This window comes from Silene latifolia, chromosome 6, assembly GCF_048544455.1.
Source record: "Silene latifolia isolate original U9 population chromosome 6, ASM4854445v1, whole genome shotgun sequence".
Taxonomy (NCBI): Eukaryota; Viridiplantae; Streptophyta; class Magnoliopsida; order Caryophyllales; family Caryophyllaceae; genus Silene; species Silene latifolia.
In genome coordinates, this window is record NC_133531.1 from 10,879,480 (window position 1) to 10,940,427 (window position 60,948).

A 60,948-nucleotide genomic window follows, 5' to 3' on the forward strand; every position below is an offset into this window, starting at 1 on the left:
AGTGGTACCTTGGTATAGACATATATTCGAATTGATTTGTTATTTTCGTGAATCCAATTAAAATATGCTTTGACTTTTTGGCAAATAATAATAGTAGCACTAACAAACATACATAAGAAAACAAACGATAAAACATGAAATGTGAATACGAGTATCAAGAATTTCAGAAGCGAGGATGAAAGCGTGCGGAAACTGCATGCGGCTCTCCTGATTAAAAGATCCAACGTAAAATCTCTCTTTATCACGCTTATCGTTTGTTTTCATATTTTATACCGTACTACTCCGTATGTATACGCGGATACGCCTATACGAGTATTTTTTTAGAGACCAGTAAAGCAATAAGTTTTGATTCAAACCGTCTTATTTTTGCACCAGAAAATATCCATAGTGTTTTTAATAAAATAGATATAACTATTTTATGACAAAATGTTATAATTAAATTTATCTCTTTTTATCCTGAAAATAATGGTAATATTTTATCAGAAAGTAATAACATTTTATCGTAAAATGATTACATTTAATCCGACTTGTTTTAGACAGGAAATAACCAGTCTAAACTAAGATATTGCGTTTAGAGACATGGTTAATTCTAATGGATGTCCATTGTATAATAAAGTACTACCTTCGTTTCGGTTACTCATTTACCTATTTTATTCGGAGTATTTGAGTGTCTTATTTATTTATTTACTTTTTTTATTAGTAATGATGTTAATGAGTAATTTGATTTGCCATATCCACTATTTTCACTTGTCATTCAATAATAGTAATAGCCATAAATGTTCTTCTCTTCTTTCTTTGGTCTTGTCCAAAAGTAAAAGTAAACAAATGATCGGAACCGAGAAAGTAACAAAAGTTCAATGAAGGAATTAGTTGAATATTTTTTTTTTTATAATGAAAATCTTAATACAAAATTACAAATACTTGCGTAAAATAATTTTACTCAAAAACTAGTTGTTGTAAATTCACTAACTGGTTTTGTTGTGGTGGTTAACTAAATGATTTTGGTGTGGTGGTTACCCATCTCATCCTTTATTTAATCATGAGGTTAAGGATTTGATCTCTTTGGCAAACGTTTGCCTCTTCGTAAGAACACCTGTGGTAACTCACCAAGAGATTATTCATTTTTGCTTAAGAGCGGACACCCCGATTTACAAAGGCAAAAAAAAAAAGTCAAAGTTATTTACAAGTTTTGTAAGGTTATTTAAGTAAATAGTAATTAGTTTTACCTAGCTACAGCAATGAGTAGGTTAAAATTTTTAAAGCCTTTTAGGTATGAGTCAATGACTAATGAGTAATTACTGCAGAGTTACAAGTGTTTGAGCGAGCTCTTAATAGATTTTACTAAATGACATTGTAGTATTCATATACTATCATTTAGCAAAATCTATTAAGAGCTCGCTCAAACACTTGTTCGTCTTACTTTATTCATAAGTCGAATTTGTTCATCATGGTTTGCCGCGTTTCTTTAACTTTGAAGTACGACAATATGAGAAACGTAACTCCTATCTCGAGAGACAATTATTCATTAACGCTTGTTACTATAGAGAGGTCAATTGTCTTAAAAACTCACTATATGCCAATGGTGTCAAATGAGAACAAATGTTTATTTCCTTCAAAATTACACATACAATTATGATGAAAGATGATAATGTGTTTGGGTGCCTTATGGAACGTGCAACAAACTTGTTTAAAATGATGTCGCCTCTGAGTTAAAAGTTAAAACCCACAATAATCCTCATGTATCTGTGTTAGTAATGTGACTATGTGAGTTCACCGCATGAATTACTAAAATTACCCTTCACGTTAAAACTTTGTAATCCCATCATTTTAAACATCAAATTATTTATCCCATCATTATTACATGCATACTAGCTACTTCATTAGTCATGATAACCCAACCGCCACTTAGCCCTAAATTTTATCTGCAAATCTCCTTTGTGACGGATATCCATTCCGTCAGAAGTTTTGGACGGGTTAAATACTACCCATGTGAATAGATAAGATAAAACAGATTGATACTCCCTAAATGCTTTGCTTTTGTTTTATCTACCTGCTTGGGTAGTACTTGACTTGTCGCAAATGAGAGTTTGTGAAATTTTATAGGAACACAGCCAGGGGCGGTTCTTGGGGGGTGCAGGGGGCGCAGCCGCACTCCCCCTAAGTCAGAAATAAATAAATTATTGTGCAATATATTTCATTGTTGTTTGTTTGGTTCAGTGGTAAGAAGCGCATTTATTCTAATTTAGAGGTCGTGGGTTCGATTCTTTTAATTATTTTTCACCTATTATTGTACAAAATAGGCCTAATAATTAATTAAATACTCTCTCCCTAATATAACAAGTAGTTTTAGTATTATAATTATAAAATTCTTGATAAATATGTCAACCATTATTAAAAAATTACCAAAAAGAATAATTTGTTTGGTATATAATAAATGTTTTTTCCGTATTCTAATTTTGCGTCGGTCTGATAGCCTCGTATTAAAAAATCCTTTAAAAAAAGACATCCTTTAAGAAAGATGTATGTGAAATGTATGAAATTTTATTATATTAATATTGATTTCGTCGCCACGTACTAAAAGTCTTTTGATTTTGTAAAATTTCCGCACCCCCTCTGTTCAATTTCTAGAGCCGCCACTGAACACAACAATGCCAAAGAAAATTCGATCTATTATTCTACTTGCATCGTCTGGGGGAGCCAAATTTGAATTCAACGGTGGCAAAAAATTTCGGTTAGAAGCAAACGGGTAACGAAAACTCGAAAAGAGCTAGAAAATTTTAACTAAAAAGTTTAAACTTTTTAATTTGTAACGGGAGCGAGCGTCTCTATTAACCCTCCCCCAGCTCCACCACGCACTGCATGCATTAATTATTACTTACATTTGTAATGTTCATATCTATCTTACTATCTGATGGGGCATATTCGCACTGGCCACGTGCAATCAACACATTGAAGCAAGGTCAAAGATATCCACAAAGAAGTCAACGACTTAGACAAACTGACCCTAGCTAACCGCGCAAACAAACTCATATCCAAGACCCCTCGGCGGCGAGTCATCGGGCTCGCCGGCTGCCATGGGTCCCTCGGCCGAGGGTACATCGGTCTTTCCACTGCTTAGCCACTTGGCCACTTGGCCACTACGTGACAAAAGGTGAAAGTCTATAAATACTCCTCAACCCTCATTGAGGAGGAGATCCACAATTTAACCTAAGAATCACTATTCATCTGGTAATATCTTCCTTATCTCTCTACAATATATACTTCGCCAAGTAACAACTTATCCCTCTAAGTTTACTGACTTAAGCGTCGGAGTGAGTTCGCTCGGTCCAAAGCCGAGCCCTCAGTTTGTTCATCGTTTCAGGAGACCGCAAGGAGGATTCAACCAAAGACGTCATTCTACAAGCACGGGTGGTAACAAATAACTGCTCTGGAATTACACCCGGAACACTATCTTTATCATATCTCGCTGTATTTCACGTTTCGTTTGCCAATTTTGTATTTTTGTTAATATTTTCACAATAATTATAGTGAGATCGTCTTAAAAGACATATATAATCGTAATGTATTTAATTGAACAAATTATCTAATTAATAATATTAATTTCACAAAAGTGTTTTTAGATGTAAAAAACTATAAAATGAATAATGCTTGGTTGGCTAGCGAATCAAGGTGTTGTTTCGTCTACAAGCATCACTTATCTAGATGTTCCTACTCCTCCTCTTCGATCAATCCTACACGAAGACCATTTAGGCGTTGCTTTCCCTCGTATTATTTCTAGTTAATTTCAGAATTTTTTGTGTGTGTATACTATTTGATTTTATTTAAATTCGAACTGGGTAGTATATACTATTAAAGTCGTAAAGCTTTTCCTACTAAGTTTTAACACACTTATATTTCCAATATTTAACCCCAAAATCTATATTTAAATTAGAACAACTCATTATCAGTTGATTGTATTAGTGAAACTAAATAATTTGTGATAAATTGTAATGGATGGCAAGAGAATTGTAGTGCGGCAAGTTGAAAGGGCCAAAGTGGTTGTGTTATTGTTTTAACTTTGGTCTTTGAGTGTTAATTTAGCTTTATAAGCGTGAATCTTTATTGTTGGAGAATCCACAACAAAATGGGGTTATTTCTCCTTTACTTAATTCTTCCACCATGCCTTAATCTTGTTTATGGCCGCTCTTAAAGTACTTGACTTTTTCCCACACTTTTGCTCTCCATTCACTAATTTTTAATTATTTGTCAATTAAAGTGAGCAATTTGCCACTTCTTCATTCACCTAATCAAGCTTAATCAAGGCATTATGTTGGCTATTATTACTAGTTTATTATAATCTATGTTTTTTGATGGAATTATGTTACAAATATTTTTAAGGTGGGTGGTCTACTAATATGAGTAATGACATAGAGAGGTCAAAAGTACAAATATACTCAAATTGATTGGTAATATCATTTTATTACCTAGGAATATATATAAATTACATATGCCTTAACATCATCAACAATTTTGCCAAATTTAGCATTTGACAGCATACTAAAATAACATATTTAGGGTTAATATCTTATTTTATAACATGCAACTTACCTTAACATATTATAAAATAATAAAATTTACAACCTTTTACATCGAAAACTAATACGCCCTCCACCTCGGTAATTTATTTACCTTTGATTTTGGCACAAAGATCAAATAAAGAGGAACAAGCCAATTATTGATGACAAGTGAACCAAATTGAGTGCGGAGGGTCAAATCGCCCCTCAAAGACATTTTCAAAATAGAAAGATAAACAATTGATCAAATACTCCAAAACAAAATAGATAAAGGGCGTAATCTGTTAATCTTAATCTGCTAATTATCAAACATGATATAGTGAAAACTTTTAACATGTTTGACTCATCAATATACTAATTTAAATGTTTGGTAAATGATAGACGAATTACTCTTCAGATTCAGATAATAAACCATCGATTTAAAAAACTACTAGTCCGTACTACTTACTCCTTGTATACTACCTAAGCATGATATGAATACGTATGATTAACAAATTTTAATTTACTAGTAAAAAATACTTGAGCATGATATGAGTAACAAGTTTTATATTAGGCGTGTGCTTAACTCCTAATTACAGGATTTGGTTGCTTTACATCTCACTCAATATACATAGTTGATATGTTAGTGCTCCCAAAAATAAAGGGCGTAATTGGAATATAAACTAGTTGTAATTGGGCCATTTTATTGTTCCCTCCACTACAAACATGAAAGTATGATACAAAAGATTAAAGTAAATAAAATTAATTAACTTTTGTATAATTAAATTAAGAGTGCATGTATAAATAAATGAGGATTATGGATACGGTAACTGTGCATAAGATATGGTGCAGGTGCTACAATCATGGTTGTACCCAGTTTTTTTAAGGCTAGTCCTACACTGACTGGCCACAATATATGCTTCCTCTGCGTACAACTTTTGTTTTACATCAAAATTAAAGCAACTTAAGACATGGCTCGTGACATCATAATAGCGACCAATTTGGACGATCTTTTGTTATGGATAACGGAGAGAACTCATAGCCACTATCTTAAGTATAGTCAATATACATGATATTCTGCAACCTACGTATTTCAACTCAACCATCTTTTAAGAGGGGGACGGTTTTGACGGACTCGAAATATAAAGGACAAAGCTCTTGTTGAGGTTTGATCCTGAAACCCTAAAAGTTAGTAATAAGATAACAACTTAAAATACGAACCAAGTTATATGAGACTCTTTATAAATTACGTTATCACCTTACTATACCTATCTACAATAGATAGGTAGCTATTTAAACAACTTAGAAATATCAACCATCTTACTATGAATCTGTTCATGAAATCTTTAAGGTAGAATTGTAAATTTAGTGATTAATTTTCCTTTTTTTGGTTTGTGTGATTGTGTCAAACAAGTTATAAAGATAATATATTGTACAATAAAAGATAAGATATTCGAACTTGTAGCTTTTGATTCAACTTTCTCATAACAGATAAATTAAAACATCTTCAGTTGAAAATGATTTAATAGATTCAAGTCAAAAAGTCAGTTTAAGACCAAAATAAAAAAAAACTAAATTTGTGTATCAGACTTAGAAGCCAGAAGGTAATAAACTTCGACATTCAACAAACAAATGAAACCCAAAAGAATAGGGTTATATTATTTACCACCATGACATGAATAACATAATGTTATGCCTTTTTATTTACTACGAATATTAATTTCATTTTTATCAAAATTAAAGTTTTATTACCTTATTAAATCGATTATTATGTTCCGAGAATTATAAACCTTAATTATGTAAATATTTAAACTTGTTACTATTAGATAATTGTGGTCAAACTATATATAAAGAAAATTCACATCAACATAAAGTACATTTGGAAAAAACTTTTGGAAGAAACTAGGACCAAGCCAGCAAAAAAGCCTTCTTGATAGATTGAATTATTATTATTTCATACGGTTGTATCCATAAGACGAATAAAAAGTTACCCATATTTCCAATTACAATAACAATATTTAAAATAAGCTTTATATCAAAATTAACTTAATTAATTTATTTTTCATATACAACTACCTTTCACTACTCATTAGTCATTACGTATTGAAATACATAAATTTATAGTCACTCACTTATATGCGATGAGAAATGAAAAGGATGCATGATCCTCTTTGTTTCTCCTTTTAATATCTTAGAACTATGTCCGTTTTAAATAAGAATTTGCGTAAAATTGGAGGACGGGAAGGAGAAACACACGGGTCTGGTGAAAGAGTGAGGTACATATGATGTTATTAATAGACTTTAAGAAGGGTCCATTAACTTTGCAGCATTTTGAACAGTCAAGAACTAAATCATGGGTCTTCTTACTCTTTAACTCTCTTATTAACATTGGATTCTTCCGCTTTCTATTTTCTTTTTCTTTCTTCACTTTTTTCATTTATTCATATCACGTTTGATTTTACAAAGTTTCAAAGAATTGACTGCTATTCTTGAGTGCAAGGTGTTAATTTTCAGTACTTTAGTAAAGAGTAGTCTTAGATGTGATGAGATAGTTTCGTTAATAAAGTTATTTAATCATTCGTGGTTCGACATTATTGAAATTTATCTTAGATTTTCAAGTTTGTAAACGTGAATAATATTTATGTCGAGTATAACATGATATGATCTTGAATTTTTGAGATTGTTGCTCCTAAAATAAGGATTTGGATCGATCAAACGTGAAAAAGTTTAAACAGATTTGGTAGACATCAAAATCCGGTTTTAGACCTACTAGGCCCAAAAGTAACAAAAACAGAGAATAAGAAATAGATTAAGTGGTAAGAACTCTCTTACCCTAATTATGAAGTTGAGATTCGATTCTCACCCGCAACATTGTGCGATCATTCGAAAAAAAAAAGTAACAAAAAGAGACGTCATTAAGATTACTATCTAAAATAAGAGAAATCAAAACTATGTAATGGAAACATGTATTTTAACTAGGGTTGAGCAAGTTTAGGTTCAGATCGATAAAATGGACTGGCAGATCATTTGGTCTAGACCGAACCCCAACCGAATTCCTTTAGGTCCGATCATCGGTCCTTATTCTTTGAAGTTTCAGTTTTCGATACAGTCGGGTCTCAGACCGTACTATTTTAGGCCTAGACCGAAATATATGACTTTCACATTTATTTATCAAGACTTTGTAAATGAATCAAGTAATTTATATGCTAAAATGTCACTATAAACTCGTGTTTGATCCGTCCCGGATCGAAACTTTTAGGCCTGGTCTTCGGTCAACCAAATTTAGGACACATAATAGAAAAAATATACAATCTGAATCCAATCCAAATCCCGAAAAATCCAAATATCTAATATAGATTATCGTTTTTCTAACATGTGCCATAAGAACACGCATTAAGATGTCATAAGAGAAGAGATTATTTCATGAGAAACTAAAAGACAACTCACGAGGCATTGTTGCCAATCCGTTTATCGATTTTCATATTTTGTCCTTCGAAAAGAACATTTTTACTTTTTAGTTGCCAATACAACAATAAAAATGCATATATATTCAATCTCATTACTTCTCAATTTACAGGAGTTATCGAAACACACAATACTATCGTTGTTTTGAGTTGATAAACTTGACTCGACTCAACCCGCCTCAAACCCGACCTGACAGAACTAAACCTTCCTACAATTGGTGAGAGGGCAATATAGTCAATGACATACCTTATATAACCCTTCTCAATTCTCATTACCTCTCAAATTCACACCTCTCTCAATCTCTCACTTTTTCACACACACAACCTCAATTCTTCTTTAGATAATCTCTATCTACCACTTCCTTCTTTTTCTCCCCTCCTTCCACGCTCTAACCAGCTTTTTTCTGGGTAATTTAATTGATCATTTATTTTATCTGCTTTTTTATTTATTTAATTTCCCATAATTATTTCTTCTTCTTTCTGCATTTCCTAATTAATTAACCATTTGCATTTTCTGTTGATTTTTGCAGGTAAATTTGGGGAATTTTAATCTCAAAAATCTGGAAAATTTTAAACACAGCATGCAGTGGTTTTGTTTATTTCGCAAAGTTGTTTCTTTGAATTTATACTGCCGTGTTATTCTGTAAATTTATTTATTTTTCTTCCCAAATTTTTTAAAAAATCAAATTATTTTTGTTTCCCAAAACAATTAAATTCTATTAAGTATAAATGGGTTCAAGTTTTTTCATTGTGATTCCTTGCTACGTTCGCATGATCAGCTAAATTCTTAGATCTCTTATTATTTTTTTTAGAATCGAATCGTAGAATCGTAAGATCATAGAATTGGGAAAGGGGGGTTGAGAGTAGTTATGGTGTGCCAAGGAGCAAGCCAGACAAAATTCCGGACATCGAAACACGAGAACGGAGTTGCTGGATTCTCCACCATTGTAGTTAGAGTTATTGCTTGCTTCCAATCTCTTGATCAATGCCAGGTTGTCTCCTCTTTCTATCGCGTTTTCCCTACTATTTTTTTCATGTCTACATTAGTTTATTGTAATTGTCTATGTAATATTCCCTCTGTTCCGGTCACTTGTTCTACTTTGTTTCTTCACTAATTCTCATTTCTCCGTCTGAAGCCTTTAGACGGCCTTATGTGACCATTTTTATGGTAAAATGTTAACAATTTAAATTGGGTCACATTTAGCTGTTAATGGGTCACATATAGCCCTTCTGAATCCTTCAGACATTGACCTGGTTTTTTTTATGGCATTAGTATTTTTTACAACAATTGGTCTCCCTTGTGACGGGTTACCATTTGTGGCGGATATTTTGTGAGTTAAAATGGTAACAAAATGGGTTAGTGGAGAAAGGGGACCACATGAATAGTGTTGCAGAGAGAGAAAAAGTGGGTACTTTGTGAGGTAAAATGGTATCCGTCAAGAGTGACGGATATGTGCCGTCACAAACAAGAATTTGTGTTTTTACAAAGGTAAATAAATGACCGAGAATCTAGGGACTAGTCGATTGTTCAACTTTGCTTAATTTGTGACGAGTATTTTAAAGTTTAAACAAAGGTTAAAAAATGAAGGAGACCATAATTTGGGTATAGTATAACTACATTGGTATAAGGAGTCGGAATGAGTTGGCTGATTGGCTCAAGTGTTTAAAGCAACAACATCAGAGCCTTAGTCCCAAAATGATTTGAATCATCATCTGAAACCGTCCAAGATATCCAGTAGGGCTCTAATAGGGGCTACAACATTAAACCCTTTTGGCCTTAGATTATTCCTTTTTGAATTAGAGCTTGCTATCCTGGTTAAAAGGGATGACCGGCATGGGATGGGTGATTTGCAGACTGCCACGTTTAACCGGCCAATGGGGGTATATTGTCATATTGATACGAATGGACTCATTTGAATCTTAGGGTGTTTCCACAACATTTGTTTATTCCTCTATAACCCTATTAATTAAGCAAGTATATGGACTATAACGTAAAAGGAATGTCATGGAGAATGCAATTCGTTATTTATCAGGAGGAAAAATGTGCTTATATACGTAGTAATGTATAATAGGCAATAAGCTGACGGATTTTAGCAGCTCTAGGCTGTTCTTGAGGTAGTTTCATGTAAAATTGTGAATTAGGGTTTGTTTGGATATAATGTTTCGTTTTTGTTTGTATTTTGAGTGGACGCTTGATGCTTTTTGCATTGGGCTAACAGTTCCGCTGTGGGATATCTCCATCTTTACGATAAACCATAGCATTTGCTCAACTATAAATCTTGATTGCACCCTTTCTGCTTCATTACTGCTTGTTTGTGTTAAATATTGGATGCCTTGTTGATTATGATCAGCTGTTTAATATTATTGCTCTTCTTTTTTCAGGCTGAGTATTTCCGTCATTTGTTGAAACCTGTCACGTAGATTAGATTGTAGTTCTACAATTTGGGGTTTTGGTTCAGCTGGGTTTATTATTTTTTCCGCTTTCTTCTTGGATAATACGACAAACAATCACAAATCGAGGCTTTGAAATCAGCGTTATTGTGGTATGTTATCTAATCACGAACTTGTGATGCTGTTATTGACGTTAAAGCCGATTATTAGTTTTGATGGCTAAAGGATTGTTGTTTCTGTGGTTCACAGGTATTGCTACAGATCAATGGGAGAGGACTTAAAGTCCTGGTTACATCGACGACAACTGGAAAATCAGTTTCCAAATTCCCAATCCTTGATACCACCATTTGACGATCCAGGGATGCAAAATACAAGATCTCCTTGTGTAACACCTTACACTATTGCAGCTCCTACGGATAGTACCTCGCCTACTGTTGGATTTTCAGGAGTGCCCAATATCAAATCTGGGCCATTGAAGGAGCAGCATGGTTGGTTTTATTGTCTGCCTCGCTCTAGGCAGTGTCTTGTACGAGATAAGACATTGGATGATAAGTGTACCTCCAAAACCAACCAACCCAATAACATTCCTTCTGCTGGTCGTGAAATTTATGGGGAGTCTAACTCTCCCACTAATGGCAGTGGACCGGCTATCAAGCAATTTCTTGTATTTGATCAGACTGGTGACAAGACGACGATGATGTTTGCTTCTGGGATTGGCACTTCAATCCCGCGGCCAACCACCTGGACCCATAGGCCGACTTGTTATTATAATTTTAACGAGGATGAAGATGCACTCAGAATTACGAGGGATGTACTTCATTCAGGACCTAATTTGGCTGATGGTCATAGGAGTGACGAGAGAAGTGACATGCGTGAAAACTCAGAGGAGATCAATGCCTTGCTTTACTCAGAGGAAGAAGACGATGACAGCGATGATGGTGAGGAAGCAAGCACCGGGAATTCCCCTAGTACAATGACTGCTTTCGAGAAGCAGGAATGGGTGAATGAAGAAGTAATGGATGAAGTTGCTAGTTCTGCAGGACCCATGAAACGACAGAAACTCTCTAGAAGTGGCCATCAAGTTCCTCCTGTAAAGTACCCTAGTCATATCGAGCAGACTAGGTCCTCTGAATATGAAGATGACGCTGAATCTAGCTGTGCAATGCCATTTAGGGAGACGAACTCATCACCGGGGAATAAAAGAATGAGAAGAGAGAAAATACGCGAGACAGTGAGAATCTTGCAGACCATACTTCCTGGTGGAAAGGGCAAGGATGCAATTACGGTATTAGATGAAGCCATTCACTATTTGAAAACCCTGAAATTCAAAGCCGAATCTCTAGCCCTTTCCGGAGGCTGCGAATAAGGTATTTGATTCGGAACATTGTTACTGAATGACTGATTCTTCTTGAAATCATGTCATTTACCCTTTAAATAAGTGTACACCTTTACGGTGATAATTAAAGTAGCTTTTGCATTCTTGGCCTCTGGAGAAAGGCCGCTCCTGTAAACTGGACTCCAGCCTTGAAATGTTTTGAAGATGGACCCAAGATTGAAAATCACCGGCTTCTTTAATGCCGGGAATGGCATGAGAGCGACTAGTTGGGCTTTTGATGCGTTTCATCATTAGTCATGCTAAATCAATCTTCTATTATTATTCATGGATTCTTTTCATTGTTGTGGGGTTTCTGCACTTGATTGTTTCGGAATTAAAACTTTTTAAGACTTTGGAATTGTACAAAGTACCTATTGGCAATTCGGCATGCACTATTTATGGGTGATCTGGTTTTCTCAATGCTTTGCTACTCCACTATACTCCAGTTGCTATTGAACTAGCTTCAGTTCGTAATTCGCTGGATTTTGTTGAGATGTTGTGGTCTGATCTTAGGGCATACTGGTTCTCATTTTGCATCAACCATTGGAGTATCGTAACAATTCATATATAACTGTTGTATGAAATGCTTAAATTTCGATGCTGATTTGTAAATTCAGGTCATCACCCTTTGTTTAGGTCACCTTTGATGATTTGTTACTCGCTTGGGTAACTCAATTTAGACTTAATTTTTCACCCATTTTTTAGGTAATGAGTCTCGCTTGTGACCTCTCAGTCTCTCACAACCTCTCTCCCACTTGCAATTTGTTTGTTACAAATGAGAATTTGTGTTGTTCAGGTCAGCTTTGGAATGATTTGTTACTCCCTCGAGTAACTCAATTTAGACTCGTAATTTCCGGAGTAACCCTTATTGACCGTCACTCTATAACGGTCTTTTGCATATTTGTGGATCGACATATGACAATGGAATCAAACTTTAATTTTTCTTTTGTGCAATACTTTAGGTCTATGGAAGATAATTAATAGAGAGAATAAATGAAAAAAAAGAAAAAGAATATGATACTAGTAGCTTTTAAGTCTATGACATGTAGCTATAAAGTTTAGAACCACCATGGAAGTATATAATGGACCATAGAAATGAAGCGTGCTTAAGCAAATGCTAAGAAGAAATTCCAAGATATGATGCGAAAATGAGGCATGGAAAAAGCTTGATTTTGACGTATCTATCAATATTTGTACTTTAAAGTTGGCATTTGTATTCAGATTGAAAAAAAAGGTATAAAGATGCTTTGTTGGTCTTGTTTGTGTTTATTTGTGCATGGTTATGCTATTTTTATTCCACTTTTAAGGGTTATTTATAAGTGGGTTTTTAGAGGATTATATTCTTCATGTTGTGGTTTGTGATTTTTCAAAGGTTTTCTTTTGGTGTTTGATTTTAAAAAAAGGTTATAAGATTACAAATCTATATATATATATATATATAAAAGAGAGTTTTTTCGAGCGATCTGAGAGCGTCCACATCATCAAAAACCAATTTAGGAAAGTATAATTTTTGATGTAAAAAATAAAGTGGAAAATCTTTTAATTATTATAATATGTATATTTCCTAAATTATATTCAAGTGATATTTCCAATTTTTATATCAAACTTTTACATTTCATTTGGCAAAAAAATATCGTTAAAAAAATTATGAAAATAATATAATTAGCTTTGTGTTAAAAAATGCTATCATTAGAGTATAAATTTCATATTATTTGCACATGTTAATGATGGTGTACTTCTGAATACGTAAAATTGTATAATTTTTAGTATGTTTGTCCCACATTAGAAAATAAGTAGGTGTGGTGAATATACTACATATAAATAGTAGAATTGTCCCACATCGAAAGATTAGTATAAGGAGATGTGATCCTATGATTATAAATAGGATGCATATTTGGAACTTATGTATCCACCAAAATTTTTTGAGTCTCATAAATATTGTTTTAAAGAGCTCTTAAGATTTTCTATCGTTATCTACGATATGATATAAAAATAAAGTGGAAATCATTGGGAATTACTCGGGAAAGAGTTAAGAATATGAACAAGAAAATCAAAAAATAACTAAAGGTTGAACAAGAAAATCAAAAAATAAAAGGTTTTACTAATGGTAGTCTCCTGACACAATACAAAACTAAAGATTTTACTAATGGTTGTCTTCTGAATGCAGTAATAGAGCTTTAATGAGTCGTTATATGTACGATGTAGAGATCCATATCTAATGATCGAGACTAAGTGGTTTTTACCTTCAAAGAAAAATAATATGTATACAATAATGGTTTTTAAGAAGAGACATGTATTTCTTGGTATGTTATATCTTTCGCATTGAAAAATAATGTAGGCATTATGAACATACTACGTCTAAATAATTAAATTATGTATCTCACATTGAAATAATAGTATACGGTAGGGTGATTATATAAATATAAATAGGAGGCATCCTTGAAACTTAGGTATTAATCCAAAATTTTTTTGATATAAAAGATATAGACTTTTTAGTATGTTATATGTCTCACATTGAAAAATAATGTAGGTGTTGTGAATATATTATGTATAAATAATGGAAATGTCCCATATATATACATTTTCTATATTATATTAAAGTGATGTTTATTAAAATATCGTATGAAAATTTTATAATCAGATTGTGACAAAAAAATGCTATCATTAGAGTGTATATTGTATTATATTGTATTTTCTCATTATTAAATTGGGTTGATCTCAAAGTAGGTACAAAAAAAAAATGGTGTACTTAGTAGTTAGTATGTTATTTGTCCTACATTGAAAAGTAACGTAAGTGTGGTGAATATACTATGTATAAATATTAAAATTGTCCCACATCGGAAGATTACCGTAAGGCATGGTGATCTTATGATTATAAATAGAAGTCATAACCCAAAATCTTTTGATTCCTTTAAGTATTGTCAGAGATAACTCTTAAAAGAGTTTATATTACTATTTCTACAATAATGATTTCTAACCTAAGTTAATGTTTGGAAAATCTTTTAGTTATTATAATATATACTATGTATTTCTTATTTTATATCCAAGTGATGTTTCTAATTTTCATATAAAAACTTTTAAATTTCATTTGACAAAATAATGTCGGTAAAAAAATTATGAAAATAATATTATTAGATTCATGGTAAGAAATGCTATCATTAGAGTATATATATAGATTTCATATAATTTGCACATATTAAAGATGGTGTATTTCATAGTATGTTATATCTCTCACATTGAAAAATAATATAGGTGTGATAAATATACTACATATAAAAAATAGAATTTTTCCACATCAAAATATAGCATAAGTTGGGTGATTCTATGAGTATCCTTGGAACTTAGGCATCAACCCAAAATCTTTTGAGTCGCTTAAGTATTGTCTTGGAGAGCTCTTAAAAGTTTATATCATTATATTTTCTACCTATAGAATTTTTATGTCCCATATTGAAAAATAATGTAGGTGTGGTAAATCCGTAAATATACAATTATTAAATAATATAGCTAGAATTGTGTTAAAAAATATTCTATCATTAGAATATAGGTTCTTATCATTTGCACATATTTTAATTATGATAAAAAAATAGAAAACAAACGTCAATGGTAGCATGTGTAATCTATCAAAGTTCAAGGTTACCATGAGAAATTTCCAATATTATAATGATATAGCTAATTAAATTTGCATTTAAAAGAGAGATATCCGTACCAATAAAACAATAAAGGGGGTATTATTTTTTAATTGTTATTTTATTGCCACGCCATCAAACTTAACGTCCATTTAACAGCCTTTACATTAGAGGGTACCATGGGCAAAAAAATGGAACCTCAAGGGTACCATGGGCAAATTTTTAAAAGTAGGGGTAACATGGAAAATCTAACAAAACTAAGGGGTACTACAGGAAATTTCCGTATCTCAATTATTTTAATTTTTTTTTTGAAGAAAAACAACGTACAAATATTAATGGAGAGTAATTGATCATATTATTAAATTTAAATATAAATATTAGATATAATGAGTAGCAATTGTCTGTATTCGGTATTCGAGATCTGGTTGGATGTCGAACTAAGTGCAAAAAAGATGGTGTAATTCTGAGTATGTTATTTGTCCCACATTGAAAAATAATGCAAGTTTGATAAATATATATTACGTATAAATATTAGAATTGTCCCACATCAGAAAAAAAATCCAATTTTTGTGAATATATTACTTATAAATAATAGAATTGTCCCATATCAAAAGATTAATATAAGGTAGGGTGATTATATAATTATAAATAAGAGTTAACCCACGTATATATTAATCTTTTTTTTTAAAGAGATATTTTAATAATATGTAAACAAATCATTAGACATATAATGTAAACATTTAACGCTTATAACGTTTTTTTTTTTGCAGTATAAATAAGTTAATTACCCCGTTGCAACGCACGGGCATTCAAACTAGTCTCTTACTATAGATAAGTTGAAAAAAACATGAGAGGACTACCGACTATACCTATTTAGACCATCATGATGGAAGATGGATAGAGGAGTTTTTTTTTTTTTGTAAATTGGGGGATGGAATCCATGACGTCATGGTTAAGGAGAGCAACCATCATACTAAACTCATTTGATTGGATAGAGGAGTTATGAAAGAAAAGGTGTGACACCCTCATTCATTGCGAAAAGTAAACACATAATTCTAGATAAAAACTGCATGAATATGTTTGTAATAGGTTCATTTGGGTAAAAACCTGTAATTTTTAAAACCGAAAACGAAACCTGAACCTGTTATAAAAATATCCAAATGGCAAGATGTCAAACATGCAAGGTCTAAAATAAATCTCATAAATAAAATATCGCTAAAGTCGCGAAACAAAGTTATACAACCCAAATATGAAAAAGGAAGACATATGTCCCTAAAAAGTATATGACATAAAAAGTGTTTAAGGGTCACAATAAAATAAAGCCAATCTAGATCCCAAGGTTACTTTGCTCGCTAGCTCGTCCATGTACCCCATATATGCATCACCTACCTGTCAATCGCATTTTATACAAATACGAAAGTCACAGTCAGTGGGGAGTAACTTCGAGTTCTCCCAGCCACGAAATGTCATAATTAATATAACATGTAAACATAAGAATATGAATATGAATAACACATAGCCTTAGCATATAGATGCTAAACAATCGTGCTTATCATGTGAACAACAATATAACAACACATAGTCATAGCATGTGAATACTAGACCGACTCATACTACACTATCATGTGAATCACATAACATCCAGGAATCCAAACTCTATCAACCATAGACGGCTTGCATCTCACCTTCTATGATTCATAGAATCATCAAACAAGAAAGGACAATATATCTAGAGACAGGCATAAGTTCCTAGTACCGTCAATAGTCACTCTGTAACTCGAGTCTATACCACGAGGTAAGGTAAACACCCTAGTCCTAAACCTGCGCAGACCTAGCGACATGCGGAAACTACCGCATCCAAGACCCATGATAACACCACATGAGTACCCCTAAGGAGTCCACCAAAGGGTTGGCTAGTACTTAAGCTGACCACATACTTCTAAGAGTACGTCAGGAGGTAATGCTCTGACTTGGATAAAGCTGACCACATACTTCTAAGAGTACGTCAGGAGGTCATGCCCTAACTTGGATAAAGCTGACCACATACTTCTAAGAGTACGTCAGGAGGTCATGCCCTAACTTGGATAAAGCTGACCACATACTTCTAAGAGTACGTCAGGAGGTCATGCCCTATCTTGGATGCCCTATCTTGGATATAAACCCACCAAGCTCGGACACAGAGGCTATTAAGCGATGAACATATACTCGTCAATCTATGACGAAGGCCGAAATACTCACCTAGGACCTAGTCCCAACTTGAATACTTTAGCCCACGCCACACAAGCCAAGTAGGACACCCAATTAACCATAAGAGGGGCAAAGAGTCCAAACTTGCACACACAAATGATCATACACACCCTAGCATATGAAAGGCTACGCAAGAGCATATTCAGCTGACAATCCAACAATATCTTCAATATCAATAATAATCCAGATTCCAGCTAACCAACAGTACCATAATCCATGAGAACAAGCTAAAATGGCAAAGAGGCAACAAGACTCAAGCATAAGGCATCCAAAGCATCCAACTACCAACAAGTGAAATGATAATTACAAATATCAAGGTATAAAATAAAACATCCAATAACAACCAATCTCACCTCAAAGACAAACCCTCGACCCGAGTCCCGCGACGGGTCATCGGTCAAATCGAGGCTGACCGGTTTAAACCTAGTTTGACCAAACTTGCTCGGTCAATCTGGCCCAGCTCAGAGCCTTGGCCTACTTTGGTCCAAATCACAAAATTCATCACAATATCGTTCTCATGCCATTTCCAATTTCTATCATGTGAAAAACTATCAACATAAGGAAATATATTCCAACTTACAAAATAACTAATTCCACAAAATTCTCACATAATAAAATAGCATAAATAACCATCTCACACAAGGGTAAACTTTTCTATAAATTTTAACCGATAAAACGACGCCATTTACTCATACGGACTCCGAATTGAGTGATTCAAATGGCTAAACCACCTAATTTTTCGATGTCGTTCAATCTGTTATATTTTTGGAAACATTGAAAACCGTCTCGGTCCGGTACTGACGCGTTCCAGCCAAAACACGGACTTGTCACAACACATAATTTCTCATCCAAATTTGTTCCAAACAATAATATACAAATGGGTAACATAAATTAAACATAAGCATACTCATCTTACTCCATTCATTCATTCATCAACAAGATCGTCTCAAACAACAACAAACAACAACAAACAACAAATACAACTACTAATGTGACATTAATTCGTCGAGTAACTCGGAATAGTTACCTTAAGCTAGCAAAGAGACAAGTAATAACTTGAGAAAGCTTCTAAAACCCAAAATTATGCATCATCTTCCACAATATATGAGTCTCCTAACTCATCTTCATATTCTTCACCTATAAGAACAACAAAAACACAATTATTAAGCTTAAATTTGAAAACCCTAAAAGACGAGTCTTAAAACAAAATTGGGGGAAATGAAAATAAACCTTACTAGGAGATGAGGATTGAAGAGAGGATTCCAAATATATAATTTTTATGAGATTTGGTGGAGAAATGAAGGATTTATGGTGGATTTAGGGATTGTAAGGAGGATTTTTAAGATAAATTTGGTGTTTGATGAAAGGAAGAGAGAGAATGAGAATTGAGAATTGAGAAAATGAAAGATGAAGAGGAGACCCATGGAGGATGGAGGGTGCATGGTTTGGGGTAGGGTGTTTGGGTGAGTTTCAATTGTTTACGTTTTGGTTCGTTTCGACTGAAATTAGAAATATTCGTCGAACGCGATTTCCGAGAATATTAAAGTTCTTAAACACGATTTTACTAAAAGATTAAGTACTCATATGCCCAATATCCAAACTCGTTTACCCAACGACCGTAAGAAATGGGAAAATCCCAATTTTACGACTTTTATCCGAAATCTATTTTATCAAAGGAAAAAGGTTTAAATATAGTTTAAATCACTTTTAAACATTTCTAAACTATCAAAAATAATTACATTTCTTCAAAAATAAAATAAAATTATATTTATCAAATTACTATTATTTCAAATAAATTAATATTAAATTAAAATAGATTAAATTGTTACTTTTAAAATATAATAAGGGTTTTCAAAATTACGGGGTGTTACAAAAGGTCAGGCTAGAATACACTTATCGAGAATCAAACAGTATTGCTGATTGGCTTGCTAATAGAGGAGTTAGTTTCGACTTGAATCCTACACTACTTGACCATTCATCAGTGGAGCTAAGATCGATTCTGCGTGAATTCATTCTTGGAGCATTCTTCGCGTAATAGCTAATTAATTTTCGGGGTTCGCCCAAGTATTAGTTATGGTTTTTCTCAAATAAGGTCACAAACTGACCGTTTTCTCTTCATTTGACCTCCCCTTCCAAGTTTCACCGGCTTGTATAAATTACTATCATAACGAGTAAATTAAAGTGAAATCAAATGAACAAAAAAAGTATATATATAGAGAGGAGTGAATATTATTTTAGCACGACCGATTTAATGTTGTGTAGTTTTTGTTGTTGTTGAGAAAGCTACAACAAGTTATGTACTCCGTAACATATATAGTCATATGGTATAACCTTTTAAGTCATATTTAATAAAAATTAAAAAATTAAAATGCAGGTGAGTCGATGAATTCAAAACTTATATAAAAATAATTGAACTCAACTAACTTCTTAGGTTTTAATTTAAGTTCAAAAGATTAAGGCCTAAAACCATCTCATATTCCAAATGTTTTCTTCACTGTTTTGAGCTTGATGTAAATCATCACTCATAAAAAATAAACCGAGTGGGTTTGGTGTGATGATTAGTCACCTATCTACTAACCATAAGGTTAGAGGTTCGGTCTCTAACACCATGCATGGGAGCACGTCTGGCGAGTGGATTACACATTATTGCCGACGTTGGACACCTTAATATACACCATCAAAGGTTATAATCCACTCATGTAGGAGCCATACTTAGGATATAGCCATATGTGCTCTAATACCATTTAAATTAAACCATGAAAACGAATCTGGATTACATGCATGTTAAACCATGAAAACGAGTCTAGATTACAGCTAAAGAGAGATGAGAAAATTCACTTAATAAACTCCAAGGAGACTCAGTCCTAAAAAACCAAATGACAATTAAAAGCGTAACTCCGTTGATTTATATATGAGTTTACTTTATAAGTGCAAGAAAATTTCTATCCAAAACGAATTGATAATAAATGGAGTAGTTCATTCGTTTATAAAGTAGATCATTCTCTCCGAATTCACCAGTGTGGGAGATCTTTACATTTGACACTTTCACATGCCCTATGTCCCTATCATAGGCAAAGTCTTATTTTCGATCAATCGACAGAAACACCATTTTTTTCGAACTTATTTCATCGGACGAGAACGTCATCACTCTTTGAATCCACCATATAGTGGCCCAGTATTGCTTTTATTGGGCAAAAACGCCGTTGCTTTTTAGACCCATGAAATAATACCAGTTAATAGATCCTACAACCAATTGTACCTAGCTGTATGCTCTAGAACCCGAGCTATATAATAAATTTTTTGAGTTTTGTTTTAAAGAAGTCGAGCTATACCATAAAATTTCTGAACTCACTTAAACATAAAAAAGATTAACTTTAAGAAAGCTCAAAAAAATTACACATAAGTTCAATAAAATATAACTTGATTGTATGATGCTATTTGTCACGGTCCGCTACTTTTGCCGGACCGTGGCGCGCACCCTTGCCCGTCTCAAGGCAAGATGCAAGCGACAAGGATCTTCGTACTAGTGAGGGATCGCCCACTAGCACGATACTCGGGTCTCGGGTCGGTGTGTGTCGGGAATCCTAGTCACGATTATCAAGTCCGGCACACAAAAGCAATAAAAGTAAGCAATACGATTATTGAAAGCAAGCAACAAGCAACAACAAGCTTTTGGATGAGAAGCGGTTTTTCATTGACTAGCACCTCTCATAGAGGCAAATTTGATAGATTGGTCCTGATAGCAGGAAACATTGAATTTACAAGTTTAGTGTAGAATAGCGATATACCTATTTATAGAAACCTATTCTAAAACTACTAAGGAAATACTTACTACAAATGTACAATGGAAATGAAATTATATAAGCATAAAATAAATCTAAGGGTTCAAGTGTGCGGATCGTCACACTCTCCCCCACCTAATCTGTTGCCGCCCTCGGCAACACAAAAATCTCGAACGGCGCTTCAGTGAGACATCCTCGGTGAGCTGTGGCCGTCCATGCTGCATTGTGGTTTGGCTTTCTCTTGAGTCCGGCTTGTAGATACTTCTCGGTCCACACCATGATCGGATTCATCGTCCCTTCAAGAATAGAGTGCATTTCCTTGACGGCGAGACTCCCGAACATCATGTCCTCCAAGTTTATCACTCGCCTCTGATCATTCTGGAAAGTCCAAGTCCTCGTTGCTCGAGCGAAAATTTTACGAGATCGTTCAAGGTGCTTGCTCCATCGCACCTTCACCTTGTCCATCACCACTTCAGTACCTGCATTCAAGGGTAAGTGAGTTCTCCAGGACGCTGAATCAGCATTTCGGCGCGGCCCCCTGATGGTACGAGGCCTTCTCTCTTGGGTCGACTGACCCGCAAACCAGGACGTCGATTCAGCACATCGACGCGGCCCCCTGATGGTACGAGGCCTACTTCTTTGGGCATCTCGGCCCTCATTGTCTACTCCTCGGTGAGGGGGTAGACTCTTCTTTCGTCCCCCAGGCCACTTAGCATCGTAGTTAGCCTGGGTCTTGTTCGCCCTCGGCTCCACCGAACCTTTAGGCATTCTCCAAGGTCACATCCCTTGTTTCGGCGTCGGTATCACCCTCATAGCCGAAATTCGATGCTGCCCCTTGTCTTCGTCGCCGTCTACCGTATTCACTACGATAGACCCCATTAGTAGCATCGATCCGTCACTTGGTTTCAATACTACCAATGCTTTCTGAAAGAACTGCATCCCGAGTACTAACTTGAAGTCATCCAGCGGAACGGTAGTGAAGTCGAGCTCCCCTGCCCACTCACCCACTTGGACCGCGACCTTCTTAGCCACTCCTTGGACGCGTCTCATTTTCACATTGACCAAACCAGCAGGCTGTTAGCATCCCATGAACTAGCCCCAACCGATCCGCTTCCTCTTTCGTAACAAAGTTATGGGAGGCGCCCGAGTCGATCAAGGCTCGTGCTTGCTTCCCATTCACCATCAAGTCCACGTACATGAGCCCGTTGGATTTCTTGGTGGATGAATCTTCGTACTTCCCCATCGCGCTAATCATTTGAAGTGAGTCCATCCGTGGTTGGTCTTCACCATCACTTGAGTCTTCGTTACACTCTTGGTGATAGTCGGCCAACGCCCCATCAAGACGTTCTTGAGCCCCTTTCGGCATCTGCTTGAACATGGCATTGAACTCCGCTTTGTTCGGACAATCGGCCATCTTGTGAGGACCCTTGCACACAAAACACGCGAACGGTCTCTTCGTTGTGGAAGCAGTAGAGTTTCCCGCCTTAGAAGACGAGCTTGAGGGCGAGTTTGTAGTGCTCGCCGATTGGGCTTGACTTCCTTGTGAGCGGAACCGACTGTTCCCAACTGAAATGACGCTGTTTTGTGTCCTTTGTCCATTGTACCCACTTTGTGATGCACCCATATTCCCCGTTGGTGCCACAACTCTTGGTGCCTCTCGCTCCCCGTGAAAGTGGAGTAGGCGCTCCGCAGCCGATATGGCCGAAGACAGAGTTTTGGGATTCTGCCTCATGACCTCTTGTTGTGCCCACCTCTTCAACCCGTCAATGAACTCGAATGTCCTATCCGTCTCGGACATTTCGCTAATCTCGAGCATGCACGCTAAGAATTCCCTCACATATTCCCGGATTGATTTGGTGTGCTTGATTTCCTTCAACTTCTTCCGAGCAACAAACTCCGTGTTCTCGGGGTAGAAGTGATCCTTCAAGATCCTCTTGAAGTCGGCCCACGATGTCACCGTAATCGTGCCCGCATCGATTTCCTTGTACCTAGCCCTCCACCACATCTTGGCATCGTCGACTAGATACATGCTTGTCGTGACAACTTCCGCGTCTTCGTCGAGCCCACTTACTCGGAAGTATTGCTCCATATCGAAGATAAAGTTATCGACCGCTTTCGAATCCCTCGCCCCATCGTAGGCACGAGGTGGAGGTGCCTTCACCTTATGGCTCCCCACAGATTTCTCCTCATTGGCCACCGCTTTCACGAGCGTGGCGCAAGTGTTCTCTAACATCTCGACCTTTCGATGCAGATGATTGATCTCTTACTCCCGATCGTCGGGGATCGCCCCACTGATCGCTTGGATGCGGGTGTCCATCCCGTCCACCTTCGTCTCAAGGTCACAAACCGTCTTTTGCAACTCCTCGAGGCTCGCGGCCATCCGCATAACGATGTCCTCGAGTTTGGGAAGCTTGACGTCGATTGTGTCCTCTAAGGCATCCACTCGGTCCTCGATTGTTTCGCCCATTTTCTCGATCTCGATGAACAAATGCGGCGTGCAGAAACCCGTCCGAAGACCGGGCTCTGATACCAAATGTCACGGTCCGCTACTTTTGCCGGACCGTGGCGCGCACCTTTGCCCGTCTCATGGCAAGATGCAAGCGACAAAGATCTTCGTACTAGTGAGGGATCGCCCACTAGCACGATACTCGGGTCTCGGGTCGGTGTGTGTCGGGAATCCTAGTCACGATTATCAAGTCCGGCACACAAAAGCAATAAAAGTAAGCAATACGATTATTGAAAGCAAGCAACAAGCAACAACAAGCTTTTGGATGAGAAGCGGTTTTTCATTGACTAGCACCTCTCATAGAGGCAAATTTGATAGATTGGTCCTGGTAGCAGGAAACATTGAATTTACAAGTTTAGTGTAGAATAGCGATATACCTATTTATGGAAACCTATTCTAAAACTACTAAGGAAATACTTACTACAAATGTACAATGGAAATGAAATTACATAAGCATAAAATAAATCTAAGGGTTCAAGTGTGCGGATCGTTACACTATTGTACTATTGAAGGTATAATGTTATCTGTGAAAATAATACTCCGTTTAGACCAATATGTGTGCTTATTTTAGTTTAAGAAGCCGATTCTCAACGATCATAATTCATAAACTCAAAGTCAAGGTAACTTTGGTGCAATGGAAGGTGGGTATACACTTTACGTTGAGGTTAAATTAACCACCACTTGATAATTCTAACAAAAAATTGTCGGCCAATATATCTGCTAGTTACTATTTGTGATTTTAATGGGGCACTAGTACTTTGTATGGTGACACTTTTACTTACTATTACTATACTTCCTATGTCCCAGGCATAGTTTACTTACTTTATGTCATGATAAGGAAATAAAAAAAGTGTAAACTATTCACTTAACGGAGCGAGTAATATTGATGGTTTTCTGTAATTTTTGAAGTTAACATATATTTTTTCTGTCTCAATCATTTGTTTACCTTTAATTTAAAAAACTCTCACAAAAAATAAAAAAAGACAAACAAGTGATTAAGACAAAGCAAGTATGATCGAAAAAAAGACAAACAAGTGATAATGAAGTCGATAATTAATGTCATAATGTGTATTGTTGGGGTGAGCGGGTGGCAACCCAAGTCTCACATTGGACAAGAAAAGGAGTTCTACCTAGTTTATGGTATGAGACTTTTTGAAAAAGAGCCCAAAAACAAAACTGTGCGGATTTGGATCAAAGCCGACAATATCATACTAATGAGACGATGGGGTGGAGTGGCAGTCACAACATGTATCTATTATAAGACCATCACTCCAACAGGGAGAAAAAGATTGTACATCAGATGTACTACATCCTACTTAATTACTTTTTTGAGTTTTTGTGTATTTTTTTCGAGTAGTATAAAGTTTATAAATTACATTTTACTTTTATGATGTCAAAAATCAATTTTTTTTGAGCTTATATGTAATTTTTTTGAGTTATAATATAACTTTTTGAGATTAAAGTTGAAGTAAATAAACTCAAAAACTTTATAATAAAACTCAAAAATTTTAGATTAAAACTCAAAAACTTTATCTTAATGCTCAAAAATAATACCATCTGATGTACTACATCAGATGTATAATCTACTTACTGCTCCAACAGTGGCCAACAATTCAAGTTTCTCTGAATACGTAAAAAACACCGTTTTATTTACAGTGTCACAACTCATAAGCCTCCATATATATCATTATAAGCTGACTCGCCATAGTAGCGTTTAGCAGTAAGTGGATTATACATCCGATGTATTACCACCAATTGCATAGTTTTCGAGCATTACAATAAAGTTTTCGAGTTTTGTTTTAAAATTTATGAGTTTTACTATAAAGTTTTTGAGTTCATTCAATTAGACATTAAGCTCAAAAAATTACAATATAACTCAAAAACATCCTCTATTTACTAAATGAATAGGGGAATCTATAAATTTTCCCGCTCAAATTTTTTCAGCTATATATTGGGCCTTAACATGTTTGGTAGTTATTCTTAAGTATTGGGCTTAACATTTTTGCTCATTCTATAATCTATACAAATGTTTGTCTACTTTATATAATTCTTATTTGTGAATATGTTTGGTAGTTATTCTTAAGTATTGGGCTTAATATTTTTCCTCATTCTATAATCTATACAAATGTTTGCCTACTTTTTATTCTTATTTGTGAATATTTGTACAAAAATATATTTTACCAAAGTATTTTACACTGCTATATTGTCATATATCTCAAAAATTCCGTGCTTTAGCACGGGATCTACACTAGTTACATATAAACTCAGTTAAATTTGAGTTTTGACGCCAAAAAATTAAAAAGTAACTTATAAACTTTAAAAAGTTCAAAAAAAAATACACATAAGCTCAAAAACTAATGAGGTCTGAGATAGTACATCCGATGTATGTTTCTAGTTTTCTAGCGTTTAGACAGGTGGTTATTCAACATTGAAATTTGTTTGAACTCTTGCAAAATAAATAAATAAATAAGAGTTCATATAAATTTATGATGAAAAAGTGGAGTTGTTGCATATGAAAATTAGTCTTCTCCTTAATTGAGGTCTTAACTTTATATTTTGAACGTGAATTGGACATTAAAATCAGAATTATATCGCAGTCGTTAACCTAACAACCCTTTCACGTGCACTACATGTGATTTAAAGATAACTAATTGCGTGGACGGTGGAGCATTGCTAAATGCTAATCTCATAATTAAGATATATACTTGAATTAATGAATTGGTTCAATAATCAAGTTTGAAGATTCTCAGAAAGTTTACGTAAATCCAGAAATTTCTTTTGCATCTACTCATGTACATGTCTTCAAGTCTTCAACTGAAATGCTACGAAAGTACGAAACTAGGATGCTATCTACCAGTCTTCTCTAAGGATGTGTTTGAATAGCCAGCTTATTTTAGCTCTAATCATCTCAACAAATTTCAATTTAATTAAGCGTCATTCAATTTAGTAATTCACTTTAGTTTTACTAGTGTAAATGTGTAATCATATTTTCATTTGGAGAAATACTTAAAATAGATAAATTTCATGCACTATTTATCTTACTTTTTTTTTGAAATAGAAGAATAATTTCATTAATAGAACGTCATATGACACTTACAAAGAATAACTATAATTGAAAAAACCAAAGAAAAATAAATTTATTGTAAATTAGGGATCTCAAACCTTGATTTGACAATTCGGCGGGGTCTCGTATCGCTATCTTCATGTAACTTTTGTTGAGGGGATCCTTCATTTGATAAATTGTGCAAGGAAAAATACCTCTTACTAGTTCCATAGATCGTTGACAAATATCTTGTATCCATTGAAGTAATGTGCGACGAACCATCAACGAATTACTCTTGTCTATATTTTGATTGAAACTAAATCCAGGATTAACTGGAAAACTCCCGAAATAAATTAAGGACATACAAAACTGAAAAACGATTCTCCCAAAAAGAGAGACTTTTATTGATTAGATGACTGATACGCATACTATTAATTGAAATTAAGATGAAACAATTTTGCGCTTATCATCGATTAATTATTGATGGGAGCCCCGAATTTGATCGATGAAGGTTAGGGTTTTTTCAGAGTGGAGGGGGAGAGCGACACAAATTATGTTTATATTTATCTTACTTATATTGTCTTTAAACGAGCATCCCCCGTCTATTTACTAAATGAATAGGTGATTCTACGTTTTTTCCCGCCTAGTAATATTAACTTCTAATTGGGCTTTTAATTTTGCATTCTACTAAACAAACTGTGGGCTAAATCTGCAAGCTCAAAAAATACAATAAAAAATCTAACTTAAAAATAGTATAACTTAAACTGGATCAATCAACAATGATTGTTATAATTAAATTATCTCATTAATTAATAATATATTAATAAGGATAAGGACTATTTCCTCCCTCTTTGCCAAAATTAACCTGAATAATATACATGTAAGCTGGAAAATTTAGTTGGTTGGTTACGGCATCAATCATTGCTAATGGTAGTAAACATCCCTTTTTATACCTCATAATATTATTATTATATACATATTTTAAATTTATTAGATTATAACATTAAATTAAAACTATAATTAATTTATGTTACTAATTTAATTTAGAACGACTCTACATAATAAAATCTATAAAATGTCGTGGTGTAGCATGGGAACTACCCTAGTAAATTACTAATTAAATATGGAATATTTTTTTTAATCTTTATTAATTCTACTAATTACGTAAGTATAGAGACAAGGTCTCCCTAAATTTTATCAAAACTCGCAATGTTTTTTCCCTTCAAAAAAAAAAAACTTGCAATGTTTTTAACGGATTTTCTAAAGGCCACATGTTAATAAGTTAATTACAGAAAATTTGTTAGAATATTTCACTAGAAAAACCCTTTTTTAAAAAGTTACAAAATAATGTATAATTTTAAAAAGCTTATCGATGGAGTATAACATAGTAGCACAGGGGAGCGAGATGGCAAGCAGTCCCCAAACAACGAAAATTGTCAAAATTATATCTAATTTTTTTTGATATTTTTTCCAGTTTACCTTAATGACACATTTTAGAAAAACCCTAATAAATTAAACCATTCATCCCCTAAAAAATATTTTTGTGCCCTAACTACAAATCCAGATTCTGCCACACCTATATAACATTAGATGAAATAAAACGATTTTAACGAACTTTATTTACTCGTCAAAAGTAAATAAAATGACGAAGACTACCCATGTTATTGGCTATTGATTAATAATGCAACTGTATACATTAAGTTAAACTAAAAGTAGTTCTAAAAAAAGGAGAGTCTAGGGTTCCTAGGGGTTCTGTCTAACTGCTCTTAGAGTTTTCCTCTCCGCTCGGGGCTTTTCTCACGATTTTGATCGTGAGTTAGGGCTTGCTTTGTTTTCTTGTGTCGTTTTGTTTCTTTATGCAGGTACAGTTGATGAGTAGCACACGGGATTCGAACCGAAAGGGAAAGGGGCCGATGAACAGCGATGGCGAGGGGTCTAATGATGATCGAGGGGGTTTTATCTTGGAGGAGGAACCTGAGGCATCTCGTGGAAAATTCATGCTAGTCGGGAAGTTATGGGCTTCGAGGCCGATTAACGTGAAAGCGGCCATCGATACAATGGTGCGATTAAGGAATCCAATTAAAGCAATTACTGGTAATGTGGTGGATGCGAAAGAGAGGACATTCGTGTTTCGATTTGATGGAGAGCGTGATAAAGCGAGGGTTTTGGAAGGCCAACCATGGCATTTTGAGAAGTTTGTGTGGTGTTTCAATGAACCCAACGAATCAGGTAAGGTCACTGATGTACTTCTCTATCATTTTCCTATTTGGTCGAGAGTTTATGACCTCCCTATCTCGGAGAGATCCAGTGAAGCTAATATACGACGAATTGGTGCAAGCCTTGGTACGTTTTTGGAGGCTGATAGTGGCTCGAATTGTGAACTGAATAGGGCAATAAGAGTTCGTATTATCCGTGATATTCGAAAGCCTTTGCAAGCTACTATACCTATTACTATGAAGGATAATAAAGTAGTTCATTTTGATGTCAAATACGAAAGACTACCCATATTTTGTTATAGATGTGGGGTGATGAGGCATGAGGAGAAAGACTGCGAACACGGCCCTTATGAGGAAGATGAGCTACATTTCGGAGAGTGGCTGCGTGCCTCTCCCTAGAAGATTACGAAGACCTCAAATGAAGGTACGGGAAAAGCACGGAGAAACTTGAGCTCTGTCTTTGAGGACGAAAAGAAGCGGGAGGTTGAGAACGATATATCCCTGATGATTGAACGGCTTCAATCTATTGCCTTGAATTTGAAAATAAAAAAGAGTAATGTTAATTCGAAACCAAATGAGCAGGCTGGGAGTAGGGAGGTGATAGAGCAAGTTGTGGAGGCCATTAATTCTGAGGAGATAATGCAAGGAAAGGATGGGGAGAGGGTGGAAGGAATGGAGGAAGGGCTGGGGATAGTGACTGGTGAGGATGTGGGCGTGCTGAATGGGATACAGAGGGAGATGGGAGATGAAACTATGGCGATATACGCGGATAATGAGTTGGTCAGAAGGGAGTTGTCTGGGCAGGGGAGTTTGGAGTGTGGGGGTGGCAGTAAAGGGGGGAATGGGGGTAAGAAGCGTGAATGGAAGAAGCAAGCACGGGTTGGTGGTGGGGTGAGTAGTGGTAGTGCGGCTGGTGTGGTCTGTGGTGGGAAGCGTGGTAGGGTGGAGGAGGGAGACTCAATTGGGGAAAAGCGATTAAAAGTTACGTTTGACGGGGGCGTCTTAATACCTGAGGCGGAGGTTGAGGGAACTCAATCCCGCCAGGCCCAATGAATCTTCTAAGCCTCAACTATCGGGGCTTGGGCAACCCCGACACGGTTAATGCCCTACGTACTTTGGTTCGTAGGGAAGCTCCGGCCATGATTTTTCTTAGCGAGACGAAACTTTGTGGTCGTGAAATGAGGAGGGTGAGGGAAAAACTTGATGGGTATTATGGGATTGATGTGGATAGTGCTGGGATATCGGGAGGTCTTGCTTTTATGTGGAAAAAAAGATATTGATTGCTCTTTTGTATCGGCATCCATGCACCATATGGATTTCCGTGTTCGAGAGGGGGGGAAAGAGTGGCGTGTGACGGGTTTTTATGGGTGGCCAGCTGTGACGGACAAACACCTTTCATGGGATTTACTTCGGCTTCTATACGGATAATCTTCGCTGCCGTGGCTTTGTATAAGAGATTTTAATGAAATTTTGTACTCTACAGAGTTGAAAGGCGGAAGTCGGGCACAATGGCAGATGAATAATTTTCAAGCAGCTGTTGATTTTTGTGGGTTAAGAGACGTGGCATGGGAAGGTTATGCGTTTACTTACGATAATGGTCAAGATGGAGACAATAATAGGCAAAGTATGATTGACCGCGCTATGTGCTCTGAGGCGTGGCTAGAACTTTTCCCATATGCAAAAAACTATCATCTTGACAGAGAATGGTCGGACCACGCACCGCTGAAGCTGATTTTTGATCGACGTGAGATTGGAGGGATAACAAGAAGCAGGTTCCGATGGGTTGGTGAGGAGGGATGTGAGGAGGCCGTGTGTCGTGGTGTGGAAAAGGGGCGGGAAAATTTTGTTACTACGATTGAGGCATGTGCTAAGGAGCTCCAAGCTTGGAAGAAGATTAGCATTGGCAAAATTAATCGGGCTCTGGAAACGAAACGTAGACAGTTATCTCGCCTAAATGAAAGAGATAGGACGGCTGATGCGGTTCAAAAACGGAGGAAATTAATTGCGGAAATGGCTGGTTTATACAAGAAGAACAATATTGGCGGCAACGCTCGAGAGCTTTATGGCTGAAAGATGGGGACCGAAATACAAATTTTTTCCATTCTAAAGCGGGGGAAAGAAAGAGTAAGAATTTTATTCCTCTTCTCATCGATGATAATGGACGAGAATGCATAGGGAACGAAGAGGTTGCTTGAGTGGCTGTGAATTATTTTGAGGGACTTTTTCAGACAGCTGAACCAACAAATTTTGATGAGGTGTTGTTGGGTTTGGATGGAAGAGTTACGGACCGGATGAACCAATTGTTGCGCATGGATTATCGTGAGGAGGAGGTCGTGGAGGCCCTTAATCAGATGCATCCTCTTAAAGCTCCGGGTCCTGACGGTATGAACGGTCTTTTCTTTCAATCTTATTGGCATGAAATAGGGCCGCAGGTGATTGCTTCGGTGTTGAATATTTTGCGTGGAAATGCGAGCCCGATTAGTCTCAACAAGACCAATATTGTCCTAATACCGAAGAAGAAAGCGCCATATAAAATAAGGGATTTTCGCTCCATCAGTCTGTGCAATGTGGTCTACAAATTAGTGTCGAAAGTCTTGGCAAATCGTCTGAAGATGTTCCTGGGGGAAATTGTTTCGGAAAACCAGAGCGCTTTCACTCATGGCCGACTGATCACCGACAATATTCTAACTGCCTTTGAGATATTCCATTTTATGAAGAGCAACAGACAGTCAAATGGATACATGGCGTTTAAACTTGATATGGCGAAGGCTTATGACAGAGTGGAGTGGGTCTTTCTACGCCAGGTGTTGACGGTTATGGGGTTTGATACGGGTTGGGTCAAGCGTGTTATGGCCTGCGTCTCCACCGTGACTTTCTCTGTCCTAATTAACGGGTCCCCTTCGACTGAATTTCGTCCGAGCAGAGGATTACGACAGGGCGATCCGTTATCCCCGTATTTATTCCTCCTTTGTGCTGAGGCTTTATCCAATATGTTACGCAGGGCAGTTGAAAATCAAGCTATCCATGGCATCCGTATCTCGGCGGAGGCACCACCTATCTCGCACCTTCTCTTTGCCGATGATAGCATTTTCTTTGTCCGGGCGACGATACAAGAAGCTGATGTTGTAAATGATATTTTAAGAAAATATGAAGCGGCTTCTAGACAACTGGTGAGCCTATAAAAGACGACTGTGGTGTTCAGTAGGGGGGTAATTCAAGGCCAACGTGATGCTTTGTCGGCTAGATTGGGGGTAGAGGAAGTTAGAGAACATGCTCGGTACCTCGGGCTCCCGACGGTGGTGGGACGGTCTAAGAAGGTGATTACTGATATTATTAGAGACAAGCTTAGCACAAGATTACAGGGATGGCGCGGGAAAATTTTGTCTAGGGCTGGTAAGGAGGTTCTTATAAAGGCTGTGGCCAATTCACTCCCTACCTATGTGATGAGTGTGTTTAAAATTCCGGCAAATTTCTGTGATGAGCTAAGAGCAATAGTAGCACGCTTCTGGTGGGGACACGATGAAGGCAAGCGAGGAATTAATTGGGTGTCCTGGCGAAAGATGGCTCAGCCGAAAGGAGAGGGTGGGCTGGGATTTCGGGATTTCAGAAAATTTAATCTTGTTCTTTTAGGCAAGCAGGCTTGGAGACTGATAACAAACCTGACTAGCTTGTGGTCACGGCTGATGAAGGCGAGATACTTTCCTGATAATGATTTTATGACGCTGGGGTCGGTTATAATCCAAGCTATACTTGGAGAGGTATCTTGGAAGCGAGAGAAGTGATGGTGCGCGGCCTACGGAGACGGATTGGAGATGGCAATGCGACAAGGGTGTGGGGTCAGTCGTGGCTGTCCAATACGCATACGGGGCGGCTAATCTCACCGTGTCCACAAGGCTTGGAGAGTATGTGTGTAGCTGAGCTGATGATACCAAATGCAACTGCGTGGGATGGGAATAAATTGAATCAACTTCTACTTCCTATCGATGTACAGCGTGTTCTTGATGTTCGGATTAGTCCGAATAAACCGCCTGATATTTGGTATTGGGGACTTGAAAAGGATGGGTTATATACGGTGAAAAGTGCGTATAAGATGTTGGTGGGTGAGCTGGGAGACATGGCGGGTGGCTCGGACTGGTCTAGAGGAAGATGGCTCTGGAATTGGCTCTGGAAACTTTCGGTTTGGCCCCGTGTGAAGCTCTTCTTCTGGCAAATGTGTAGTGAAGCGCTCGCCAAAAGAGCTAACATCGTCGCCCGAGTTAGAGGTGAGTACTCTCTTTGTCCTTTTTGTCATTCTAATCTTGAGTCGAGTCTTCATTTATTTCGGGAATGTGGGGTGGCAAAATGGGTCTGGGATGGGTTGGGGTTGGGAGAAATGACGGACGGTAGGGGAGGGGATGTGAAGGAATGGGTGGAAGGGTGTTGGAAGAATATGTGCACGGAAGAAGGGGCAAAGCTAATGGTAGGGTGTTGGGCAATTTGGGAACATCGCAACAAGGTAGTATTCGATAATGCAATTGTGGCCCCGGTGGATGTGGTTCGAAGGGTGACTGATGTCATTCACGAGGGTGCTGGGAGTGGGGGGGCGTGGACTGATGGGGGGAGACGCGAGGAGGAGGGAGCTCGAAGGGAGGAGAATACGGGTTGGGGACCGGCGCGAGAGGGATTTGTTAAAGTCAATGTGGATGCGGGAGTGAAAGAGGGTGAAGGGGTCGGTACGGGGATTGTTTGTCGAGATAACAATGGCGATGTAATGTGGGGTGTGTCGATAGGACGGGACCAGTGCTGGGAAGTTCATTTTGCAGAAGCGACCGCTATTATGGATGGCCTTGAAGAAGCAGCTGCACGAGGAATCCGAAAAGTGGAAATTGAAAGTGATTGCTTGCCGGTCATAGAAGCTATTCGAGACAGACAGCTGGGTCGAAGCATGTTTTACCAACTTCTTGATGATATTGTTACTTTTAGTTTGCATTTCGAGTCTGTTATTTGGTCTTATGTTAGTCGAGTCAATAATTGTGTTGCACATGGTTTAGCTCATTGTATACCACGTGCCGTAGGAAAGGTTGTATGGGAGGATGGTCTTCCACCTTCTGTGAACACTGCTGTTGCATTTGATCGATTATTAATTGAGTAATGCCGCTAGGCATTTTTCTTCAAAAAAAAAAATAAAAAAAAAATAATGCAACTTTTTTTTTCAAAGATTGAACAGTACTATTTATAATAATGAGTACAAATTACGGCAATAAAATGTGGTGCGTGGGACATTCGTTCGTGTGTGGTGGATTATTGCTTATTTGCTCTCCTCTCTCTTCGTCTTTCTCTCTCTAAATTCCTCTAATTTTCTCTTCATATATATAATTAGTAGAATACTTGTTCTTAAATGATTCAATTAGTAAAAAATGAAGACACAAAACTATGAATGTTGTATGTGTGGTGATCATGGTCTTTCTCATGAACTCTTTCGTTGCAAAGTCTGCCATTTCAGATCTCAACACAGGTCTTTTTTTCTTTCTTATTCTCTAATTAACTTATGTAAATGTTAAAACTTTAATTTCATCTAATGGTATCGAAACTCAATACCGCCTTATATACATATTAATATGTACTCCCTCCGTTCTAACAGATTGTTTACATTTTTAAAAAAATAAGTGAAAATAATACTAAGTACTTATTATTGTTTATGAGTGATATTTTAATTTAAAATAAATAAATGATTGAAACTGAGCGAGTTGTCAAATCTTATTATTGTTTCTACATATCTATCTTAGGTTTGATATTTTACCTTGGTTTTAAAGGACGAAGCTAAGCACAAATTAACTAGACTATGCCCAACAAGTCTTTTTGGAAATATAAACGCAATAATTTTTTTCAAATAAAAATAATTATGATTAGAAATATAGATAAAATCATTATTGTTCTCAAAGTTAGTTTCAAGTTTAATGGTGCTTTATCCTCAGTAATTATTGTGCGAGACGGCTCTTCAGGGTGTAATATGGACCATCAAAATAAAATATTGTCTTATTCTATAATTTGTGTAAATGTTAAGTTGATCTTATATAGTTACTCTAACTAACAATATGTTAATACTACTAAATTACTTGAAATATTGTTCACTTTTCAGGTATTGTAGCAATCTATACCCTAAAGCGGAATCATATAGAGTATGCAATTGGTGCTTAATCCAGAAAGACGATAACGATAATGATAATGATAATCGTAATCGTACTACCATTGGCACAACAAGGGTAATATCAAGCAACCACCGTGTTGATGGGCCAGGACCCAAGAGTATGAAGCCCATAAGCCCAATAAAGAAGCCCATGATGACATCAACGGAGGCCCAATCACCATCAGGAAGAAAGCGAATCACAGCCGTTAATTGTCAAGTCAAGGATGATAGAATATTAAGGAGGACTAAGTCATCACAAGAATTAATAATGTCAAATAATAATAGGTATTCAAATAGTAGTAGTGGTAGTAGAAGTAGTGGTGGTGGTCCAATTGTCATTAAACATGTTTTTAGGAATAAAGTTAGAAGGTATAAGTTGTTGGATGAGGTCTCTAGTTAAGTTTTAATGTATTCGTTAATATCAGTGATGGATCGTGGAGTAAAATGATAGGGAAAATCGAGCTGTGAATATCTAAGACTCGATCATTGAGTTGAGAGAGTCAGATAATAATTTTACACTGAAATATGAAAAAATAGCGGAACTGAGACTCTTTCTCGTCTCCACTATGTATCACTAGTATTTCGATGAATAAAAACCATATAGTGAGGTTATTATGGGTTTCACTTAAATATCACATGTAATAAGTCTCTTTTAGAAAAATGGTTTAATATGAAAAAGATCAAATATGCTTTTATTTTCATATATATGAAAAATTATTTATCGTTCTTTTGTTTCATCTATTATATTTTCATTTCTTCACTATAACGATAGAAAAAAAAATTGATCAACACACTTTAAATTTAAACACAAATTCTTGTTTGTGACGGCACATATCCGTCACTCTTACCATTTTACCTCACAAAGTACCCACTTTTTCTCTCTCTGCAACACTATTCATGTGGTCCCCTTTCTCCACTAACCCATTTTGTTACCATTTTAACTCACAAAATATCTATCACAAATGATAACCCGTCACAACGGAGACCAATTGAAATTTAAAACGGATATATTGCTTCAATGACATTATTTGTATGTATGCGTGGGATATTTATTTTTGGGTTTGTGGTGTGGTTTTCATTCTTCTTTCTTTCAATTTCGATGGCCCCCCATGTACGTGCTTAGATGTTGAAAGATGCCAAAACAATGTTAATATCTTAAATAACACAAAATCTCATTATAGACGGTATATATCTGTCTATAACTAAAGACGGGTCAAATATAATATCACATTCCTAATAAGACAAGTAACAAATGAGGTGATGGGGCAAAAAATATCACCACTTTCAAGCTATTTGACCCGTCTTTAGCTATAGACGGATATATCCGTGATCCGTCTATAGCAAGACTAGCCGCCAAAAAGATCAAATCATCATAATATGGTAACTTAAGGGGTGTTGAATGTTGATTAGTGTATATTCCATAAGACGACATACATGTTATAAAAGTACAATTTCTGACATCGGACGGTGAAGGTAACTTGACCCGGTCCACATGCATATGACGATAAACGAATTATTAGATACTAGCGGCTTTAACTATTGATGTTGATGAACAAAAATAATAATTTAAATTGGACGATCAAATAATTATGATACACTTTAATTGATTAACTCTCTTTTTAATCATGATTGTGAACGTGTGATATCACCATATACCCTCTTCTTTTTCCCCATATTCTTGCAGAGAACATGCGTGGTTATGATTCTAATTATAACCATACTAATCAATCAACCTTTATTTTAATAAATCACAATGATTATAATTATTATTTTTAGGTTAAGAAATATGATCAGTTTTAGCACGAAATCGAAATTGAGGGATATAATATTTAGGGCAGTCTATATCATGTTCAAAAGGTTCTCAAAATCAGGGTTCATGACATTGTATGAGTTTCAAATTGTCTTGTAGAATCGGCCCTCTCAATGGCGAACTTACGGTTTTCTGACATGTGGCCGTGGGAGGGTGAATACCTATTGCCTAAACTTGTGATCTTATTGAAAAAAAAAAAAAAAAAAAAAAAAACTTGAAATCTTGTGTAAACTGTAGAACTACCAATCCACCATTGCTGAACATATCTTAGTATCCTTCCTATGTTCCTCTGTTGACCTTATCGGGTCATCCGACCTTTATTTAGCTTCGATAACAAGCCATGTACATAGCTGCCACTTCGCTATTTTCTGTGCTCCAACGTCTTTCCCATTTGAGTCGGGGTTTCCGATATATCTTGTACAAATAGTATTACTTTACAATCTCCAATAAAAACTACAAATTTGATGAATATTGTTATCACAAATACCAGAAAGTTGAGGTTCTAAATCCACAGATTTTAGCAGTAAAAAAAAAAATCAATAATTCATTCAAAATCCAACACACACGAAACAGAAATACAAAGATTTTTATACGAAATAAATATTCAACTTTGTACACCAACTTATGTACAGCATTACGAACCTTCTCAGACCATCTTGTGCGTCTCCTCCTGTCAACTATGAGTTTTGCGTTTGTACCACTTCTTGTAAATTTTTCACAGCACTGTCATAATATACAAACCCCATGAACCAGAACTCATGACCGTCAACTGAGATAATCTGAATGTATTTTTCAGCAGCGTTGATTTTACTCGCTGAAGGATTTACTGCTTTCAGCTGATGCAAGGGAATGACCATCTAGTAGAGGCAATAAAAAGCAAAAATCAGCTAACAAAAATTTCAAATATCGAATGAAACAAATTACCACAAGGAAGATTAGAATGTGCAATAACATTGACAAACAAAAATTTAGTGTAAATAAAAAGCAGAAACATTCAGAACAAATAAAGCTACCTTGTAATAACTCCATTCAGTTTTCTCACCAACTTGGTAAGAAAGAGGATTGTCGCTGCAGAATGCAAGCTTTGCTGTTGAAAGGTATAAAGTTCCCGCAACAGGGCCAGCAGACGTTGACAAGTAGCATGCATACCACTTTTTAAGCTGCTCCTCAGGAAGCGTCTCAAAAGTTTGCTTAAATACCTTCTCGTAACCACCTTCGGCAAGAACTTTGGTCTGCTGAGAGATCCTTGAAACCGCAGCATCAGTAATGCTAGGGTTTGTTTTCACTGATGTACAGAATTAGCAATATGATTAACTACCCTAGTCAAGTAAACATAGATCACCAGGAGCTTGATATATTGATGAGGGGCAAAGGGAGAGAAGGAATGAAGACTGGGAATGGAGCAAAATGACATTTCCGGTCGAAAAAAAATCATCTTGGAAGCATTTGAACTTGGCCAGTAGCAGTCAAAAAGTATCTTTTCGTTTCCCTCACACCCAATTGCCAACCAAACAAACAAACACTGTTGTTCTCCCCCCTTTCCTTCTCTATTCTTTCCAAATCCACTCGTTGACTCATACAAAAAAAAACGGCAACAAAGGACAATGTGGTTGACAACTCTATTGCAATGAGGAGACAGAAAGGACGAACATATGGGGCGTTAATTACAACTACAATCTCGTAGTTCAGGAATTTCAGCACATAATTGAACAGCAAGCTTTACTCATTCTAAGCATCAATGACACTGCGATATTCATTTCACATTCTCACGTCTCCTAAATGTTTTAAATATCTATAGGAAAATCTAGCACCAATATAGAAACATCAACCAATCAAACAAATCAACGCATGACAAATTTACTAAGAACGCAAAAATCTTAACCAACATAAATTATAGGTAGTCATAATTCCACGGGTATGAACTAGTCCAATGGAATTAAATCATTAATGAATAGAATGTCAAAATTATCCCTTAAATTAAGAGTCAATGTCAGGTTCCAGTTGGTCAGTTGGATGTGTACCACGTGTCAATGTCTTCACACAACAGGCACAACAGCACAACCATTTCCTCTGTTTTCTTCCAACCTTCCCACATCTCCAACCACTCCACTACCAATGAAAAAACTGCACCTGCACACCACCTAGTACTACTCACAAATGCAGAAGCATTCCTATCAGAGACGTTTAAATGACACAATCCAACAATAACCCTCCTCAACCAACAATCATATCAATTCAGCCCATGAAACCCACCATGCAGCCGTTACTGTTTCACATCGGCCAATGGACTATCAACTCAATCAGCATCCCCAATATGTAGCCGTCATTAAACTCATACACTGATATGTAAAAGGATTAATTAATTGATTTCAGGAAACACATTGTGTATTAATTCACAAGTTTTCGTGGGAACGGTACTGACAAAATACATAGCTTTTGAATACATTGCCACTTTCGGAAGAAGGCAGAAGAATGACAAAGATATACTCCATTAAATTGGGCAAGAGACCAAGTTAGAAGAAAGACACAAATATTGAGCCATAGTACATATCACTCTTAAGATAAAATTCATTCAAAGGCCTGGATGTGATCTTCAAAACGAAGGACGACCAATTACATCCAAAGACTACTGACAATTGTGACAAAGTAAAAAAACCGACTGATAAGAAAGAAAAAGGGGTTGCAAATACATGGGAAGGTTTGTTTTTCTCAGAGTTGAGTGTATTTATCCCGTGAAAATATGCCTAACCATAGCATACCCGTATCTAACGAACTAAAATCCTCTCCATATCTTTGGAGGACTGGAGGGTACATTACCAAAACATCGGGGAAAAACAATTTAGGCAATGGTGAGAGGAAATCGTGAGGGAGCCGATTGTTAGGTAATGGAGAAGGGAAGTGACGAGAAAGAAAAAATGGAGAGGATCCTAACTCGTATCTAACACCAACAATACAAGCATGGGATACTAACAAAGATCATAATTCACTGTTTCCAAAGAACAAATTACAATCCTAAGATCACAATAATCGAGATCAACACGAATCTTAAAAAGAACACAACAATAGCAATGAAATACCAAATATCATAATTAACAATCAACAATTAACAATTAACAAGTTGCAATATTAAACAATACCATAAAATTAAACATTAAGAAACAATAACTGAATAAAAGTGAGATTAAAATAATTACAGTGTTGCCACATATTGCCAGCAAGATCTTGAGCTTTAGTAGTAGCTTCAGCAGCCTTCTTTCCCCATTTCCCTATCACATCCTTCATCGTCTCCACCGCTTCTACAATCCCAATTTTCATTTCATTAATTAATCAAATTATTCGTCTCAATCATTTGTTTACCTTAATACGGGATGGAGAGAGTACATGAGTACATCACTAACTATAATATACTTGCTCCGTCTCAATCATTTGTTTACCTTTTTTATTCAATTGTGAGCAGTAATTTAATCAAAGGTAAACAAATGATCGATAAATTAGAAAGGGGAAATAATTACTCTGAGAGGATGAGGTGTTGGCAGGAGAAGCGGACACATAGGGATTGGATTCGGTAGGTAAGGTGGTTGTTCCGGTGGTTGTTTGAGATAGGAGAGGATCCGGCGGTGGAGCGACGTCGTTTGGATCTAGGGTCGGGTATGGTGCGTATTCTACCGAGTGAGGTTCGGGTTTGGGGTGGTGATCGGGTACGGGTTCGGGTTTGGGTGTGGGGATGGTTGGGTCGGTGGTGGTGGTTGAGGGTGGTTGATGAGGTGGAGGGTGATCCATGTGTGAATTATTGGGTGTGGTTGAGGTCGTTAATGGGATGTACAGCTAGGCAAGAAAATGAGGAGGTTGTAGAGGGAGAATGTTACGGAGTATGACTCAACCGTTATTAGTATGAATATCTTCGGTATTTATTTCCATTTGATGACGTTTGTTTTGAGTTATGATCAGCTTGTTGGTCAAAGTTTAACATTGTTAAGTTTTCATTGAAAATATTCCGTATGTCTTAGAGCATAAGAAAGTATCCATTTAACTGTTAATCTTTTTTTTTTGGGCTGGAAAAGATTGAACTAAAATTTAATGGAGTTCAGCTGAATTTAACTGAATCAAACTGAAATAAGAGTTTATTTGAATATATCTGAGTTGATTGTTGAAGTGAATGGATTTGATCATAATTATTTGAATTAAATGGAGTTGACCATAATTGAGGAGGACTGAATGGAAGTGAACTCACTGAAATGAGTTAAAAAATTTCAAACCTCAGTAGGGGCGAACGCCCCTGCCAGCCCCCACCTCGCTCTACCATTGTCTTTCATGAGACGATCATAAAAGAACACAATTAAGGAAGAATTCATTTGTTAATGCAAGATTACAATTAGGAAAAAGACAGCTATAATATTGAAACAAAAAACTCATAGTAAGGATTTGTTTTAATATAAAGCCGTCCATTGGAATAATTTGTGAGTAGCGTGCTGCCTAAGATTGAGACGAGTAACATGTCGGCAAATTTTATAGTTCATCTGTGTCGCTCAATAGTTTACATTTGTTTTTCCGGGTGTTTCAGTCAATAATTTATACTTTCCTTTTTTTGGTATGTTTACTCTCTATTTTATTTTGTAATAATATTAAAGCAATTTTTCTCTTTGTACTTCTCTGTCTTTGTGTATAAAGCATATGTAAATTTTATGAGAACAGATGAGGTATTTTGATTTGGGCTATAGTAATGTATGTTAGCTAAATTGGGCTATATGACATATTGGTTGAACTTGGCCTATGAATTCGGACTACAAATAATGACGGTTATTGGTCGACTTCTGAGTGTGAGTATAATAGACATAAACGGGGTCGATGATTTGGACTTTGAGACTGTGCTACATAAACGGGGTTGATCATTTTGAGTACAAATCTACATCACATACGAAATTAACCCATTTAGAAGCACAAATTCTCATTGAAGGCGGATGCTATCCGTTACAAGCTGGAGACGGATAGTATTTCTCTCACAAAATGCAGGTGGATAGTGTAAGTGGGGGGAAAATGGATACTCCCACTTGCCCTCCTACTTGCATTTTGTGAGAGAACCACTATCCGTCTTCAACTTGTAACGGATAGTGGCCATCTTCAATGAGACGGACTAATTTAGAAGTCCATACTATAGGTACAGAAATACAGGATTATGCCCATGTCAAATCGCAAAAAAACCCTGTAAATCTCTTGTAACATTTAATTTTTAATTTTATTTCGACAAACTGATATTTTAATTACTTTCTTCTAAGTTATCATATAAACTACTAGGTTATTAAATAAATTGTATATGATATTTGCATTAAGAAATTTAATTGGATTTCTTATTATTTGGCTAGTTCTACGTATAAAATGATCTCATAGAACAATTTGTGTGAAAAAATACAGACTCCCGCTGTCTATGAAAAACTTTCATTATTTAGCTTGATTCTTACATCATCATGTATGGTACTCCCTCTGTCCCGGTCATTTGTTGTCCTTTTTTATTTTAGGGTGTCTCAGTCAATTGTTGTCTTTTCTATTTTAAGAATGAACTTGATGAACAATTTGATTATCCACACTCAATTTGTTCACTTGTCATTTAGGCCTCGTTTGATTCATACGATAATCAAATGCATGTGTTAATTTGCAATGTACGGGAGTTTAATTCCAACATCAAAATTCACATTAATAACAAGAATCCGTTTGGTTGCCGTGTTGGAGTTCTATTCTCCCAGGAGTTTCCAATGACCAAGAGAGGGTAGGTAGTTAAATTCCCCCATCTGCATAAGTTGGAAAGTCCTTTAAGTTTGAAACTCCCCCATTTTACAAAAAAATGGGGTAACCAAACAACCTCCAAAAACCACAATTTATGGGATTTTGGAATTCTCAGGAATTTGGTGGACAACCAAACGAGGCGTTAGTAATTGACCCCTTCTCTTTCCTTGATTTTTGTGCCAAAACCAAAGAACATAATAAAACCGAATATTTGCGAGCGGCATGCCGCGTAAGATTGAGACAGCCAGACGTAACATGTCGGCAAATTTAATATTTAGGTTTGGGCTACATTAATGCATGTTTACTGAATTTGGGCTATATGACATATGGGATGAGTTTTGGTCTATATTTTATGATGGTCTATCAATTTGGCCTGCAAATCATGATGGTTTATCGGTGGACTGAACAGCGTTGATCATTGGGAATTTGAGATTCAGCTACGAAATTGGTAGTTCTAGGGTAGAGGTGATCATGGGTCGGGCCGGGCCGGGTTTGGGCCGGGTCCAAGCATAAAATTAAGCCGGGACGGGCTACAAGTGCGGGCCTATTTTGTCGGCCCAAACCCAGCCCGTGTGGGCTTAAGCGGGCTTTCGGGCCAATTCGTGCTAAATATTTTTACTCCTGAAATAAGTTTAGAAATCTCCATTATGAAGTTATAATACTTTGTGTATTTGTTATCAAAAATTTCGTATAGAATTGTGTGATTTTTTTCGAGTGTTGCAATTAAGAAGTAGTAACCTTTACCTAATGTAGCTTTTATGAACGTACTGCTTGTGGTGACTCATACAAACTAAATGCACAATTAATTTTTAGTAGTGTAATAATATATTTTAGTGCGGTGCTCACTGTATGTTGTTGTAGTTTTGTAATTGATTTGATATTTGTTTTTCTTTAGGCTCAAAAACATTGACTTAGAACGCCGATAATGGTAAACAACTTATCGGCACTAGTATGATACAAAATCATTAACTCATTTTTTATCATATAAATATTGGTGAAGAAAAATACTATGCCTTATCAAACTAATACATGTAAACAAGTTATTACGGCTTATTTACAATACAACAATTGATTGGTTAATTATTTTACTTAATGCTTATTAAAATTCTTAAATTGTACATATTCGTAAATTTTGCATATGTTCGGGCCGTGCCGGGCCAAAATTCGGGCCGTAAAGGCGGCCCTAACCCGACCCTATTATATTGAATCGGGCCATGGACTTCGGGCCATGGGCTTCGGGCCATGGGCTTTTCTGGCCTAAAAACGAGGCCCAAGCCCGGAGGAAATTGGGTTGGGCCGGGTTGGGCTAGCGGGCCTGGGCCATATGATCAGCTCTATTCTAGGACAGAGCACGAATCGAATATCCAATCTAAAGTGTTGGTTCGGATTGGATATCCATATTAGAAATTTATGAAGTCAGATATCCATATCCAAACCAAATGTTTTGGATATCCAAAATAATTGGATCGGATGTGGATATCCATATTTTGGAATTTACTTTAAAATTAAGTTTGAACATCATATTTTCATCGTTTTACATGATAATTTTCTTTAGTATTCTTGCTCCAATGTTCTAACATAAAATTTAAGTACCACCTACCTCACTTTTATTGCATTCGTGTGTCTGCCGTTAATAATCGTAACTAGGATTCCCGACAGTCAAACAAACACCTCGAGTATCGAGAAGCGTGCTAATGGGCGATCGCTCACTCACACGAGACCTCTATTGCTTGCATTCTTTTCCCTAGAGTCAGACAAGGGTGAGTACCACGATCCGGCAAAAGTACCGGACCGTGATACCCATCACGTCCAATCTCAGCACTAGTGCCAGGCTGGGGCTTCATCTTGTGGGCCGACCCGCTAGGCCCATGAAGGAGAAAAAATAGCTTTAGCACTACTAAAATAAAGCGCAATAGTGACGGGAAAACTGACGAAAAAACAAAGACGTCAGATAATTCGGGAAACTGACGGAATTCTGACGGAATTTCCGTCGGAAGGGTATTCGTGACGAAAAATCCGTCAGATACAAATGGCGCGCTGAACAGTGGCAGTGGCGCTAACGATATCTGACGGATTTTCCGTCCGAAAAGTAAAAAAGTCAAACATTTTGACGGAATTTCCGTCACAAATATGGGTGCTTGACGGAAATTCCGTCAGACAAATTATTAACATATGTCTTGCGTCTCCATTATTCCATATTACTCTCACCCCCAAATTAATTTTCATTACCCTAAACCCCAAAAACCCCATACTCACTCTCCTTCCCTCCGGCCACCTCGCCGCCGTCACCACACCGGTTGTCTATCACTGGCCACCTCAATCTCCCTCCCTCTGTTGCTTTGCTTATTCTCTTTTCTTCTTTTCTTATTTTATTCTTCTCTCTTTTTCTTTCGATCTGCCTCTGATCGGTCTCCGCCAGGTACCTCCGACGCCGCCTACAACCATCACCACCATCGCAAGACAGAACACCGCCGTTCTTCTATTCCCGGACAATTCTCAAATTCCAAACCCTAGCTTACCGCCACGAGGACAACCGACGCGACCACCACAATCCACGACGAGCTTCTAACGGCGGCTTATCCCTCTACAATTTTTCATTCTCTTTCCGAGGTATGATCTCCTAACTTGAATAATTTTGATTTAACTAATTTGGTTTTTGGGTAATTAGTTTTCTTATTTGAAGAATACATCCTATGATTGTTTTGTAATGTTTGTAATGTGATTTGAAGTTAAATATAGCTTAATTTATGTTACATTATAAGTATTTCGCTCAGACTGTGTAGATTTGAAGATTAGGGTTGAAATTAGGGATTTTTTCTTCGATACAAATTAGGGATTCTTCTTAGGATTATCTGCGTAAAACTGGAGATGTTTGCGTCTCTCAAGTTGTTTTCTTACTGACATTTGATTCCAAAATAACAACTCACAATAATAATTTTTCTGTTTGCCTAAAAATAATTTTGATGTCTGATTAGGCTGCAGCCTTCACAATATACATCGATCCCGAATCTGCATTATTCTTTTCGTAGATAGAAATGTGATAATTCATCTAATTTTGCTAAACACTTAGGCTAAATGATTGCTAAATTTGGGCATCAACTATCAAACTAGATTTTATGTTGTTCATTTTCATATATTATGTCGTCCATAAACCGTCAATGGATGTTTTACCTGGACGCCCGCTGGCATTGGATGGACAGTTATTATAATTGTTCCCATCATGTGTATAGTATGGCTATCGTATGCAGGACAGGATGAGCTTCTAAGTCAACTTGTAAATTTACGAGCTGCTCCCACGACCTGAATTCTTCACCTTGTCCTATACCTTAGGAGTGTCTTACCAAGTTTTTGTCTTTTTTAAAGATAGCCGTTTTATCACCCTCTGGTCAGGACATTTATAAATGCTATGATGTACATATTGTTCATATATGTTAAATTATGACCAATGGAACTTATATTTTCTGATTGTGTGTAGGTTCGCCTTTCTTCCATGATGATACAAGACTTCGTACTCTTCACTATCTAGACCATATGCTTGTAAGAAGGCTATATTTCCCCTTCATCTTTTAACTATTCTTGTTTAATTAGTTTATAAGACAGGCATATTCTTGTTCTGTTATCTTTGCTTTTCATACTCACAATGGACATTAGACTGCCTGGCTTTGTGCTGGACCCAACAAAATATCTAGTTTCATTGGGTAATATTTGCTAGATAAGGTTTTTTCGGCAACATTTATCTCTTAACAAACCAAATGGGGTTGAAGGCAACTTTTTATCAGTAATTATTTGTGGTTTATTTTTTGTCATGCTGTTTACAGGTCCTTCCACCCATGTGCTGAACTCCGCAATGTAGTAATCCAACCAATGATACTGCCTATGGCCCTAAGTACTACGGAATCACATGTATAGTATTTGCATTTCATACTGATTTTTACTCGAGGTTTCTTTGTAAAGAATAGGATTACATGCCTATGGGAGTTTAATTTAACCATATGGTAAAGGCAACTAAATTATTTACTCGTCTATTATTCTTTTACTCAACAATTCTACAGTAGCTATCTCTATTGTAGTTATTTGTTTGTTGGATGTCACAAATAGTGGTTGTATATCTTGTTTGGACTACTATTTTAATTACCTTCTCTTATGTTATATCGCCGATTAATAATCCAATGAGAGATTCTAAAAAGCTTGTTTGATTGAACAGATGCTCCCGGAGCACCTCAACAGCGGTGGTTTGGTGGTGGTGGCACTGACTTGACACCTGCGCACATATTCGAAGAAGATGCTAAGCACTTCCACCAGGTATTTATTCCATTCAGTTAACGAATTGAGGCCTGAATCTTGGTGCTTGTAGTTTTTTTTCCTTTTATTTTTTCCTGAATAATGATTACATGAATTCTGAATGAATTTGGTGAGATTTTTGAGTTGAAAATAAGAATCCATGAACAAGAAATTGAAAATGCTAATGGTCAGGGGAAGAGATTTTGCTAAATTGCTGTGAAATATAGCCTTTAATGGATCACGGATAAGAAACTAAAATGCTAATATCATCCTGAGTCGAAATCTTAATGACTGAATTTGAAATGTAGCTTATAACACATTCTTCGAATAGGATAGGAAGTTGAAATTTCTGAATTTATATTACCTTGTGTGTGTTTCTAGGATAATCAGGAAGTGAAAGACACTAATGATGTTAGTCCGAGATACTTGTACAGAATGTATACTCCTTGGCTTGCAGCTCTTGGTTAAGTACGCAACCAGCATACAGATTAGTCAAGCTGAGAGGTATTGAGAAATAAACAAGTATTGTTTCACCTAACGTACTGCAATTTGTGTTTATCAGTTTCCACATCTCAAAGCAAAATTATAAAAAGTTTAGAACAAATAAACCTAGAGTGTATAAAGATGAAACAAAGGGAGGGGATTAAAACGTTGAATTGGAATTGAGATGCCTAAGTGCATAGTCAATTAAGTTGGATAGTAGTACTTAAATGATCAAGTTAGAAAGAAAAATATAAGGTTTTTGTCCCTCAACATTTACCACTTGACTCAGTGGAGGGATTGAAGAGAAAGAAAGGGGAGTAAATATTCCCTTGGTTGGAATTGTATACCCCTTCAACACATTCTACTCTATATTACCATGTGTGTGTTTTTAGGAGTTGTTTTGAAATGAATTTGTGTTAGCTTGACGGTTGACTTGAGTTTTTTTTTATTAAGGAATCAGTTTGAGTTGACACGCTTTAGTTTGTTAATGAGAATCGATATACTTGTTGGTAACCATCATTTGTTGCATTTGTAATTTTTCAGGCTGATGAAAAAAAAGCAGGGGTCGTCAAGCAAAGTCCCAAACAATTTGCAACCTGATGGTTCAGTAAATGATGAAACAACCAGATTACGCGTGTTAGATTGTCTGCAATTTTATATTAGATCTTGATTTGTTGTTATACACTGTCTTAAGTATTGAGAGTATTGTGACCTGATGAAAAAACAATATGTGTATATCTTTTGAACTTGGCTGTTGTGAGCCATATTTGGCAGGAATTTTTTTTTAAAAAAAAAAATCAAAAATTCTGACGGAGATTCCGTCAGAAAAGTAAAAAATTCTGACGGAAATTCCGTCAGAATTTCGAATTTTCTGACGGAATTTCCGTCAAGAAAGTCAAAGTTACGTTGACTTTCTGCTAAATCCCAAATAAGAGGTGTGACGGATTAGTCGTCGGTATTCCGTCAGAAATGCAAATTACTGACGGAAAATCCGTCAGGATCGCGATTTTAGTGACGAATCGTAGTGACGCGCAGTCCTGACGGAGTTTCCGTCAGGAAAACAAATTACTGACGGAAAAGGGTTGTTTCTGACGGATTTTTTCCGTCAGTTTCCCGTGTTTTTTTTGTAGTGATATATAGGTCGCCTCATCACGGGCCGGTCTTGGGCCATACATGAAGTAGTTTGACTCGTCCATGCCCGACTCCCTTTTATGGGCCGGTCCCGGGATAGGACAGACCAGACCCAGCCCATTATCCAGCTTTAATGGACTCATCTTGTTAAACCATCTTATATGGAGTAGGCTTTTTTTTTTTTTTTTTTTTTTTTTTGATTAGGTAAGAAAAACTAGGTTGATCCTCTAGGGTAGGACCAACCTATCTCATCCTTTCGAATGAGGGAGGTAAGTTGAAGCCACCGGCTATCAAACCACCTCGAAAGAGTTGGACATGAATGTCCAACTGAAGCCATGAAGTCAAGAACCTTGTTGGCTTCATTTAAAGCAATGTTTAATTATCACTTCATCGAAAAAATGAAGGTCTAATTTCACATCCTTGATAATACTAGAAATTTCCCACGGAATTTGCCAAGTACCTCGAATCGAGTTAATAACACATAAGTTATCACCCTCCACAATTAACTTTGAGATTCCTAAATGATATTATTAAAGATAATATCATTTCTATGGAACCATGCATTCCACCAAATAAAGATAATCTTTATAAAGTTATCTTTTGAAATTAAATCCTTGAGATAATTAAGTTTCATTACAAAACTTTGACTTATAATAGTATCATAATTTGACAAAAACTCGTTGAAACTAATAATGTTGGTCTTGGATATGAGACCCAATCAAGGGACATTCGTAAAAGAAATGATCGTTATTTTCAATAGGGTTGTTGCACAAAACACAATGAGGTGGGACATCAATATGATTTCGGTGAAGTCTACTTTTTGTTGGAAGGCCGTCGTCAACAGGCTTTCCAAAAAAATTTCAATTTAGGAGGAATATTCAATTTCCAAATCCACCGAAATTCACATTTGTCAAGAGCTTGATCGAACAAACTCGCGCTAACCAAGTTCTTTGTTTTGGTAGAGAAATTTCCATCTACGGACAACCCCAAATTAGGGTATCTCGGAATATCATTATGTGGCACTTTGGAATGTTAGTAATCGATTAACAATATCGTTATTCACAAAACCTGGATAATTTACAAACATCCCATTCATTTCTTTGTGCGAGGTTATGAAATCTTTAACCAAAAGATTAAGATCACTGATTCTATCATCATCAACCATACTTTGGTTGTAAGTGGGTGTGAAAAAACCCAATTATCAGACCAAAACTTAATGTTGCTACCATTACCTACCTGCCATCTCAGTCCTTTTCTAAATAGAGTCCGAAGACTCAGAGTAGGCTTTTGTTTGATGCCTTTAGCTTTGAGACTCCTGAAATTAGTCTTTTTTCTTCTCCTCCACAACTTGGGAAGAATTTGAAGATAAGGTTGTAATTTTCATCATATGACATTTCAATTCACTGAAAAGTTACGAAAGTTAGGCTATCAAACTTTACATGATTTATACATTTATTTGGATTAAAAGTTGAAAAGGAAGATCCACAGTTAATTGTCATATAGTGGCCAAGTGCATGTGTATGGATAGCACCTTTGTCTATTATGGAGACTAGACTAGCATCAGTAGCCATGAGGTGCTCAAATACCCTAAACTTGCTGTGATCAAATTTGACCCTACTGGCCTACACTTAGCAATTTTTTTTATTCTTTTCTCCAACATTTTTCCCATTTTTGCGCTTATTACATTTCTTAGGTTTGTTTATTTTTACGTAGTTGTTCATTTATGTACAAGTTTTACTTATTCATTGACTTTTTTTCATTATTTTTCCATGATATGCCATTTGCCTAATTGTCTCTCTAATCCTCTCTAGTTCTCTCAAATTCTCCGCCTCACAAAATTAATCGAATCCCCAAATTTAATCAAATTCATCAAACTACACAATAGTGAATGCTACTTCTCGTATCGATAAAGTAATAATTTTAATTCTTAATTTTATTAATTATATTATATCAAATTAAGGAATTGGTTTACACTAATTAAATTAGGGTTTGTTTAAACCGTCTCGGTATTAGGGTGAGAGACGGCGGCCGTCGCCGACTTTGGGCAGAGGGACGGCGTACGTCGGCTGTGGCAGTGACGTTGGTGGTGCCTGATTATGGTGGCATTGGTAAGGGATGTTAAGGGTAGTGGTGACCAACGTTTTAATGAACAAAATGCTACACTTACCAACACCCGGCCAAGAAAACAAATAACGCAAATCAATAACGCTTTATTTACAAGCAGCCTTTAGTTAATAGAAGTAATTAATTTACCCGTATAACGTGAAGAAATGGATGTGATAAATTGAAAGGAATACAGTTCAAGACGTCAAATACTATCAATGTCTTTTACTTTTCCTTTTTTTTTTGTGTTAAATGTTTTTTTATTTATTTTACTTTTTTGCTATTTTGATAATTTTCGCACAAGAAAGACGCCGATAAAGGTGGTCGATCGTGGCTGGCGAATGGTGGTTGGATGGTTGCAATTAGAGTAAAAAAAGAGTAAATGAAGAAGGGAGGGATTGAAGAAGGGTATTAAAATGAAATCATTAAAATAAAAGGGGTATTATGGTCATTTACGTCCATGAATGAGTAAAATCCGTACATGAATGAGCACCATCCTATTTTTAACACATTGCAACATCATAATACAACATCCTAATTTTTTTGAGTCGGTCTCTAAGATATGGTCTCTCAATAAGTTTATTAAAAGACTATTTTATAATTTTAAATAAAAGTGGTACTAAAAGTAATAAAATAGGTACAAATCATGATTAAAGATAAAATGGATACGTATATTATGTAAATTGATACGAAATTACTATGTCACGATCAACAACAAAAGAGGGTAACGAAATACAAATAAAAGAGTACGAAAGAATGGTCTCTTAATAACTTATTGAAAAACCGTATCTCCCAAATTTTAGTAAATTTTTGGAGGATTGTTATCAACCTACTATTTTGTACCTTTTTCACATTTTCCTCTCATAAATGACAAATAAATACAAAACCCACTTGTATACAAATATGTTGATGGGAAAATATAATCTAGTCAATGTTCTATTATAGGAGAAGGTTGGAGAGAATAGCGAAAACAAAATATACTTAGCAAAACTTTAATCTTAGATAGACAAGAAGGCCTAGAGCTGGGCATGTCCTCCAACAAGTTGCATGATGAGCCTAAAAATGTCATCACTTTAAGTATATTTGACTCATCTTTTATTATAGACGGATATATTCGTCTACAGTAAAACTAGCTGATTGGTAATTGGTATATATAGCTTTTTACTGTTAGAGTTGGTGAACTAACATGATGTGAATATATTGCAAGTAGAAGTGATTTGCATGAGCACATCTATTGTGACCAAACATAGTAGGTTGTTTAACTGAAAGAAAGAACCAATAATCTGATTTGACATCATCATGTAAAACAGTGATCAATGTTACTGTTTAATTATACTCCAAACAAAACTAATGTCACCATCAATAATTCGTTTTTTTTTTTTTTTTTTTTTTGATTAGGTAAGAAAACTAGGTTGATCCTCTAGGGTAGGACCAACCTATCTCATCCTTTCGAATGAGGGAGGTAAGTTGAAGCCACCGGCTATCAAACCACCTCGAAAGAGTTGGACATGAATGTCCAACTGAAGCCATGAAGTCAGCAACCTTGTTGGCTTCACGAAAGCAATGTTTAATTATCACTTCATCGAAAAAATGAAGGTCTAATTTCACTCCATCAATAATTCGTTTGTTACGTCCAATAATGTGCGAAAAGCATATAGTGGGACTTTTCTATAATCTTCCCACTCGGGTCAGTTCAATTCAAATACATGTCATTTTGTGATTTTGAATCGAATCAAATTGATTGGAGTCCGCTCTCAATTCAAATACCTCAATTATTAGCAACCAAATCAAAGTGGTTGTTCACTTAATAATTTTAGTCTAAAAAGTTAGAATTCGATCTTTAATCATGGAAATAGAGCTAATCATAAGGCTTTTTAGTCCACCGTTAACCTCAGAAATTGATTCTCTCCATTTCTTTTTTTTTCCATTTGTGAAGAAACTCGAAGTTCCCACATGTGAGGGTTGTCCCACATTGATAAAAGAGGAGAAGAATTACCACTTTATAAGGCAATAGGCTACTCCCTCTATCGCCAATTGGTTTTAGAGTGGAACCCTCTTGGGCCTGTTGTATGTGGACTCTTTCTCCTCCGTTTGGGTGCGGCCCAGGCCCGTTGTTAAATTTAACACCATTTCCTCTCACAAAATATTTATATTGTATATTATATATTTCAATCCCATTCATTTACTTTTTTATTTCCAAATAAATCTACAACCATCCGATCTAACCCAAATTTAATCCGGACCGTTGAAAATTAAAAGACGTCCATTTCTTTTTGAGAAATGGAGACTATCTCGATTTAAAGAAAAATGTACATAATCATATTTCAAATTTATTTACTCGAAATGATTAAAACAAATTTGATTGTGAAAGATTATTTCAGACCGAGTTATTGAAATAGTAAATAGTTACTACAATCCTATTATTTCTAGATTAATTTTAGTTCACAATTCAACTCATATTTACTTGGTTCAATATGCTCAACTCAAGTCCATAATTTGATTTCATTCCGTTTAATTCAATTCAGCTCCGTTTAAACTGAAAAACACAAATTCTAACTTTAGAGGGACACTATCCGTCTAAAGCTATAGACGAATAGTATTCCTTTCATAAAATGAGAGTGGATACTGGATAGTGCAAGTGGGTGTAAAATGAATACCCCACTTCCTTTCATAAATGAGAGTGGATACTCCATAGGATTCCCACCTCCATCATATCATACATCATATATTTATCTAATGCAAAAGCCAGAGCCGCTGACATGACATCACAAATTTGATCTCAAGATGACATGTCAATTAATGAAACAACTAAGTTCAAAACACAAATATGGCAACAAATTTAAAGCTTCCTATAAAAGCTCCCTATAATAAAAATGAATTTAAAATAAAATATGATGTATTCTCTATCTTCTTTAAAAATATTTTAGTTGATTTTATAGTTAACTTATGAACAACTATAATAGTAATCCAAATATAAATTTTATAGGAGCTTTTTTTAAAATCATTTTTCAAGTACTTTTTTTCCAAATTACACGGGTGTAATTATTTCCGAAAGCATATACAGGATAAAGTGGGCTGAACTTATCAACTTCGAGTAATTAGTGGAAAATGAAAATCATTCATTTTGAATGAACATATAAATGTTTTAAAGGTGTTAATAGCAGTATGGTTCAATACATCTATATAACTAATTTTATCAATCTTGAATATATAATAATATACATAGACTTAATTTTTGTTATAAAATATTTATTATAAAGTATTTGATCAAAAATAAAATTGGTGCTATTATATGTAATGATTACTCCTAACGTTCAAATAGAATATAATTACTAAAAATTAATCAAATAAGTTAAAATAATGATACTGATGGGGCGTATATTCTCGCACGCCAATCGAAAATCAACATATGACCAAGGTCAAAGCTAAAAGACAACAAGTCAAAAGAAAACTACTTAACCGACAAAGCCTCGTTTTACATCATGGGTCTCGGCTCAAGAACTAGCCGGCCGAGAGGCATATCCGTATACTCGCATCTAGTCCCCTCGGCATGGAGTCAACCAGCCCGCTCACTGTCATGGGTCCCCACGAGGGTAAGAAAGTCTTCCCACCTGTTACGCCACTTGGCCACTACGTGACAAAAGGTGAAAGTCTATAAATACTCCACATCTCTCATTGAGAAATAATCTGGAAAATCTGATATAAAACTCTCTTATCTCTCTACAATATACTTTGCCAAGTTAAACATACAACTTATCTCTCTAAGTTTATCGACTTGAAAGCGTCGTGAATAAAGACGCTCGGCCCCAAGCCGAGCCCTCAGTTTGTTCATCTTTACAGGAAAGAGTGAAAGGAAGAGACGAGCAACGACATCGTTCTACAAGCTCAAGTGGTCACAATCCTGCTCCGGAATTACAAAATATCAAATTTTATATCGGTTACAAACATAGTTAAACCTGAACTTATCTTCATCACAAAGCAATGAATTATGTTTTTTAGTTATTTGTATGTTGTACATAATTACATATAATTGCTAATTGTGAGTTTTTTATAGCAAACCCGTGAATTTTCACGGGTTTAAATCTAGTTTTATAAAAGGCCACTATCCATTTACAACTTTAGACGGATAGTGTCTATCTACGGATTGATTATATAAACCTCAACTCATCCTACTCATTTTCAACTTCCACTCTCCCCAGTCCCCTCCACCTAACTCCCCACACTTTCCCCATTACCCTCCCACACCATATCCAATGGTCGAAACCGCAACCACCGCCACCTCCGCCGAAGCAACCACCGCAATCCCACCACACGCCGACCAAACCCTCGAAAACGTCCTAGAAACCGTCCTCAAATTCCTAACAAACCGCCGCGACCGCAACGCAGCATCCTTAGTCTGCAAATCATGGTACACCGCCGAGGCCCAAACCCGATCCGAACTTTACATCTCAAACTGCTACGCCGTCTGCCCTTCGCGCGCCACTGCGCGATTCCGTCGGGTTAACGCGGTCCACGTCAAGGGTAAACCCCGGTTCGCCGACTTCGGACTCATGCCGGTCCAGTGGGGGGCCCACTCGTTGCCATGGATTTCGGCGTTTGCTTTCGCGTATCCGTGGCTGGAGAAGGTATGGTTTAAGAGGATGGTGGTTAGGGATGATGATTTAATGGTGATTGGTGAGAGTTTTTCTGGGTTGAAGGAGGTTACTCTCGTTTGTTGTGAAGGGTTTGGTACCAAGGGTCTTGGTTTTCTTGTTTCGAAATCCAGGTTAATCATTTATCGGAAATATTCTGTTTTATTATGTTTAATGGCGGAGTCTGGATTTGTAGTTAATAACCCGTACTGGTTAATTGTTGTCCTTTCTATTTTAGGAATGAATTTGATGCGCAATTTGATCATTCACACTCAATTTGGTCCAATTGTCATCCAATAATTGGCTCTGATACCAGGTTAAGAGAATAGAAGGGAAAGAGATGATCTTATTGATTTGTGAATATCGGCTTATATAGTTATAATGTATATGTGAACGAAATCGCTAAAATATCGCATAAAATAACAACCGAATATAAAATCTTTGACTTATGGAATATCGTATATCGAATAATATACGATATTCCTAATAGTAACTAAAATAAGTAGCTTTTATGTTTATGCTTAGTGGTGGAGTCGGGATTTGTAGTTAGATGGATAAGCATTTGTCGGAAATAAGCATGAGTAGCTTTCTTTTATGATTAGTGGTGGAGTCTGGATTTGTTATTAGACAGTTAAGCATTTGTCGGAAATAAGTAGCGTAGTCAGGATTTGCAGCAGTTGGTTAAACATTTGTCGGAAATAAGTAGAGAAGTTGGATTTGTAGTTAGTTGGTTAAACATTTGTCGGAAATAAGTAGCGTAGTCGGGATTTGTCGTGAGTAGGTTAAACATTTGTCGGAAATAAGTAGAGGAGTCGGATTTGTAGTTAGTTGGTTAAACATTTGTCGGAAATAAGTAGCTTTCAGTTTATGTTTAGTGGCGGAGTTGGGATTTGAACAGGCTTTGTTTAATTTACATTGAATTTTGTGAATTTATTTTATTTTACCTGTGATTAATTGTGTTTTGATTGAAAATGGTGGAATTATAGAGATTTATTTATTGGTATTTTGTTATTTTTATTCAGACAATTAAGGGTATTGGATCTGTTTGAGGCGGAAGTGAACGATGATGAAGTAGATTGGATTTCTTGCTTTCCTGAGGGTGAAACATGCCTTGAATCCCTTACTTTCGATTGTGTCGAATCCACGGGGATTGAATTTACTGCTTTGGAGAACTTGGTAGCTAGATCACCTAACTTGAAGAAGCTTAGATTGAATCGTTACATTTCGATTGGTCAATTGCATCGTTTGATGGCTCGAGCTCCTCAGCTTACTCATCTTGGAACTGGGTCTTTTTGTCCTAGTGATATTGCCCAAGAAGCCGAGTTTGAGCTGGATTATAAAGCTGCTTTTTCTGCGTGTAAATCGATTGTTTGTTTATCGGGTTTTAGGGAGATTGCCCCTGAGTTTCTTCCAGCAATATACCCCATCTGTGCTAACCTCACATCACTGAATTTTAGCTATGCTAATATCAATTCGGAGCAGTTGAAATCCGTCATTTGTCATTGCCACAAGCTTCAGACTTTCTGGGTAGGTTTGCTTTGATTCTGCTTTTGCTGATCAATTAATCTCCTTTGAAACGGTCTCATGTGTTATGTGTGGAGCCAAACCCAGGTCATGAATACTACCCCGCTTATAACTAACCTCTGCAGTTTCTCTCTCTTTTTTTTTTGATGACGAGGGGTTTAATACCCCGGCACATGCAATACCTGAAAACCACGTGTGCCATGTAAGACATCCCTTAGGATGACAGGTAATCGCAACACTCCCGTGTAGGGAGTCGAACCCGGGACCTCTCAATTCGGTGCCTATTTGCAACGCTTTGAGGCACTCCCGCGCTCCACTACACTCAAGCCACTTTGGTTCTCTGCAGTTTCTTGTTAAATTTAAAACCAACCAAAAAAAAAACGCTTGTAATTTGAATTGGTCTCAATATATAAGCATGTCATGAGACCGTCTCGCATAGTAGTTTGTGTTTTTTTATAATGCAGTCTTGGAAGATCCTGTTTATGACTATTTCTATTGCTCCTTTAGGTGCTTGATACTGTTGGGGATGAAGGCCTTCAAGCTGTGGCTGCCACTTGCAAAGATCTTCGGGAGCTACGTGTTTTTCCCATCGATGCTCGGGAAGATAGTGAAGGATTTGTGTCTGAAATAGGCCTGCTTGCTATCTCGGAAGGGTGTAGGAAATTGCGCTCCATCCTTTATTTCTGTCAAATGATGACAAATGCTGCAGTGATTGCAATGTCAAAGAACTGTCCGGATCTCGTGGTGTTCCGTCTTTGTATCATGGGCCGCCACCGTCCTGACCATCGCACAAACAAGCCCATGGACGAAGGGTTTGGGGCCATTGTCATGAACTGCAAGAAACTTACCCGCCTCGCAGTCTCCGGGTTGTTAACTGATCAGGCATTTGTCTACATAGGAAATTACGGTAAATTAGTGCGCACCCTATCAGTCGCCTTTGCTGGAGATACCGACATGGCATTGAAGCATGTCCTTGAGGGTTGCCCCAAATTACAAAAACTTGAGGTACGAGATAGCCCATTTGGTGACTCGGTATTACGAGCGGGTTTAACCCGGTTTTACAACATGAGGTTCCTTTGGATGTCGGCTTGCAGGTTGACTCTTCATGCTTGTAAACAAATTGCACATGAGATGCCCGATTTAGTGGTTGAGGTGTTCGCTTACGAGACCATTGATGGTGATGAGTTTGTCAACACGTTATATATGTATCGGTCTCTTGATGGGCCTAGAAGTGATGCACCCGAACATGTGAAAATCTTGCAACGCTTTTTACCCTTCGAGTAATTGAAGGAAGGGAGCGGCCTCTTGCCAAAATAGCAAGAAAGGCTTACCCGTATTACGTCCTTATGGGGGACCTTCCCCAGACCTCGCCTCTTGCGGGGACACCATCGTGCACGGGTCTGGCTTTTAAGTATTTGATAACCAATCTCTAGTTCGCTGTTGTAATCTTTACATCTTTGTTTTAAGGCTTTAATTTTTGTACATATCCTTGGTGGATTCATTTATGTGAAGGCTATGATGTGAATGAAGTGTATGACTTGTATGAATTGTATCATTTCATTTTTTGATGATATGAAATCATAAAATATGATTGATATTGAGGATAATGGGTGGAGAATTAGAAAAATTGATTACATTTCTGGATTTTTTTTTATTAATTTAGATTTAGATTTGGGTAGGTCTCCTGAGACCGTTTCTCATTACATTAATGAGATACTACTAATAAATACTCTAAAAACTAACTTTAAAAAAAAAGAGATAAAAATGATATGAACAACTATTTTATGTGATACAATAGTCGTACATGAGGTTACTACCGCAGGACAGCGGGCGTAGGCAGAAATGAAATTTTGGGGTCACAAGCTTTTTCTTGTAGTATAATATCTTTGCTAATGTTAGAGAAGAGAAGAATAGGGTTTTGAATGTATTGTATTGATTCAATGAGTACAATATTTATAGTATTTACATGTAGAAGAAATAGGAAAAACAATAATACAATTGCCTAAACTATATCCTAAATAATTACAGAAAAGATACTAGAAGTAACGACCAAGGAACATATAGTCGGAAAATATATTCATATGTATTCTAATGATTAACACGCCCGCAAGATTGCGTCCCGAGGACAAGGCCAATCTTGGAGCATAGATCATTAAACCGGGACCTTGACAGAGGCTTCGTAAAGATATCGGCCGAGTTGATCATTGCTTGCAATGTGTTGGACACGAAGCTTTTGAGAGTAATCCGTTCACGAACAAAATGGAAGGCAATAGCGACATGCTTCATACGAGAGTGGAAAAAGGGTTTTTGAGTAGTGCGTAGCACTCAAGTTATCAAGAAAGAACAGGAGAAGTGGACGGATCGATGCCAATATCACGGAGAAGAGCATGGACCCATTCAAGATCGTGATGAGTCGGCTATGGCTCGAAATTCAACCTCCGTAGTAGAGCAAGCTATGGTGCGTTGTTTACGAGAAGACCAAGTAATGGGATTGCGACCAAGATAAATAATATAACCAGAAGTAGAGACATAATCATCCTTGTCACCGCATAATCGGCGTCACAATAAGCATGAAGAAGAAGAGGGGAATTGCGATAAAGTTGTAAACCAACATTTAACGTACCATGTAAGTAACGAAGTAAGCGCTTAACAATGAGCCAATGAATGTCGTAGGGTTGGACATGAATTGAGCCAATTTATTTACCGTGAAGGAGATGTCGGGCCGAGTTAGAGCAAGATACTGGAGACTTCCAATAATGGCCCGATAATCTGAAGGATTGGGAATAGCGATTGCCATGATTTGAAGCAAGGGAGGATGATGGACCATAGGAGTAGGCGTGGCTTGGATTCGTGCATTTTGTAACGTTCGAATGTCTAAAATATATTTTGATTGCGTGAGAAGAAGGCCGGCAGCATTTGGTGTGACTTCAACACCCAAAAAATAAGACAGAGGACCTAAGTCCTTCAAAGGAGAAGCGATCGGCAAGAGTAGTGATGAAGGATTGTAGACGAGCGGGCGATGGGTGGTAACTATTATATCATCAACATAAACTAGTAAATAAATAGGAGAAGAAGAATGATTAGAGACAAACAACGAGGGATCCGCAGGGGATGTACGAAAACCAGAGGCAAGCAAGACCGTCTTGAGTTCAGTGTACCAAGCTCTAGGGGCTTGCTTGAGACCGTATATGGCCTTTTTAAGAAGACAGTGAGAAGACGGAGAGGAGCTATCAATGAAACCTGGTGGTTGCGCCATATACACTGTATCATTTAGAGAACCTTGCAAAAAAGCGTTATTAACATCCAATTGCCGAATAGACCAAGAATTACCAACAGCTAGAGAAAGGAGAAGACGAACCGTGGCCGGTTTTACAACCGGACTGAAAGTTTCAGAGTAATCGATGCCCGGTCGTTGATTAAAACCTTTCGCAACGAGCCGAGCTTTGTACTTATGAATGGTGTTATCGGGATTGTATTTAATCCTAAACACCCATTTGCAACCAATTATATTCCGACCAGCTGCAGGGGGAACGAGAACCCACGTTTGATTGGCAGTGAGGGCATTAAATTCATCTTGCATAGCAGCCCGCCTTGATGAGGAATGGACGGGGCTTGCTTTGCCGTGGAAGGAATGGAGTGTGTGGTGGAGAGGACGGCTGTTTTGGCATACCGCGGATTTGGTTTCCGTATATTGTTGGCAAGTCGAGTGGTGACAGAACGTGGTGGAGGAGGAGGGGGTGGTGGAGGAGGTGGAGATGGTGAGGCAGGGGAAGCAGAGGGTGTGGACAGAGGAGGGACAGTCGTGGGAGTAGAAGGAGAAGTTGCAGTTGTGTCAGGTGGGATAGTAGTGTTGTTGGGC

The 60,948-nt window shown here is 36.7% G+C and overlaps 4 protein-coding genes and 1 long non-coding RNA gene across 6 annotated transcripts; 4 read left to right on the forward strand and 1 right to left on the reverse strand.

The window, feature by feature from the left end:
• The first annotated feature begins 8,277 nt into the window (after positions 1 to 8,277).
• LOC141586308 (transcription factor bHLH143-like) lies at positions 8,278 to 12,182 on the forward strand. Of its 2 annotated transcripts, none has more exons than XM_074407492.1 (4): positions 8,278 to 8,404; positions 8,527 to 8,988; positions 10,379 to 10,539; positions 10,637 to 12,182. In XM_074407492.1, exon 4 carries the CDS (start codon positions 10,653 to 10,655, stop codon positions 11,751 to 11,753), a length of 1,101 nt encoding a protein of 366 aa, XP_074263593.1. In that variant the 5' UTR covers positions 8,278 to 8,404; positions 8,527 to 8,988; positions 10,379 to 10,539; positions 10,637 to 10,652; the 3' UTR covers positions 11,754 to 12,182. The 2 variants fall into 2 exon arrangements, with proteins under 2 accessions (XP_074263593.1, XP_074263594.1); XM_074407493.1 differs by having other exon boundaries at positions 8,284 to 8,404; positions 8,527 to 9,287; positions 9,571 to 10,539.
• Positions 12,183 to 28,338: 16,156 nt separating this feature from the next.
• Positions 28,339 to 29,581, forward strand: LOC141587508 (uncharacterized). Its single transcript, XM_074408989.1, has 2 exons — positions 28,339 to 28,374; positions 28,829 to 29,581. Exons 1-2 carry the CDS (start codon positions 28,339 to 28,341, stop codon positions 29,579 to 29,581), a joined length of 789 nt encoding a protein of 262 aa, XP_074265090.1.
• Positions 29,582 to 34,436: 4,855 nt separating this feature from the next.
• LOC141586309 (uncharacterized) lies at positions 34,437 to 35,972 on the forward strand. The gene is made up of 2 exons (XR_012519505.1): positions 34,437 to 34,676; positions 35,301 to 35,972. It is a non-coding gene; the product is annotated as an uncharacterized LOC141586309 (long non-coding RNA).
• A 1,603-nt stretch (positions 35,973 to 37,575) lies between these two features.
• Positions 37,576 to 41,057, reverse strand: LOC141586311 (GEM-like protein 1). The gene is made up of 4 exons (XM_074407495.1): positions 40,671 to 41,057; positions 40,353 to 40,454; positions 38,172 to 38,443; positions 37,576 to 38,015 (listed from the first exon to the last, which is right to left on the reverse strand). Exons 1-4 carry the CDS (start codon positions 40,936 to 40,938, stop codon positions 37,836 to 37,838), a joined length of 822 nt encoding a protein of 273 aa, XP_074263596.1. The 5' UTR covers positions 40,939 to 41,057; the 3' UTR covers positions 37,576 to 37,835.
• Positions 41,058 to 55,118: 14,061 nt separating this feature from the next.
• On the forward strand, positions 55,119 to 58,693 carry LOC141586310 (transport inhibitor response 1-like protein). The gene is made up of 3 exons (XM_074407494.1): positions 55,119 to 55,699; positions 56,588 to 57,092; positions 57,597 to 58,693. The coding sequence occupies exons 1-3, from the start codon at positions 55,188 to 55,190 to the stop codon at positions 58,371 to 58,373; spliced, it is 1,794 nt and encodes a 597-aa protein (XP_074263595.1). The 5' UTR covers positions 55,119 to 55,187; the 3' UTR covers positions 58,374 to 58,693.
• Positions 58,694 to 60,948: the final 2,255 nt, after the last annotated feature.

What these genes read in the sequence shown, in the direction of transcription:
- LOC141586308 (XM_074407492.1), top strand. Translation starts at nt 10,653, where the DNA reads ATGGGAGAGGACTTAAAGTCCTGGTTACATCGACGACAACTGGAAAAT.
- LOC141587508 (XM_074408989.1), top strand. Translation starts at nt 28,339, where the DNA reads ATGGAGTATAACATAGTAGCACAGGGGAGCGAGATG. An exon ending in TAGCACAGGGGAGCGAGATG is followed by an intron (nt 28,375 to 28,828) that starts GCAAGCAGTCCC and finishes TTCTTTATGCAG; the next exon opens with GTACAGTTGATGAGTAGCAC.
- LOC141586311 (XM_074407495.1), bottom strand. Translation starts at nt 40,938, where the DNA reads ATGGATCACCCTCCACCTCATCAACCACCCTCAACCACCACCACCGAC. An exon ending in TGGCAATATGTGGCAACACT is followed by an intron (nt 38,444 to 40,352) that starts GTAATTATTTTA and finishes TCTGTACATCAG; the next exon opens with TGAAAACAAACCCTAGCATT. An exon ending in CTGAATGGAGTTATTACAAG is followed by an intron (nt 38,016 to 38,171) that starts GTAGCTTTATTT and finishes TGCCTCTACTAG; the next exon opens with ATGGTCATTCCCTTGCATCA.
- LOC141586310 (XM_074407494.1), top strand. Translation starts at nt 55,188, where the DNA reads ATGGTCGAAACCGCAACCACCGCCACCTCCGCCGAAGCAACCACCGCA. An exon ending in TTTCTTGTTTCGAAATCCAG is followed by an intron (nt 55,700 to 56,587) that starts GTTAATCATTTA and finishes ATTTTTATTCAG; the next exon opens with ACAATTAAGGGTATTGGATC. An exon ending in ACAAGCTTCAGACTTTCTGG is followed by an intron (nt 57,093 to 57,596) that starts GTAGGTTTGCTT and finishes TTGCTCCTTTAG; the next exon opens with GTGCTTGATACTGTTGGGGA.